At 38.3% G+C, this 60,948-nt stretch overlaps 1 protein-coding gene across 1 annotated transcript; it reads left to right on the forward strand.

Moving 5' to 3' along the window:
• The first annotated feature begins 29,524 nt into the window (after positions 1–29,524).
• LOC128503232 (uncharacterized) lies at positions 29,525–60,337 on the forward strand. The gene is made up of 5 exons (XM_053473274.1): positions 29,525–29,988; positions 48,237–49,905; positions 56,972–57,250; positions 58,018–58,162; positions 60,115–60,337. The coding sequence occupies exons 2-5, from the start codon at positions 48,271–48,273 to the stop codon at positions 60,300–60,302; spliced, it is 2,247 nt and encodes a 748-aa protein (XP_053329249.1). The 5' UTR covers positions 29,525–29,988; positions 48,237–48,270; the 3' UTR covers positions 60,303–60,337.
• Positions 60,338–60,948: the final 611 nt, after the last annotated feature.

Here is a 60,948-nt window from a genome sequence, read left to right on the forward strand (position 1 = left end):
GTTAATGGTTTGTTTTGGGGCTCTCACCACAACTTCTTTGCCTAGTTTGCATGCCTCTCCTTGGGATACAGTCCCTGGTGGTCTATCTGGTTATGTAGCTTGTGGACTATTATGACTTCATTAAAACTGTGGCCAGTACAGCTTTAACATAATTTTATAAAAAAATACCTCGGCTGTTTGTAAGTAAGGGACTATTTTAACTTATGGAAGTTGAAGTCCTGTCACCGGTGTTATCCTCCCAGGGCCAGACTGGGGATGACGAGGCAGACCTTGAACAAAAGGTGTGGCAAGATTACCTTTAGGATGTACATGTGCATCATGCATTTTTCCCAGCAGCAGTGACATCTATTGACAGTCTGGTCTCCCCATTTAGCCGAATTAGTCCTGCGGACTAATTGTGTGTAATGGCGCTAGTGCGGGTACACCGTTATGTAAATAATGCTGAATTGTGTGTTTGGGATTGCTCTTCTGTTAGGTGTCACTGTTGACACCCACTGGAAGGTCACTGGAGGACAAGAGTGACTCACCAGGGTCTGTATAGAACCCACTGGGATCTCCGATTGCTCCCCTGCTGGCTGATCGCACACAATACTATGGAGGAGTCTTGCTTGCTTATCACAGTGTGATTAGTGCAGGGGAGATTGGTGGGAAGAAAGTCCACCAAGCATTTTCGTGGTGTGCCAGATTGCCAGTCTGGGCCTGATCTCACCTAATACCTAAAAAAGGCTGCAAATCAGCTGCCACCAAAAAAGGGCTCAATAATTATCCTGTGGAGGCTGACTGGCCATCAAGCACACAAGGTACCGGTCTTCCACTTACCTTTATTGTTGTTCATGTGACCCATCTAAGGTTTTAGTGTACGGTCATTTGCTGGATAAATGTACATGTCATCTATATTCCACTGGAATTAAATTGCCATGAATTATCTTTCTATTTACTGTGTTCCTGATCCTCTAAAAAGTAAATATTTATATTTGCACGCATATATTGCTGTATAGTAGCATTTCTCACTACAGAATATCCACTTATAATGATTTTTCAGTTGTGCCACTAGGTATTGTCTTCATATTTTTAATTTAGCTTTTAGTACACATGCCTTGTGAATGTTTGTTCATTGCGTGTCTAGTTTTAATCTTAATGCATCCTTTTTAAATTCAAGGTTGTCTACTTCCACCTGCCATGGCTGGGTTAATATGTGTGGAGAATAATCTACATGCTAAAAGGGTCCAACTAAAGTTCTTAATATTTAAAGTTATATATAAATTAAATTAAATATGAACCAAAAAGACACCAGATATTTTTTCCACTCAAACCTGAAAAAATAATTAGAATATGCAAGATGAGATTTTAATTATCCACTTGACTGAATGCACCATGTGCCTGGTGTCTGCCATCTTTGTAGCGTGATTGTTTAAATGGTTAGCACTGTGTGCTTGGCTACGAATCTAGGTCAGCGCTGACTATACACAGTAGGCTCAGCTGCCATGTGTATGGGGCTGATTTAATTACAAGCTGAGTGAAATAGATGACTAATTTAATGCCAAAATGAGGCATGCAAACCATGATTAAGCCTCGAACGGGACAGTCCAGATGCACTATGCAAACCTTTCAGTGCTCAGAGATCCTGGCTTAAGACAAATACCTTGTCATACACTGCAGACTCCTTTGGGTCTTAAAAATGTTTTAAGTATATTCTTTTACCAATACCGAGCCAATAGTTTACACAGTGCGTTAAAGTATACCTAAACTCTGGTATGTAAAAATAAATTCCCTCTCAAAAATCTAGCATAAAGACTTGATTCACCTCCCGGGAAAGAGAACCTCTCAGGACCTATATACGTATGCAGGAATGGTGTGCCTACACTCAGTACCCTGTTCACCTTCTGTTTATTAAAATATGTCCTTATTGTGTATAAATCTACGATTGTATAGCACTGCAAAATATTTGTATAAATAAAATGGATAATAATGGAAAGGTCCATGGAACGTAAGGCATGCCCCTCAACTGTCCCGATTTGGGCAGGACTGTCCCGATTTTGGGTCTCTGTCCTGCTGTCCCTCCTATCCCTACCTTTGTCCCGCTTTGCAGGGGCAGAGGTAGGGTGAGACGAGAGCCTTCTCACCTCAGGGGGGGGGGATTTTTGGGGGCAGCCGCCCGATCAGCAGCTGCAGCCTGCAGGACTAGTTGGGCGATCACGATCTCCTTCTAGTCGGCTCAACATTAGGGAGCACAAGGTCTGTCACTTACTGCTCCCTCATCACTACACACCGGCAAATAATGCTGAGCACATCCCTGCGCTCTGCGGCAATAGCCTGCGCGTAGTGATGAGCGACCAGTAAAGTGAGGTCTGAAGTGGCAGGCCTCACGCTCCCATCACAGGATGGAGGATGAAGAATGAAGGAAGAAGGATGGTGGTAAGAGATGGGAAGAAAGGGGTGTAATGGCAGTGTATATGAATGTGTGTGTTTGTGAGCAGGAGTGTATGTGTATATGTGTGTTTATGCGTAGGTGTATGTAAAGGCAGTGTGTAAAAAAAATCTCTGCTGTTGTTGACTACTCTTCCAATGATACTCAGTCAGCATTATGGTGGACACCTGGCTGGCTGAGAATCAGAGGAATTCTAGTTCACAGCTAGCATCTGCAGCTTTATTGCTGACTGCACTAACCATGATGCTCAGCCAGCATCATGGAAGGGAAGCAGTATGTCTGGCTGAGCCTCATGTGAACTGTAGTTAACAGCAGATGATATGACAGGTGTTATTTGTGAATTTAAACTTCCACGATGCCTAGTCATGTGGACACTTGGCTGGCTGAGCATCATGGGAATTGTAATTCACAGCTAATATATCAGACAGCTTCATGGAAGTAATATGTCTGGCTGAGCCTTATGGGAATTCAATGTGTTCTTTATTGTTAATATGCATGACTGTACCGACAAAATGTAGCGTGTTTTAAGTAGTGATGCAAGCGCAGCATTATAAAGTGCAATTGTATTGATGAGTTCCGCAAAAGTGTCCCCTCTTTCAAAATTTGAAATGTTGGGATGTATGCTTAAGGGGAAGTGGAAACAATAAACTTTTAATAATAACAATAAAGTGCTGTATACAGTAATGTAGTCCATAACAAAAGGAAAGCTTAAAGCTTGTTTGATTTCATTCTGTTTCATAAATGTCCATTATATACAGATATTGTATGCAGTCCAGATACATTTTTCGGGGACTTTCCTTCCTCAAACAATCAAAAGTCAGTGATGCTGGGTGCAGTATTTCTTCATCGCCCTCTGTCCTGTGAAATAGCATCCTTGCTGACTCTTGTAAGAACTTCACAAGTTGAACTCCAGTAAAACTTGGATCCTAACAAGTGTTGTTGCTAAGTCTAGGACAATTACCTCCAGTCACATTCTAACATCAGATGCATTTTAAAAAACATAACAGTAATAACAATAACAACCATAATAGCTTCTTTCACCACCTGAAAACTGTAGCCAGAGCTTTTCCAGTTTGAACACCAGGAGGCAGTAGCGCCTTATGCTGTCCACAATGAAATCTGTGTTGATGTAGGGAATGGGATAGTTCATTATTTAGACATGATATGAAACTCATCTATTACATCATGTAGCATAACACTGAGGTAAAAATAACAAGCAATATTATCCTTAAACTGATTACGTATTAATAGAGTGATCCTTGTCCTAATCCTATTTCAACATTTATTTAGCACCTTCACCTTGTTAAAAGTTTGATTTACTTTTCTCAGGTTAGGTTATTTCATAAAACCCATTCTTATGTTATTTACAAATGTTTTTGGTTAGTAAAAAGCCAATTATTTGGGGGGAGGGTTAACCAGTTAAAATCCCGAGCAGCTGATGGTGGCAAAGAGATTTAGATGCTCAAAATGTTTTTTCCCCCTCAACTTTTATATTCTTTAAGGAGAACCAGACCGCAGCATTTCTGCCTGAAGTAAAGCATGTTGCAGCATCCTTTTTTTTTTGTAGATTGTAAGGACATAAGAGCAGGGTTTTCTCTTTTCCTTCTGTACCAATACATCTTAGCAAGTGCTAATGTTATTGTCCTTTTTTATATGTTAATGATACATTTAATTCCCCCAATTGTAAAAGCACCATGGAGACTGCTGTTGCTTTATAAATTAAATGTAATGTAATTCAAGTTAAAACCAGTCTTTTCATGTACATCAAACACAGTATTGGTTTAGGTTAAGTAAAGAAATACAGATTATTCTACATTATGCAAGTTAGGCCTAAAATGGGAGAACTGGAGAATGTTTTTTATAAACTTAGAAATCCCATTATGTTTGTGGTTATCTGATTCAGGGGTAAAAATTACACAAGCTTTAAAGTTTTTCCTTATGCTATTTACTGAAGCCTTAACATTAACGACTTAAAAACAAATTTATTTATTACCGTAAATTGTGTTGTTGGCATACATATATAGGCGTGTAAGTAGCTTGTGTCAAAGTGGGCATGTGTGGATTTGCTAGCTTTGGATTTGCCTGTGTCATCTATCTTCTACATCTGACAACGCATCAGAGGAAAGATTTGTTTTTGTTTGTGTGTGACGTTTAACATTCACATTAAAAAGTGCCCCCTACTATAAATTCTTTAAACAGAGCCGGTCCAACTTGGACCAGCTCACTTGCAGAAATGAATACAATGGGGTCACATAAGGCAGCATAATGAACTCTCGCAAAGCAAGCAAGCAGCCATAAAGAAAGGCTCCGGCACATATGAGACGTGATAGTGTCGGGTGTGATAGAATGAGGTGTCATAGAGTATGTTTTAGTGTAAATGTTGTGTGTCTTCACTTGGCCACAAGGTGGCAGCCCTCCCCTGATGGAGTACCATCTTCTATTCTAACAAATCCACACTAGGCCCAAATTTTAATGGTTTAATAGGTAGATGCATATCACTGGTCAGGTGGTAAATAGCAACTGCCTGTCAGCAATGTAATATGATGGTCAACCTTAAAGTGGATGCGTCACTTTTGCCAAGTTCTACACTTTAAACTTCTACACACTATATCCCCTTAAAGACAATTGCCAGTTCTGGCACCTCATGCACTAACATCCAGTTAGTGACAATTGATTGATGTGCCAGGAACGTCATGGCTTTAAATGCTGTTGCTCTAACGCTTCGATGTCAAGGCATTCAGCAACACCGAGATCGGCATTAGGGGCCATGTCTGGCCCCTCCCCGGTTAGTCAAGGTCCACCATACACATGCCTGTTTTAAAAGACTTCAATGGTGTCGCTGAAATGTCTCCATCACAAGGCATTCAGCGACACCGAACTCCCACCCCAGGACGCGCCGTCTCAGGAGGGTCTCTCTCCAGACCCTCCTGAGAATCTGGCTCCACTTGCAGGTTGAATACAGATACTGCATTCAACCATGCAAGTCAATGGAGCCCAGATTTCTAATCACTATGTGATTAGTAAAATAAATGAAAAAGAAAAAATATTTTAAAATAGTTAATAAAAAATTTAAGAAGTGGTAACATGTAAAAGTAATTTTCCACTGATGTCACCATCAGAGGAACCTTCCAGTTCACAAAAAATGTAAAAAAAAAATAAAAAAAAGCCCCCAAAAAATAAATAGATATATATTTATAAAAAATATATATTTTTATGAGCAAGTCCTAAAATTAGCGCTTTGTCTTAAAACAATCTCTTGCATGGAAAGAGCTAAAATACTGGCTACTGTCTACTTTAAAAAATGTATGATTTGATGGGGTAAATTGAATTGGCTGGGTTCAACAATGTTCCAACTAACACCGGGGAAGGATGACCATATGCCTAATTTGGAAAATGCACACGTTCCAAATGTGGTCCTCAAACAACCCGACAACCCCATGCAAGGGTGGTATCTATGTACTCGGAAGATGTTGCTGAACACATATTGAGGTGTTGTGTGACAGTAACATACACCTAAAGTACAATGTGTGTGGGAAAAATACATACAAAAAATACTACTGCTAACTTTGGCAAAGGCTGGTGGTAGAATAAGTGCATGGAAAGAGTTAAAATACCAGCATTTGAGATACCCTGGGGTGTCTAGTTTTCAAAAATATATGGTTTTATTGGGCACACTGAATTGGCAGTGCTCAAAGATGTACTAAATAGGGCATGGGCACAGGATCACCTAATGTCAAATGCACATGCCCCAAATGTGGCCCTTTACTCAGGACAAAGAGTAGAATCTATTTAGCAGGTTCTTTCATTAGCTTTTATAGATGAGTAAAAGATTTTTCAGGTAAAAGTCAGAAAACTTCATTTTTTCTCAATATTTCACCATATTTTGTACTTTTTTAATGGTAAATGATATGATACAATCAAAACAGTGACATCTAAAGAAAGCCCTTCTTGTCCTGAAAAGGGACAGTGGGTTCAGTAAACGAGAAAGAAGAAAATTACAGCTAAACATGAGCACCGCAGAAATGTTAAAACAGCCTTTGTCACGAAGGGTACAAAAAATCAACTCAGCCTTTGTCACGAAGGGGATATTACCCAATGGAACAGTTTTTCACCTTTGAATACCATGGGAGGAACTATATAACATTATTTTTTTATAATCTGCATGATTATCCATCCCTATGATATTGTCTATGTTATATTGAATAGTGAATAGAGAAAACCTTAGGATTGAAAAGATAATGCCAATGCTAAGACACATATTTCAGCTTTAATTAGGTTAACACGTAAACTAAATATCGCCAAAGCATACATATATTTAAGAATAACTACTCAAGTGTAATGTAGTAGTATTTTATGGAAAAAATGGTGGCTGAATTAGTCCAAATGTTAAGTGTAAGGTGTCAATGATTCATGAGTATTCAATCATTGGAACTCTGCTGATATACAGTATACTTTGTAGGTAAAGATAAAACAAAGTAGCAGGCTTTAAAAGATTGATCATTGTTTTTAACCATCTTAATTAAATGTTAAGTTTTGTTATACCCAGACCCTACTTTGTTTCATACTTAAGTGAAAACATGTCTGCAATATCTGTCTTTTGGTCTGACAACTGGATTCGTTTGTTCCATGTAACAACAGAACAATTTGATGGGGTTAAGATGAACTACAGCATTTTTTAAAACCTTATTTATGTTTAGTTATTTATTAAGGACTAGCTCCTAGGTCAGGCCTATGGTAGTGCCTAGCCAAGATCCCTCTCTGCTGACTCTACCTTTTCTTTTAGTCTAATACAATGTATACATTTCAGCACCAACAGGTTTACATAAACAAAACCACAAATAATAAGTAAAATACTCCTTCTTTGAGAATCTACTCTGCATGCAGCACAGTTAGGTGCTTTGTTTTAACAGATCTAATTCCAGCTCATTGTCAAAACAAGTCCCTCAACAGCCATAGTAACAAAACTATGTATATGCCTTCAAAGTAAATGAAAAAAAAGGAAATGCTTTGCATTTTATTCAACTCTAAGCTCAACTGAAAATAGCAGCTACTTGTGCAAAGTAATGGGAACTTAAAAGATGTCTTGTAGTTAATTCTGGGAATATTTATGGGTAAACACAAAAGTGTAGACTTTTATGGGCTTTAAGGTGCATTTCTTACCATAGTAACTTAAAAATATCTACATCTTGGATATTTTTTTAGTGCCAGAGGGAAAGGCGATAGAATAACCTGTTTACCAGTGTGATGCTGTAAAACATGTCAATCATATTTGAATGTATTTCTAAAATGAAGAATTGAGTAAATGTGGTCAAAACATAGTTTTAAATGTATTAATAACAGATGTTTTTTTGTATTGTAAAGCACTTGTAAGATGTGTGGTTATATGTATCAATTACTAAATATTAGGGGTTGTAACACTGCAATTTGCAGGCACAATTTCAGCTTTTCCCCTCAAGTTACTGAACTGAAGCCACAGTTTATGTATCACACTACCAAGCTTTTAACTTATGATTCCCCCATTGCTGTATTGGACCTCAGTAAGCAGACTGATGAGTTGCTTGTGGTTAGGTCTGTTCTGGAAGCTGCACAGACCTACAGCTCTAGACCCGGACAGTTGTTGTGAGCACCCAAAGTAAGCCTGGGCCCAGGAATGCTACCCCTTTTCCACTCATCAAAGACAGCCCTGAACAAGTTGATGATTAAATTCCTGTAATTGGGTCTATCATGTTGCATTCCACAGACTTCTGTTCTCCTGTTGCTGGTGACCTTGTATAACATAGCTGGAAATCACCACTTTACTTCAATATTACATGTCCTATCAGATTCAACCATCCACATGATCAGAAGTAAATATGCATGGTTTGATAAAAAAAAGCATGAAATGAAAAGGTGTAATAAAATATGCCTTGCCTCTAAAGTGCCCTGGGAGAAACCAACAGAAAACAAGATAGATTGATACAAATTCAGAACATCTGGAATGGCCTCATTATACATGCATAGCCTACACTAACTTTTAATATTTTGACATGTCTATAAGGTCATTGAGGTGATAAGTATACTATAACTCCACAGTTTCTGAACTACAAAGCCCATGACATTCAGCCAACATTTGTATTTCAACAACAGCTAGGACATAACAGGTCTCCCTGATTGGCCCTGGTGTTTAAAATCATAAATTGCACTGCATTCAATGCAGTCATGTGAGCCATAATCCATAGAATGCAATATCTAGACTGAAAAGAGTTAACCTATCACTCTATAATACAAATAATTCTAGACCAAAATATGTAAATATATCATTACAGAGTACCGTATATGTATGTCATTGAAATGATGCGACCAAAAATCTTTCCCTTTTACCCCTTTTCTCTCTCCCTAGATGTCTGTCTTCTATCACTTCTGTACTTTCCTTCTCTCCCTTTCCCATCTTTTTCCTGTTTGCTCTCTCCTCCTTCTCTCTCCCTCACCTCTTTCTTTCTCCCCCCTTTCCTTCTCTCTTTCCCTCCTTTTTTCTCCCTCCCTTATCTCTCTTTTTCTTTCTTCATCTTCTTTCTTCTTCCCTGTTTCTCTTCTCATTCCCTCTTTATTTCCTATTTCCTCTTTTCCTCCCTTTCCTTTTTTTCTTCTTTGTTCTCCCCTGTTTCCGTTCTCGTTCCCTCTCTCTTTGCTTTATTTCCTCTTTCTATCTACCACTCTCACCATCTTTTTTCTGTAATTTCCTCTTTTTCTTCCTTTTTTTCTTCTTCTTTCTTCTATTTTGTTGACCCTTCATACCACTCCCTGCACACATTGTCCACACGGAGCGATTGCCTTAGGACCCCAATGTTCTGAGGGGCATTATGACTGGTCCAGGAAAAAGGTACTCTTCTATCCCACGAAGCGGCAATCCCATCGTGTCCAAAAACAGGCAGGATGAGGGAGGATGATTGCTACACAGTGTGGGACCCATTTGGATCTCCAGGCCACATGGATCATACAGGAGGAAAGTGAAGGATACCATAAGTAGGATGAAAAAATAAAAGGCAGAGAAGCGGGATAAAAGAAGATACAAAAGGTGAAAAATGTCAGCAAGTGAGTTACAAAAAAGAGACAGGGCAAAAGAAATTGTCAAAGATGGAGGAATGGAGGAAAGAATAGAAGAAGAGGAAAAATTACTGCACAAGGCAGAAAGCAGAGTGGCCTTTCTAAAAGCAGGAAATTACGATAAGGGGCCCTTCCTGTGTAATTGGTCCAGGGCCTTAATCTCCTCCTTAATCCGACTTTGCAGGATGATGTCATATCCCAGTGCTTGACAACATCAGGTGATAAAAAAACACAATTTAGGAATCAATAGTGACGAGGTCTGTGCCAGCAGCTGCACCATCCTTTATCATGCCTTGCAGACCTCCAAGGATATAATTGAACGTATTCAGATGTATCCAGTTAACACATAATCAATTAACATTATGCATCGGTCAGCAGCATTATAGTGTATTTGTATCCTTTCCTTATACCTCTGTACATGAGCTAGTGAATTTTTGACCATTGAAGACAAATATTTAAATGTACAGGTGAATGAAGCCCCACTATCAACTGTTGTGCTGTCAATGACTGGAGCTGGACCTAGTCTAGTTTTTGGAAGAATCTCTAAGGGTGGATTATCTTTTTCAACAGATTTTTTGTATGGGTTAATTGCTTTTGATTGCAAAGTGCTAAACTGATTTCACTCTGGGTTCCTATTACACATAACCGACCTGAACGCCTTAACATTCATAGAACTCGATCCAAAAACCATCATCACTGAAGCATTGATGGTTGTTTCTAACTAACTGGTTGAACCGTACCATTTTTTTTTACTCAAGGAAAATGCCCTGCAGGTCCCAAACAACCTCCACATGTTTTGTCTTGAACGAGCGTTTGCTGAGCACTTGATGTCATTTTGTATTCACTTTTACTGCATTTTAAATTGTGTATGCGATTACCTGTAGGCGTTATACAAATTAACATCCCGTGCCTCTATCAGAAATGTGTGCACGTACTAGTTTTGGTCCCGGAAGCACTGTGCATAGTATCAATATATGTGTAACAATCTTAACTGGTGATAACATGCAAAAAAGCTTTCTTCGATGAAAAGATGGATGACTGTCATATGTCAGCCACACTGCCCCTAAGACAGTGATGTATATATGGGGGTCACTAAACCCACCCCAGCTGTCCACCAGACCCACCACATCAAGTGGATCTTTCTCTTCTACCGTGTGTCTTCTTTATGCAGAGCACCAGGATGTAACACCTTAGGTTTTGTATTAACCAAGATACATACTCAAAGGCTATGCATTTATATCACAAGGCATACTAAAGAGTTGAGTAGAAAGGAGTAGCTTCATATATCTCTGAAATACCAGAAGCTCCTCTTTTGCCATCAATGATCAACTGTAATGTCAAGTAGGGTGGACTATAGAACTAATGTAATATTTTCAGGTGCATTTAATGGATAGTTATAAGAAGCACCTTGATGTAAACAGTGCATACAATAACAGGAGCTCCAACATGATGGCTAGTACAAGAAACCGGGTTACAGTGTCATCAATGTGCATATTACATATTTACGTTATTTCACAGCCCAGTTTATGAGTAACCAACAGTGAATGCTTAAAACACATTTGTCACTCCGGCTGTACATGTACATGTACATGTAGTATGTCTATTTTAGCCCATTGTCTAACTATTCAGGTTCCAGAATAGCAGGATTTCATAAAAAAATCAGGACCATTCCACTATGTCTGGGTCTTTTGGGATGTATAACAATCAGGAAATGTAGTAAAAGGTGGTCTTCCTGTCATCTATTCCAATTTCCCAAAGACATGTGTCCCGTGTATTTCTTTTGTTGGTACGGTGTTTTTCACAGTATGAGTTTCACACTGCATGCTGAGGGACAGTGCTGCTGATATGTATTCTTCTATTTAAGGCCCCCTCGAAATTTGTCGCAAGATGGACTGTGGACAATGCAAACCAGCTGTACCAGGAGGAATAACTCACCTGAATGAAAGTCAATAGATGTTTCAGTGTATAATGCCTGTCCTTTGGTATTTAAATAATTCAAAAGGGATACAAAATGTAATTTTTTGTTCATCTGCAAACAAGTAGGAATATGATGGCTATTGTTTATTAGATAATGGGGGAGTGAGAAAGGGAACAGCTCACATGCTAGGCAGAGAGGCAACACATGTATTTTCTCCTTGTAGATCAGTTTTGTCTCGTAGCTGTGGTTTTCTAAAACCCCGGTAATTACTCTGTTGTTTCCATCGTTAAGTTTATTACATTTTATTGTCTGCTCCATTCATGTATTACCGTATTTGCTCGATTATAAGACGACCCCCCCCCAAATTTGAATATTAATTTAGGAAAAAAGAAAAAGGATGTCAATTCTTATGTTTAATTTATATAGCGCCAACAATGTATGCAGCCATTCTTATAGCACATACATCCAAATGGTATAATTAAACTAAAGTTGACAGACTAAGACAAACTGATACATTAGGTAAAGAGGGCCCTGCGCTTGCAAGCTTACACACAATTGGTATGCTGTGAAATCCCACACAAGCACAAGCATGTTTAGTTCTAGGAAGCACAAATATAGTAGGTTTTCAGCCTGACAGGCAATCACGGTATTCACAAAACTCACAGCATTGAAAGACCACAGCTAGACATATAGCGCACACACAGACATCATTTGAGGCCAATGCCGTAGAGGGTGCTTATTCGGAGTGAAGAATGCCTAGTACAAAGAGACTACCCAATTACTTAAACTTCTTTATTATTTTCACAGGACTGCATGGAGACATTTAAGAGCATAAGGGGCATTTTAAAGGATGCCCCATACGTAATGAATGCATATAGATATACTTTGTAAGTAATTTCATATGAATTCATTTGATCTAAAAAAATAATACTTACTTACTCTAGGGAGAAGCTGCAGTTCCCTACCCTCTCTTCATGGTCTGAATTTCCATGACATCAAACCAGCCAATCAATGTCAGGAAATCACTCCCACTGAAATCAATGGAAGCTCTTTCCACGCATGCCAACAGGGGTCTTGTTAGGCCTCCCCTGCAACATTAACCAAGCCAGCACTGGAGCTGACTGACTTTACAGAAGATTTGTTCTTACCAAACACATCTCCTGCATGGCAAGTAGCTGGTGATGTGGAAAGGTGGAAATGCAGAGGACACCATGAACATTTTGAGGGACCTCTCAACTATCATATGCATTAAAATAAGCTGAGGTGGCACTTCCTAACTTCCTTTTCAACTACGACCAGACAAGGAGAATATTTTGAAATTTTTCTGCTAACAGCGGAAATTGGGAGACACTAAGCCAATGGTGTCCAATGCAACTGGTTTGAAGCTCTTGGTTAATATGATGGATGTACCTGTCTGACATGCTAACTTGGCTATCAGCTGGCAGTGGTTAATTATTCAATTTCTTGGTGAAGAATAAGGCTTAATATCCTATTTAGTCACAGCGGTGGTTTGTGGACACCTTACCACCGCCTAAGAGGACTATATGCTATCATCAACTACGGAAATTGGGAGAAACCAAGCCAGTAGGGGCTTGTGGCACACAAGTTTGGAGCTCTTGGTGTATTTGTGAGGGGTAACTGCCAGGTGTGCTTAATCAGCCGTCAGCTGGCAGATGGTTAATGTCCTTAAGTTAGCCTGGCAGTGGATAGGTGTTTAATAGCTAAGTCTTATTGGGGAAGAGTAAAGGTGGTTTACTGATATCGGTATAGATGTTATAGGCTTAAGCAGTCATGTTATAAAAAGTTAGATAAATAATATTAGGGCTAGTGTTTTGCAGCACAATTATAACATATTTATTGTGCATCAAATATTTAATAGTAATTTATAACCCTCAAATATTATCATTATGTTTATGCCACATGAAATAAAACCAATATGTTGTGCTGTCTTATTTAACCCCTTAAGGACAATGGGCGGTCCCTAAACCCAGGGGCGGGCTGGGCCGGGGGGCAGGGGGGCAATTGCCCCCCAGGCCGCCCTAAATCCGGGCCAGTGGGCCGGACGGACGACCGGCAGACAGGCATTCAATGCGGCTGCGGCCGCAAAGTTAAAAACTAAGCGGCCGCGAGCAGGATTGAATGCGGCCGTCACGCGTACCTGGCGGGGGAGGGAGGGGGGCGGTCCGCCCCAGCTGCCGCTCATCTGAGGGCTGCCACCATGCCCGCACGCCTCCAGAAACGGTGCGCGCGGCAACTGTGGCTGTGCGCCGGGACTTGATCCCGGCGCACAACACTGAAACCACGCCCACCGTCTTCCGCGCTCAGTGCACAGGACAGGAAGAAGAAGAAGTAGAAGAAGAAGAGGAGGAAGAGGAAAAGTGAGAGTGAAAGAAGAAAAGGTAGGAGAGAGTGGATTAGTAAGTGTGTGAGAGTGATGGGTGTTATGCTGAATGTAAGTGTGTGAGAGTGATGGGTGTTATGCTGAATGTAAGTGTGTGAGAGTGATGGGTGTTATGCTAAATGTAAGTGTGTGAGAGTGATGGGTGTTATGCTAAATGTAAGTGTGTGAGAGTGATGGGTGTTATGCTAAATGTAAGTGTGTGAGAGTGATGGGTGTTATGCTAAATGTAAGTGTGTGAGAGTGATGGGTGTTATGCTAAATGTAAGTGTGTGAGAGTGATGGGTGTTATGCTGAATGTAAGTGTGTGAGAGTGATGGGTGTTATGCTAAATGTACGTGTGTGAGAGTGATGGGTGTTACGCTGAATGTAAGTGTGTGAGAGTGATGGGTGTTATGCTGAATGTAAGTGTGTGAGAGTGATGGGTGTTATGCTGAATGTAAGTGTGTGAGAGTAATGGGTGTTATGCTGAATGTAAGTGTATGAGAGTGATGTGTGTTATGCTGAATGTAAGTGTGTGAGAGTGATGGGTGTTATGCTGAATGTAAGTGTGTGAGAGTGATGGGTGTTATGCTGAATGTTTGTGAATGAGGGTTTCAGATAGCATGGATGTGTAAGTGTTGGGGGATAGCTTGGCATAGGGAGTCCGTAATCACATTCCTTTCATGCCCAGATTCCAGCATGCAGTGGCTGCCTAGGCATGATAGGAGTGTGATTGCTGTTATAAATTATTTTTTGGTCCAACTTCGGTGTGTTAACACTTTTATTGGACAGAATAATTCAATGACAGTATTAATATATATATATATATATATTTATATATATAATTGCAAACAGCAATCACACTCCTATCATGCTAAGTCAGCCAGCACATGCTAGAACCTGGACATGATAGGATTGTGATTGTTGTTATATATATATATAAGGTTTTTTTTTCAATTTTGGCCAAGTGAATGCTGAATTTTTAGTTTCAGTCCAGAATTTTCATTTCGGTGCATCCCTACTATATACTATGCCAGTCACTAAAGTGGTAGGCCTACACCACATCAATGTTTGGCTTAGTATATAGTGATAGGGGTTGTCAGTGTCTGGCTCAATGTATAGGCACACATTGACGGTGGTGCTGCGTAATCCCTAAGTATATAATGATAACAATTATGCTGTACCCCTGTCAATGTTTGCCTAACCATAGAAACTATGCAGTTTTAAAGTGTGTGTGTGTGGGGGGGGTGCCACATACAGGATCTGCCACAGGTGCCAAATACTCTAGGTACGCCCCTGCATCATGCGGCTGTCAGACCCAACGGCCATGCCTCAGCTCCTCTTCCCTCGTCTTAAAAGGGGTGTGATGAAGAGCTGAGGCATGCGGTGCCTGCACGCCGGCCACTTTAATTTCATTAGGCGCTGGTGGAGTGACAGCTTTCAATGTCGCTCGCAGCCGCTTTGATGGTGCAATGGGCCAGTTGACTAGACTTGCCCCCCAGGCCTTAGGCTGCCAGCCCTCCCCTGCCTAAACCCATTGAAAACAATGCATTTTGAGCCTGTACATGTACATGCTTTGTCATTAAGGGGTTAAGTCTAAAGTCGTGAGAGCTGCGGAGATTTTACCAGCAGTTTGAAGGCATTGTAATTGTTACTTATGTTTGCTATGTTTCGTTCCAGTACTAGCAGTTCTTACTCTTACATAAAATGCAAAACATTTAATATAAAACTATGCTTATATTACATAAAACCTCAATAAAATTATCTTTTCCCACAAAAGATCTATTAAACAAGAATTTGTTAATCAGATTAAAGTGGATTTGTCAATATTCCTAAATCCTACACATCACCGTTCTATACACTAATTATGCCCATGCAATTTTGCTTACAAATTAATAACCAAAGCATGTTTTTAAAAATGCAACATATATGTATATATATATATATATATATATATATAACATGCAAGTAATCTTTTCATCTCACAATTGTCATTTCTTCCTTATTGTTAAATTACTGATTGTTGTTAATTGGTTTAGGCAGCCTTTGTATGGGTGGATGAGGACAACTATGAGAACTTTAGGACAGAAAATGTATTATTTAATGTTGGCCCTGTCATAGACTTCTTGCAATCTCGGTGTCCACTGACTGTAGGTAGTTCTAATGAATTAATTATATAATAATACTAAAACGCACAGTGTACTTGTACATGCTTCCATCATGTGCAGGAAGCATACTTAAGTATGCTTCGAGTAGCTTCAGCTATTTTTTCTAACTCCAATAACTACATTCAATAAAATGCGTGCATGATGAACTCCAATAGGTATTTTAGAAGACAATAGTGCTAGTATTTCTTTAAAATAAGTTCAAAATAAGACAACATGAAATGCATTTAGTGTGTGTGTATATTTGTCTTTAGCAGTGCTAACCCCCCACCCCCCCAAATTCCCTAGAACATTTATGACCCTCTGGAGGGACACTTTTAAACATCTCACCCTCCTTTATCAGATCTGGGCAGTAAGTGCCCCCGCCCCCCCCCCGCCACACAACATTGTATTCTATGTGTCCTTTTTTGATATATATATATAAATATATATATATATATATATATATATATATATATATATATACACACTGAATATGTTCTCTGAACCTTTATTCTATCACATTATATTTTTTATGTTACATGATATGTTCTCAAAAATGTTATTCTTTCATATGATTTTTTCTTTTACTTGCATGTTTTCAACCAGTTGTATTATGTATATAAAGTTTTATTTTTAGCAGATTTGAATGTCTTTTGATGCTTTGTATATAACTGATTTGTGTCTCTTAAAGCTCACATCAGATATTGTGTATCATTTTTTATACAATGTGTATTATAAAGAACTGCTTTGTTATCTGAGTTTATTTTGCTCACTTCATCAATGATAGTTTTGAGTATTAATTTAAGTCACATGATCTGTATGTGTATGTGTAAGTAAGCTGCCAAGATAAACTCCCAGAGTGTAGCTGCACATTGACATGAGAGAAACTCGAAAACATAACCAATGATCCATTAATCAAACTGGGTGGTGGGATGCCCTCTTGTATGGAAAGTCTAATCTAAACTGACACATCCACTGTCTGAAAAATTACCCCAAAAGTTGTTCTGCTATATCCTGCGGTATCTGCAGTGTCCTCAGGCCAGCCTATGGCCCATTAGTGATACACCCTACTAGGGCATTCCAATCAAGCCCAATATATATTCATGTTACTAACAGTTACACATTAACACTGTTCTGTGTATGATCTATTATAATGTTATAACAGCTTTCCTTTTTATCAGCATCATTTTATTATGGCATGGGTAGTTTAGAGAGTAATCTTTTTTTCTAGTATCATCTCTTAAGTAGCACGAATAGCAATGAACAGCTGTTCTGCAGCATTGTCTACCATTGTAAAGCCACGTATGACGGAGGTGCTGGGCATAGTGTTTTCATTGCTTGTGATAAAACAGAATCAGTTGAAATTTCTAGAGAAGTTTGTTTCCACCTGGGCAAGCATGTTCTACTGGATGTCCAGCATGCAAAATGATGAATAGTTCTACCTAAAGAAGACAGTAGTAAATTAAAACAGTTATTCCCTATTTGTTCTGAAAATGAAGATTTGTTGGATGTGTTTAATGTTAGGAATCAATTTAACTGCCTTCCTTTGTTGTATAAATGAAAGTGGCAGAGCTTTCCCTGTGTAAAGCTGAATACGTGTAAGCAGCAGGGAGGGGCAGACATTGTGAAAAACATGAAACAGCACCACGCACTAGGGTGAATAAAACAGTTCTTCCATGTTATATAAGAAAAACACTGGACTCTGCCCTGCCCCAGGCAGCGTGTCTCTTCTTCCCCTCACACCTTTCAAGAGACAAATGCGCATATTTAAAACAAGAGACAAACTAACCTCACCTGAGGCAGATCCAAGCTCAGAACAGCCTAAGCATCAGCTTGAAATTCTCTGATACATTTGGGGGCTGTAAAATGATTGAAAAGAACAGTAAAACTTAGATAAATAGCGATGCACATGAAAATCACCTTCTAGTACTTCCCTCCTGACCCCATCTGATATCTCAGATGCATTGGAAGAGCCTTACAATGTCAAGGAATGGGTTTATGTGCGCGATGACAGCTTGCAGCTGTGAGACGTTATTATTTAAATGTATTTGCATAAGGTAAACATAACAGTGATAACAGTAAATAAGCATATAAAAACACCTTTTTGACACACTGAAAAATCCCTGACTCTGGAAGGACTCATTTTAACATAGGTTCAAGCTGAGTGTGGTAGGAACGCACCTGCAGAATAAAGAGATAATCCTTGGAATCCAGGAGCTTTATTTTTAGAACAAATGATTGTCCAATGAGACTGGACAGGTAATGATGCAATCTAATATGACCTGTCCTAAAAGACATCTGGTCCTTCCATCCACTAGGACTTTGATTCCCAACCTTTTTTGGCACTAGGGACCAGTTTAGTGGAAGACAATTTTCCCATGGACTGGGAAAATTTTTGGGTTTGAGTCAAGTGCATTACATTTATTGTGCATTTTACTTCTATTATTATTAAAATAGAATTAAATAATTATAGAACTCTCCATAATGCAGAATCAGTGGGAGCCCTGAGCTTGTCTTCCTGTAACTAGACAGTTGAGATTTCTACTTTACTAGGCTAGGAAGATCCTAAAAGGCCTAAAAGGCCAACTAGCAGGCACTCGAGTACAATACCTTACTGGCAGGGATACATACTGAGGGGAGAAAAATATGTGTAAGTTAGACTCCATCATCCTTCAACAGCATGAAAATTCTAATTGGCTTTATAATAGAGCACTCCATACCTGGCTGTGTGTAAATATAAAACTTGTAAAGTAAAGTAAAGCTGCTCCTTCTCTGGCTGCCTGTCCTCCTTCCTTGCGGTTGCCACCAAACAGAAAAAAACCACAGTGTGGAAAACTTTATTGAAGACACAGCCTTCCCATGCAGCACCGCGGTCCGTCCGCTGCACGATGCGATGAGCGCGTAACTTTTACAGTAGTCGGGCAGCCACGACAAGTCCCGAGTAATTGATTGTATAGCAGCTAGCGGCCGGTGGCGATTTTTCGTTGTGCCGCTGTCGGCCCGGGCGGAAAAAAATTAGCCCTCCGTCGCCGCAATGTAGGCCGTTCGGTAGGGTGACCGCATTTTATTTATGCCAATCAGGGACACCTTTGCCTCTAAATCCACTTTATACAAGGATCCCTTGAAAGTAATTGCCCGCTGTACAAGACAGCCTTTAGACAAAACTCGGGAAGAGGTGCAATAGCCAGATCACCGTATATATATATATAGATATATATATGTATATATATATATATCTATATATATATATATACACATTTTTAACTACATAATATTCATTCTTTAATATTAGCTCCTGCTGCCGATATATATTGATATTAGACCCTGTTGCCAATATATTTTATATTGAAAAAATTGGACCCCAGGAAAGCATTTCCGCTCCACGCTCCCTAGCAAGCAATAACTCCCTCTGCTACCGCACCAAAAACAATATTTCCATACTGACTGCAGATTAGGGAAAGACTGTGAGAGTCAGTGCAGTCTTCCCTCCTTCTGACCCTACCGTGAGAGAAGATCAACTGAAAGACATACAAACCCTATATTTGCAGGTACACATAAATAATGTATGTAAACATATATGTAAACTCAGTACTGAAGGTATAGATCAAATAAACAACACATGGGAACAGAATAACACACAAACCCAGCTTTGCAGGTATAGATCAATTGGAATTTACATACAAACTCAGCATTAAAGGTAGTTGGGGACCCCTGCACTAGGAGTTGTAGCAATTTCAGCACCCGTACCTGCAGTTGCAGCTGCCCTCCTCCTCTGTAGTCAGACAATTCTTGCCACTTATTGGCTGCTTGAAGCAGCCAACCAGTGGCAGAAATGTATTCCCATTGAAATCTGCCCCATGGAGTTTGTCAAGCCAGTGATGGAGCTGAACATATCTCCTGCAGGACATACGGATTGGGTGGGAAAAGGGGAAAATCTCCCTTATGCGTCTGTAAAAGAACACCATGACATTTTAAAGGGGCCATGCAGCTAGCAAATGCATTAAGGTGCATTAATATTCTCTTAATTCCAGCAAGTCAATACCTGTACTAAAACAAGTTATACGTTTTGCCTAAGGGAAAATTTGGAGGATCTCACATGAACACTGTGATACAGCTTCTTTATGCGGTTTAAAACATCTAGGATTCTTTTATGCACATATGTACCACTTCAGGAGTATTAGTGCATACATAAGACACATAAGACAGGCATATTATTAACTATTTAAATGTCCATTAACTCTACAAGGTACTTATTGTTTTTTGGCGATCTCTTGAATAAACCCTAACTAACCGAGGGAGAATATACAGTCATAAGAGACTTCCTCACTCACACAAACAGAGGGAGTATCTGAAGAGCAGGAAAAGGGGTTACTAGCTGGAGTATGGAAGGAGGAGGTAGGACAATGATCATCCAAAAATAGAATTGTAGACACCTTTTATCCTGTACATGAACAAAGGCAGTTTGGAGATACAAGGGCATTTAACTTTTACACTATATAAATGTATATCTCATCTGACATTGTCCTCTGCATCCAATATAAGCACATTCTAGATTTTCTATTGATTTACTTTTGGGGGTCTTGGTTTCAGTTACAGGCACAAAATGTTACAGAAAAGATCATCTTTAATTTGCTTTTATATTTGTAAGTCTGTTAGACTAACAGGACTATTTGAACCTTCACAGTTTACCATTCAATAAAAGTGAGGTACAATACATGCAATACCTTCACAGACCTAATGATGGGGCTGCAGTAGGTATGTGTGCGTTAGGATCTGAGATTTCTGCCCTGTAGATCTTACAGTCTTTTTTTCCTTATTCATACCCTATCACAAAACTCTCAGCTTGTGAAAGCATAACAGGGACGCTTGCTGTAAGGATTTTGATTAAAAGTGTTGCTGGGGGCCAGGCTTTATCAGACTGTTTATGACCTTTCAGTAACTGTTTAAGTATTTAAGTACTAAAAATAACTTTGTTTTACAAACACATTTTTATATTATTATTATTATTTTTATTATTATTCTTCTGCAGGGCTGTGTAACGGATAAACAGCAGACTATTGCATCAAAAAACTATTTGGACTAAATAAAAGTTAAGAGCCCTGTTCAAAACAGCTCACAATATTGGCGGAATTGTGTGTGGGGGTATTACACATTTTTGTGATTTTTGAGTCTTCATTCGAAGGTGATTACTTTTTTTATTTGGCCAGTAAGACAAAAAATGTAGAATCATATACGCTTTCAGGGTCCCAGTGATCCCTTCTTTAGATCAGGTTTATACTTTGAAACCCACCAGACACACTGAGATTCTGACATAAGAGGAAAACAGAGGAATAAATGGAAGGACTAACCCTCTTAGAGATTGTTATTTAGTAATAGTATGTATTCACTTATATAGTGCCATCATATTCCGCAATGCTGTACAATGGGCAAGTAAGCATCACATGACATTTTATACAAAAGTTTAGAACAGCCTTGCTAAAATGAGTTTACAATCTAGAATGTTATTTCACCTCTGTGCTAGATTGCATGGATACAAACATACGACTATCCCGGGTAATTTGCATTTCTGGAACTGTGTTAAGTGACAAGCACAGCTTACCTCTTGCTCTTTGCTGGGCAGAACAGGAAGCTGTCGTATTGTTTCTGAAAGAATGAACAACCCCAGACCAGGGCAGAGAACACAGCCTGTTTGGTTTATAGAATTCCTGTAATTCCATCATCTTTCCTCTCTCTGGGAATTGTGCTTCTTTTATGTCTTTGTCTTGTTGTGTTTCTCTTTTTTTCTATCTCACATAAAGACAAAGAGGGAAATAATGGGCAATGTAAGCAAATATCTACGCAAAAAAAAAAATAACTAAAACCTTCTCTGATGTGGGATGGTTAAAAATGTGCAGATGGACTTTTTCTCTTTTTGCTTAACTTCCGATTTTAAATGCAGTGGTAGGAATTGCACTGCTGAATTTCCAAACCCCTCCTTAGGGTTTTTTTTTTTTTACCAGGGACACTTAATTGCCACATGACACAAGAGCAGACATTGATAGGTTGTTGCCATAGTAATTAAAAAAGCTTCTTACAATTTCTGTGTTGTTTCATGTGATTAAAACCTCAGAGGAACAATAGCATGACACAATTGATTAACATAAGTTAATTAATAAGGTCATTTTGTTAATTTAATTAATTTTCTTACTTTTATGTTGTCATTTTATAATAGTATATATTTTTGGCCAGTAAACTCCTTTATGCCACTCTGCCCCATGATTTGCCTTTTAACCCCCTATATACCACTCTGCCTCCAGAAATGCCTTATACCCCTATATGCCACTCCTTTGTCCAGATGTATCCTCCAGTCTACTTTTCCATCTGTAACACCATATCTATCCTGTGTGCTTTTTTGTCCTACCTCCAGGTTTTACTTTGTTGACTACCTTATCTGTAAATTGCTTATTGCCCTTGTTGACTTATTAACTTGTTCATGTTCATTGTTAGTCTTCCTTCTTTCTCTGTCCTGCTTGTTATCCTTGTCCTCACTCCTTTGAATCTGGCTCATTGTCCCTGTTCTCCTTCTGCTCATTGTCATTTGTTATTTATCCTTGTAATCTCTTAATACCATCAAATTCACTGTATAGTATTTTATCTATTCTTCATATTCTTTAAAGTGGAACTGACAAAATGTTTTATTACTAGTATAAGATTAGAAGATTTTGTTTTCAACCTCTTCTTTTTAGAACATTCCTAGTGTTTGCATAATATAATGTTTTTTAAGGAACTACATTTTAGCCATTTGTATGTGTAGCAGCTCTCATATCTTATTTTAATCTACCAGACAAACACTATGACTCCTTAGCATATTGCCTGTGGTAAACAATACAATGGCTCATTTTTAATCACCCAGCTGGACATTCTGGCTAATGAAAGTCTATATATACATTTATATAGTATATCATACTTCATAGCAATGCCATAAAGTATCAGTTCAGTGTGGTAATTGTGCAGAGAAAGTCACCCAAAATATCACATGGCTGACAACAATGGCAGCCTCCAGATAAAATATGTTTATTGGAGCAAAAGGAGATAAAACAAACATTTTGTAAATGCTAATCTAAATTACTGTAAACACCACTGTATTTTATGCTCAAATTCCACGAGACTTTCACTGCTATGTACACTGTTAAAACTGCATTTTGTTGCCATTCATCCACATGCTGTTTTTCTTCCATTATATTTCTTGTTATCCTGCTTATTGCTGCTGTCATTTGTCTTTTCAATCCTACTCGCAGTCCACATCCTTATTACCTTTCTCCACACTACTATTTGTCCTACTTTCCTTGTATTTTTTTTTAGATCAGACTGTCATTTCTTTTTCTCGTTCACGCATCTCTGGTCGTTGTCTTTGTTTTTCTCTGTTATGTTTTCTTTCCACCCTACCACTCCTTATTCCATTTTTTCGCTTGAATATCTGGAATGTGCCTTCTTTCCTCTGCCTCACATTCTGCGTAGCTATCCTCTCCTTTACTTTCCCCTCTTTCTTTTGCTCATTTTATCATATAAAACACCTATAAAATATAGATTTATTTAAATCCAAGAATCACTGGTAGTCCCAAGCACACTCAATGTGTTTTGTTGCTGGAGTCTGACACATTTGTAAGGCGATCCTCCCAAGGAAAATATTATATCCCATCAATGAAATACAGTGACATTGGATTTTTAGAGAGGGTGTTTTATAGGTCTTTTTATATTCAGGTAACTATATGTGTTCGGACATTTTTTTTTGTATTTTAAGGCATTTTTAATTTATGTGATGCTTTTTCTCTCTTTTTATTTCATGACCAGGAACAAGGATCCTGTAGTATTTTTATGGGGTCTCTATTATTTGATTTGTTTTTTTTATAACTTTTAATAATTTTCAACTGCAACTACTTGTGTTGGGGCTGGTTTGTCATCCAATAAATATACACCATGTTGCATTATTTCCTTCACATGGTGTTCTGTGCCCACTATGAAAATTGTATTAAGTGTAGTAAATAAATAGTATGCTGTTTTCAGCAAAAACATTACTCGATGTGTTTTTTTTTACATAATTAGATTATTTCAAACACCATGTAAGACAAAATTATACTACTGAAATTGTAAAACCTCCTTTTAGTGACCTTCCAAGTAAGTACAAAAAGGGTTGAGCCTAATAAAAAGTAGATAGGACATTGTGGGAGTGGGTAGGGCTGCCATTAAGGCCTCTTCATTTGTGTCAAAACAAACAGTAATCCTAAACAATAATGCTCTCCAGGCACTTGTCTCTATTACAGAAAAATCAACCTTGCACAATTCCACACCAGCAGTACGCACTTGAACATGATAAATTACATTAAATCAGGCTTTCAGTATGTCATGCTTTGTAAAGAGGTGAGCTATAGTGGTGGCTTAAGTTCAATGCTGTGAGTTAGATAATATCCGGCCCAGTTGGGCCATATGGCACACTGGGCAGATCTAATCCTAGAGTGTGCAGTCGCTTGCTGGATACGTGCGTGAGTATAAACATGTAACGTGCAAGCATTGTCATCCAGCCGGCAGCCACATGTGCATCATTTGGAACTGATTGGCCATTCAAATTTGGCCCTTGAAATATGTATGCAGTTATACACAAGGTATTACTGTCCTTTAAAATATAAACATGATTGTGAAAGTCTTTATTATAGATATAAATTGAACTGAATCATTGTTTTGCCCAATTATTACTTGTACTTTTTTATTGTGAAATTGTCGCATAAACGACTCATATAATTGTTATGGTAGAGAAGAAGCTCATGGATCTAATTCCCATAAGCATAAATCTACATGTTGGTACAGCAGACAGGAGAGGACACTTTTTGTTGACGTTTTACAAGCTTGGCCTATTTTGCTGTAACACCTTTCTGTGGAGTCAGGGTGAGGTAAACGCAGCAGTTATTGCAAATTCCGTGCCCCACAGCCTGAGGTGTTGTTCTGAAAAGCTGCCTTTTAATATGAACACCAGATATTAAAACGTGACACGCCCCAGCCTTGCTTATAACCCGGTTTACATTTTGTCCTGTCACACACCTGTGTAATCTGTGTGCTGAGTAATGGGTTTTGGAAGAAATGGCGGAATAGGCTAATAGATTTTCTGGATGAGTTGAATAAGATTTTAGAAGGATCCAAAATAAGACATGATGTTGATATGATGTGATACATTACATGATCACATCATATCAACATCATATACTGTATCACATCATATCAACATCATGATCTGATACATTACATGATCACAAGTAGCAGAGTTGGCTTGTTACTATGACCCATTTCATATCTATGTCATTAACACAGAATAGATGAGGTTTCTTACTCTCGTCCCCTTGAGGTCCCCCTCTCTCTCTATAAGGATGGAGAAGCATGGCTGAGGAGCAGAACCATGACTAGCCACATGGGACCAGTGCTACCTTTCAACAAGGGGCAGGTATAGATAGAATCGGTGCTGGAAGTTAGTGGTTGCCAAGAAACCAGATGTTGCCCTGTCAACCTAGCAACCAGCTCTGGAACACAAAGCCTTTGGGCCAAACCAAATAGATTGTAAGCTTACAGGAACAGGGTACTCTTTTCCTTATGTACCAATATATCTGTACTAATATATTATTGTCAAATTTAAATTCTCTGTTGATCTTAGCTGTGCTACTGAAACTGCTGGCACCATACAAATAAATGTAATGTTCTCCTATGAAAATCATCCAGACATGTAACATTAAAGTTGTAAAGGCTCTTAATCTTTCCTGACCAAACACACACTGAGGTGGATCGAAATGAGCTTGAAATCTTATGTTTTGTTACTCTATATGCAATAGAATTGTGGAGGCTAAACAATTGCACACACATTGAGGTATAGGATATGCACAATTCATTGCATTTGGGGCTTTTAACAGCTGTGTGCATTTTGTAGGTGTTATCTTCCAAGGCATGGCGTAAACATCACGTGGCCATATGCAGTTGGAAATAAGTGTTAGTATTGGGGTTAGGTTTAGGCATTATACTGATTAATGAAGAGTAAATGTATATTCTTACATCTATCAGCAATTGTTTATTATAGTTTAAGGTATGTTGCAGATTTGAGCCACCCTACTATTTCAATCTTCCACTGACACACCTAGATGTAGAGCAATTACACTAGGGATCATTTTAGTTTTGTAACTATACAGACACACACACGGGACCAAGCATGTGTGCTAGAAGATGCAGTGGGATAATTATTACATTTGAGTCATGTTGAATATTGTGGTTTTTTTCTGTCATACGTCATAATTTGTTTGTGTGGGTCATTAAATTATGTTTGGATAATTACTCCACTTGTGATGACAATTCACATAAATTCACAAGGAATACCATTTTGTATTTGCTTAACGGGTTTCTTTGTTCTTGACGGTGTTTCTTACTCAAAAAAATGTGATCCACAGCTATGGAGTTAATTAACAGTAATATGGAGTTGTCACCCTACTGTGACTATAACAGGCTCCACTCTCCTGGGAAGGCTTTCCACTAGAAGGCCACGATCGGCTTTCCAAATCAGCCCAAAGGTGTTCAGCAGGGTTAAGGTTAAGGATCTGTGCAGGACACTCGAGTTTCTCTACATCAAACTCGTAAAACCATGAATTCACGGACCTTGCTTTGTGTACAGGGGCACAGTCATACTGGAGTAGGAAAGGGCCTTCCTCAATCTGGTGCCACACAGTTGGAAGCATGCAATTGTCTGCTGTAGCATTAACATTACCGTTCACTGGAACTGAGGGGCTTAGCCCAAACCCTGAAAACAAGCCCCAGAGCATTATCCCTTCTCCATCAAACTTTATATAATGGACTGGGGCCGATCTAGCAGAGCAAAAACCGCACAAACCACTTGAAGCAAATGTGACATCCTAAGTGACCCAAGTCTCTGAGCTCTTCTGGATGCCCCATTGTATTGCCTATGTTTTTTTGTGTGCTTGATTTTACATACCAGTAAGCAACGGGTGTGGCTGAAACACCTAAATCCAATAATTAGGAGGGGTGTCCTCATACTTAACCGAGATTTGCATGTATATTGGTTTACTCTTGGGATGCCCTGTTCACACTGGTACTGATGGGAAGAAGAATCATGGATGCCTGTAATGGCCTGATATAACACGAGGGAACTGTAGAGTGCACTCCAGGAAAAGAATATGCTAAATCTGATTCTTACAAGATATACTCATTGACCCTCTGACTCTCGGTGTTTGCCAGTGCTATCGTAGTATTTCGATACTAATGTATGGATGTGAAAAAAGGCCCTACTCTGCAGATCTAGTGAAAGAGAAGCCATAACTCATGTTCATGAGACCCTTTAAAATATTAACCTTTTAACATCCAATTGCAAATTTGCTATGTAGCAACTAGAGTGTTAAAGTAACAAAATGATTTTAGTATCAGTCTATACAAGAATGTAACTATGATCTACGGGTATGAAAAGGACCAATTACTAAGCTTAATTCTCAGATAACACATTTATGATTGGGCTCATTCTAGTAGTTTTGCTAAAGATACTGCACGTCAATAAATCAATTACTAATCTTATTAGGCATTACTGCGGTTTTATGAACTTAAATGGCCTGTATGTCACCTTCAAAGTGTGATACATTTAAAATGTCTAAGTATAAAAAAAACCATAGCCTGCCACCTAATGGGACAGTAATCAATCCAAACACACATCATAGATCTTAAGCATCAAGGTTTATAGGACAAAGCATTAATTCAGGAGATTGATTGGATAGTGATAAATGTTTATATATAGTTAAAGTTTAGCACATATTGTATTCAAATTATAACTACACTTGGCTGCATTTAATTATACTTGAAAAATACCTTTGCATGGTGGGTGCTTGTATGTAGAAGTTTTTTTTTATTATTCTTTTGGAATTTGTTTAGAGTTAGGGAGATAAGGAGTTTTTTATAGGGAGGGGTCTGTAAACCACCTCTATGGGAGTTAGCATTGTTGACTATGTTTAAACTTTGCTTGGGTCTGAAATAACTGGCAGTAAGTGACAATTTATTCTGGATTATATTTCCGAATTTGCAGTAGAATAATAACAGACGCACTGGCTATTATGATGCTTTCTGTGGATGTACTGTTCCTCTACAGTAGAAGCACATTGGCATACCTTCCTACATTTCAAATGGCCAAAGCGGGCACTTCTGGCTTGGGAGGTGTGATTAGAGGTGTGGCAAGGGGCTCTGGATTAGCTTTTTGTATGCTTAATGGCCTACTGATATCTAACTATGAAACTTCATAAACATTTAAAATAAATAAATGCATTTTATTTACACAATTTAATTTATAAATATATTTTTGCAGACTCTGAAGTATATACACATAATTGTGAACTTTCTGGCTTTAGAACACTGATACATAGGGCTGGCAATCACAAGGCAGCCCTGGCACTTTAAGGACAACAGCCGCGTGATGGCCTAAGTGCTTCTGACAGCTAGAAATTTGTTTTTATCCTCAAATAGCAAGTGGCCAGCAGCTGGATATGTTGGAGCAGCAGATTGGGTGAGCGTGTGGTACTGTCACCAATGGCCAACCGGGCATTTGCCTGGTGTACCACATGGCCAGTCCGAGCCTAGTAATACACAAACATACCCACTAAACATTCTGAGCTCCTAGAAAAGATGGGCATCAAGAAGGAATGAGGGAGCAGAGCATTTGAGACCCCAATTCTATGCCCAATTCTATGGTTCTTCTAAAGTAGAACACCTTTACTGTTACCGCTAGCTTTCATTTGTTACAGAACAGCAAACTAAGGCTGGTTTTGGGCAGGGACAAGCAGGGTTCTGTTCCTGGTTTGCGTTTATTTATTGCTCTCCTTCAAGCTTCTGGTCTTTCCAGATCTAAATGAAACAGAGAGCTATGATGCCATATCCCAAATCTCCACTTTTCCGAGACCTGCAAAGATAACCAGTGGGAGAGTGGAGTCCTTCCTAAGGGCAAAGGGGCTCTAGTAAATTCTTTCAAGACCCTGTAAATCCTTAGGTCAGCCCTCCGGCAAACAGATTGTGAAGACATTACAGACTTCTTTTTTTTTTAAATCAAGCAGCTCAAAACATTTCTCTAATTTTTAAAACTGGCATGCATATTCGTTCTTTATATTTTAACAAATATAGTTTATTGTGTAACTATAGATGGTGCATACACATTAACATTCATTTGGTATAGTTGTCAATTATTCCTGTACAATTGTTCTAATTGTATACAAATTAATGTCCAAAAGGAAAGGTAAATTTAAAAAAAAAAAAAGCCATCTTGCAGAAAACAATGACCGACAGAAGAAGTGGTGTCACCAGCCAGAATTCTAAAAACAAAGGCCACTGACTTATTCTTCAGGCAGGAAGTTTTGACTGTGCAGTTGGAGATTCCTGATTAGGAGCTGGTGACATACTCTGTGCTGAGTGCAGGGTGAGATCAGCAGAGCCTGTTCATAGCTGCTATTGGATTGAGGTGAGAGCAGGCTAAACACAGATCCCAGTGCAGCCCTGCCCTGCACTTGGGAAGAAGAGACAGATTTTATGTCAGACAGCCCTCAGCTCCACACCCCTGCATTCAACTCCCACAGACAGCTTCTGATTCCCCAGCCAACACCAGCAAGCAAACACGTGGATGATAGTCTCAGACTTTCAGGATTACTTTTCTCTGGATATGCACCTCTTGTTCCATTTTTTTAAAAAACATTTTACAGCATAATTGTTAAAATATCTCTAAACGTTTATTTAATTAGTTTTCTATAAAATCTTGCTTTTCAAAAACCTCATGACCACTTTTTCATGGAATGGACAGAGGCACACTCAATGGAGAGATTTAATGTTTGACTAAACAGTTGGGACTGGGATGAAGTTCAGCTGATCCTCTCTTTATTGAAGACAGATCAATGTGGTGAGCTCTCTTGCACTTGGATCCTCAGCAAGGATGAAGGGCTCTCCTCAATGAATATTATATTAACTGCCACAGCCTGACAGTAACAAGGTAATGTCTATATGAGATGCTTTCTGCTATCGTGTTGCATTTGTTTGACAAATTCTTGTGTGCTTTTTACACATGTGTGCAAGCAGGACTGCAAAGTTTCACTTTGCTGAGTGGAAGGGCAAGTCTGTAAATCCTGAAGAGCTGTGCAGTTTTGCTAATGTTTACATTATTGTTTCTATATTTTATATACAGCCTAACACATTGTACAAATGTAGATAGGCTGACAGCAGACATTGGCAGGTTATGAAATATAAAGTATCTGAATACTATTTAGGATTAACCTAGAATTAGATATATTTTAGTTGTTTTGCTATTCTTGATGAGTTATGGCAGTAGAAGTAAGAATGTGTTTTTAGAAGGAGAGAATGGAAATTTGGATACTACTGTCTGTTTAATATATGTAGACATGTACCTCTTTTACTTAAAAGACTCACAGTCTACATAAAGTCAGGCCCAACAGAGGGTCCTGTCAAATCATGTTAATCTCACATTATTCTAAGTTTCAGCATGTAACTTTCAGCACCAGAATGTCAAGTACTTTTCTAAAGTAGGACCCATGGTTAAAATGAAGGAAAAATGGTTCATTTGCTTTGTTAATGTTCTAGTTAATTATTTATGTCGTTACAATGAAGCATGTCCCCCACAGAACTGTTTTCCATTAATTAAAATTATATCTATTTTGTCTCTATAAAAAGAGACTTGTCTTGTAAGCATTGGTAATTCAGAGGTATCTTCTCCTAAGGTCCTGAAAGCATGTGTCTCAACATGTTTATCCACCTTGGCCTAAGGTATAGGTTTTGACTAAAGACTCTATCTTATCTTGGACCAATAATGGGTATATCAATTTTCTTTATTGTAATCAGTTTATTAAAAACACAGGCACAGATTAAGAAAAGGCCATTATAGTCATTTATTTTGTTCTTTTTGGTACAATGTTGAATTAGCAAATGATTGTTATTCCCTTTGCTTTGCAACTCAACATTGCTCCCAAGGTACCCGAGATGCTGTTTTGTCTTTTAGGGAATGAAAGTTAATTTCATGTTTGAGTTAATTGATTTTGGAGAACACTGATCTATAAACTGAGACTCAACAATGTAGAAAGTGAACCATAAACTCAAATTTTCTGGAAAAACTAAACAAAGAGCACCGGAAATGGCAAAATGAGTGGGGATATTGGTTTATGATTTATTGGTCTGATAACTTGTTTTTACTAAGGATGGTCCCCTTGACTTCTTGGTCTATGCAGATCCTTACCTCCAACATCCAGTGTGGTTTCAATGTTTTTTTGAACCCTTGTGATGAATCGTTGGTGTTTAACACTGTTCAGCAACACCTAAAGGTGCTTTCTGTAACATTTTGTAACAGCCACATACATTTAGTATGGAATAAATACACCTTGTGGTGAGAGTGGAAAATGCAGCACATTTTGTAAGTCGGAGTCTTAAACTCTACTTCGAATGGATTTAAAATGTGTTATTAAAACTCTTAAAAGCTGCCGAAACATGTTTTACATTTTAAATTTAATAATTTTAATCATTTTAATAATAGCAAAACTAAACTTTTCCATTATTACTAATGATTATATTTCTAAACATAATGAGAGAGACGTTGCAAAGGTGTTAGCTTGTGTGTATATAAAAATGTTAAATTATAGAGGTTGCCCAGAATTTCGAGCCTTAAATTAGAGTACATGTGTTAGCATTTCTACTAGCAGAATGTATACATACTTTTTTTTATGTGACCTGAAATATATTTGTGTTTTCATTACAGAATTACATTTTAGGAGGCCCGCTCAAATATCTAAAATTCTAACATTCAGAGGTTTTAATTTGTTCCTGTGAGAGATTTATATGTTTTGCAAAGACAGGCAGCCCTGCTGAAAAGTTGGTACTTTTATGTACTATTATAGTCTTCTACCAGATTCATTTCAGAAATTAATGAAAATTGCTAAGAAAAAAATGTTGTTCTAGCGGAACATGTAGTGTATAAGGTTAATTAGTCTTAACTGGCCTAAAATAGAGATCTGATTAATAGTGGGATCTGCTTAAAGGTTTTATAAATGTGCTACTTTATTTTGTTAAATGATATAGGAAAGTCTGAACTTGATGGACGCATGTCTTTTTTCAGCCTATGTAACTATGTAACTATGAGGTTACCATTCTGCACAGACTATATACACTCCATTTTTAGAGATATTGTTTTTTTCTTCGAAAATTAATAAGGCAAGCTGTTTCCTTCACTGTCCTGTTCAGAAATACAAGCAGTATTTACCGATGGTGCGTGCACTCTGCTGGCCAAGCAGGCCTTATCGGCAATGCAACATCAAGTGACCTCAGTTCCTCCTCACAATGGGTGACATCAGAACTGTGACTTGGGGCAGACACATTGTAATCTAAAGCCACCATGTAGTTTAAAAAGTACAGCCTACTAAAAAAGAACATGTAAAAAAAATGTCTGCATCGGGAATTCAGTGTACAAAATATTTAGGGGCCCACAAATCAAAATCCTTCCAAAATATGATAATTTGATTAAAGCCTTGATTTTTTTTCGGACCTTAAATTGGCTCTGTGTCCCAAACTATTTCATATAACGCAAGTAGCCACTACAATACTTGATAATAATATTCCAGTTTCTTCTCTTATAATATATCCTACCATGTAACTGACAGCCATTTTTTTGATTGGCTACACAACTGTATCTTAAATGTTAGTTGTTACCCTGTTTTTCTTAATCAGCCATTGGTCTTGTCTTCAGAATAGCCATTTGTCTTAATGTTTAAATTCCATTACTGTATTAGTCTCTACCACTTCTGCTGGAAGACTGTTCCACTTAACTACCATGCTTTCAGTAAGGAATTTAATAACATAGTTTTATAACTAAGTGACGCAGTTTGAAATCTGCTATTCCAAAAACCAAATGATATGTTAACATACCACAAAGGTGTTTTTAATACTCTGTTGTTTAATATAAAGCATTATGAAGGTGATAAAGCCATTTTAAGAGAATATTGGTGAATATTCTTTCCCCCAATTTTTATTGACCATTTCCGTTATGCTGGCATATTTAACCTTGAGTGAAAATGAAACTGGGTAATTGGTTGGCTTCTCTTTGAATCCATATCTAATGATAATAGCTATACACTTAAAGGCGCTGTTCCACTTAGGAAGAAAAACGTTAATAAACTATCCATCACATCAAGCTAATAATCCTTAGCAGAACTGGCATTTTATCCCTTTCACCGAAAGTTTAAAAAATGAAAACATGTTTCCTTGGCAACTACTTATCAGTGCCTGATGTTTTGGTCACATGAGAAATTTTACATAATTATAGGATTGTTTCCGGGAACAGTTTGGGCATTGGACAGTACTAGGAACAACTAATCTAACACTGTATCTAACAATTTATCTAACACTGTAGTTAAATTCAGCAGATTAGTTGGAACAGCACAGATTGCACAAATGTATTGGTTTGTCTTAGTCCGTCAATTCTCGTCATACCCCTTGAATTTATGTATTGTATTAGGCGCTGCGTAAATTGTTGGCGCTATGTAAATAAAACACAATAATAATAATAATTTTAAACACTCACGATAGAGAAGTTGAGAATTGTTCAGCTTCTAAATTTGCGCTATTTCTTATTATTCCCAATTGCTCTTGTCCGTACCCTCTCTGTGGTTATCTGCTCCCTTTTGTGTCCTCTCACGCTACAGCTCTCAGTCCGCATTGTTGGCCTGTTTTGGCCATATGCCTGAAAAGTCTGACCTTGGCGGCTGGTCATACCGAGGATCTGATCTGCTGCAGGTGATGACAGTGTTGTGCTGGGGCCAGATTCTGTCTGTCTGGGATTACCTGGGACTGACCCAACTAACAGAATGCTCAAGTAAAAAGTTATCATAAGAGGTAGGGTCCCTCAAAAAGCAATAAACACATATTCATTCAGAAACTAGTTACAGGGTGTGTGTGGTGTAGTAGAAGCATTTACATGTGCATGAATGAAAGCCATGCTCTGTGTGCATGTGACTAATTAGTAAACACCGCAGAGACATAACCCAAAGAACATTCAGTGTAATTAGGGGGGGTCACAGATAATGAGACTTAACCAAGAATAGCGTGAGCGGTTTATTCAGATGGGAGACATGGAGAAATTTAAGACAAAAAAGGGCAAACAGGATGGTGGGCATGGAGAAATTTAGTCAGTTTTATATTCCTCCATGCCTGCTATCTCCTTTTCCCGTTATGTATTCTCCTCCTCATCAATCTCTGTTATATCATATACAACTGGTTGGCTTGTATACTTATGTGCAGAACTGAAAAATCTGTGACTCTTTGTACAGGGTTGTCAGGACCTCACAGATCTCTTGATATACGGTACTCCGGGGGTAGAAGAAGTGACTTATAAGGTCTGGAAATTTGTCTGCAAACTGAGCTCTTACTAAGAACAACTTAGTGAACTCTACAGTAATACAGTCAAACAGCCTTATAAAAATTACACCTTTCTGGTCTGTAAATGAGAATTAAAATGATTACTCAAGAATTCTTAAACGGCCGTTTCTCTCTAAAAAAAAAAAAAAAGAAATAGAAAAAAAAACATATTTATGAAATAGGGTTTAAAAACAAAAGGGTAATAATGCGTGCTACCATTCAAAAATGTGGGGTCACTCTGTACTAGCATAATTGTAAAAGGTTTTTCAGACAATCAATTAGCTTTTTAAACTTAAACTTGGATTAGCGAACACAATGTGCCCCTGGAACACAGGAGTGATGGGTGCTGATAAAGGGCCTCTGTACCCCTATGAAGATATTCCATTTAAAATCAATAATTTACAACATTAAAGATAATTTTGAATGGTAGTGTGTATACAATTAGCTACAAATACATTTATATGGATCAAAGCGTTCGTATGCATGCAAATAATTATAAAGGGCTTTGGATGATAATCCTTTTCATCTTCCTCTTTCCCCCCACATATTGTGACCCCATCATAAAGTGCTGCAGCGGCACATTGAAGTCAATGGGAAATTAACTTGTGGCTCTCAAGTTACATGGCAGCAACTCTTAAGGTTGGAAGTGGAGCTCCCATTGAGTAAGAGACGGGCTGTTGAAATATTTAATCTCACTTCAACTCATCTGCTAATTGCCACTTTAATAAATGATCCCATTAAGCTTATGTAAAACTCAAAATGTATATATATTTAATGTATGGTGGTGCAATCATCAAAGCAACTAATGGGATGCTGCTGATTATTCGACATTAGCGAGTTTGTACCAGAATTTTCTCATGGTTATTGGAGATTTGGAATGTGGGTACTTTTTTTATCACCACTGAATCCCCCATCTTGTTACACATGGGATAGGGACTGTCAGTACTCTTTGATTATCTCTAGACTTTCCTTAAAGGTGGAGTTCTTCCTAGAGGTCTGGTTATTGTCAGGGTTAGAATGCATGTCAGTGTTCCTGATTATGTGCCACCTGCAGTTTCGGATTAGAATGTTTTCTATAAAACTTCTAAAGACTCTCCAGCAATAATGATCATATGACAGCAGCAGGGTACATCATCTCCTTTAAATCTAGGATTTCAGTATTTGTAAAACAACTTTACAGTTTCAACGTTATGGGTGATATTAAGATATATCTGAAAACATTACTTGGTTTATCTTGAAGACCTTAGAGGACTTCATTGTTTACTTCCAGTTTTAAGTATGTTACAAATGGTTGGAATTGCTTTAATATTATGGATATGTTTTAAAATATTACACAATTTAAGGGCATTAAATGTTTTATCTGTAGGCATTCCGCTAATTGTGTTACCCATATTCAGATAACAATGGAATATTGAGGTTGATGCTTGGTGAATTATGTAATAATAGTTATTGTGGTTCTCAAAGGAAGTGATATTTTGAATATTACTGCCCGGTGAGGCAATCTATGTTTTATGAAATTTGGGGAAAACAGCTTTCGAGCTTTCATAGTACTGGCAGAGGCATTTATAAATGTCTCTGTTATAATAAAATGTCTCTTTTAAAGGTGGAGGAGGGGAAGGAAATGGCATCTCTGCTGCCCTGTAACAATACCCTTGTGGACACAGGAATTCCAGGGTCACAAGGGGAAACGTTATCAGATGTGCATGAAGGATCTTCCTTCTTATCTCCTAACAGCACAAGTTTAAAACCTAGCTTGACAGTGGCATATACAAAAGGCTCCATACCCAGTCACGGGGAATGATACATTGCAGCTGGATTTTGATAAAGAATTGAAAACAGAGTTTGGTGATGCTTGATTTTTATATATTTTTTCCAAGAAAAAAATGTTTGTTTATTAAATGTGGTTGCCTTCTTCCACCGATACACAGGTTAATACTTAATTATTAATAATACTCAGATATTAACATGCATTCTGTATGCATATGTAAAAAAATAGATGTATCCAGGAAAAAAAATGGCCGCTATGGCAACCCTTCATCAGTATCATCTCACAGATTAATTTTGTATGATGCGGGATCATCTCAGATTATTTTCTTTTAGGAAAATGGCTGAGTGGGCCCTTCATAATGCTAGGGATGAGATGAGCTTTTACATGGAACTGCAACTCTCCTACACCTCCCATGTATAAACCTCAAAGTTTGTATGCTTCCTGTTTGCCGTAAAGTTTTATATTTTTTCCCAATACGTCAGCATTAAAGCCCCACAAACAAATAATGCATATTGAAGTACTTTAATATGCATTCTTTAAAATGTAAAAAAGGTACTTGCTGCAGGGAGAAGCTGCAGCTACAGCCTTGATCCCATTGAAGTCAATAGGAGACCTTCCCACGCATGTGCCGGGGTCTGAATAGAGGATGTATCACGTGCATGGAGATGCAGTCGAACACATCTCCTGCATATAAAGTGCATATAATGGCTGGAGTATACCCTTAAACAACTTATCAGTACTGTTAATACAACGGATATTTTTTTTAAACAATGTTAATTATTTTCTAGTTATGTAATGCGAATTTTGAAGCATTCCTTTCTGTAAGTGCATCAGACATCAGACGACCTTGTGAGCTGCAGAAAACATTCCAAGACTTTCACAGAATCATTTTGCTGAAGTCTGGGAGGAATGTTGGTATACAGATGCAGGCCCACTTAACTTGGAAAGCGTGCCTTGATTTCTATCTTGATCATGTGTAGTCTTGTAGAGCCGAAAGGGTGAGTGACAGTTTAAAGGTTGATTTAAGTGCTTATTAGGTTAACATATGTCTACAGAGAGGGCTGTGCATCGTTGTCACTGATACTGTGCTGAGCTAGGAGGCTGTCACTGTGCAACGTCAAAGAGCTCATCAGGTGCTTTTCTTTCATGAAGAACATTTTTATAAACACGATATAACTCAATAAGCTTGATTACTTTTATTTTGCCTGGTTACATTTCAAAAAACGTTACAAGAAAATAATGCACTGCAACATGCCTGGAGTTCGTATACTATATAGTCAAGATCATTATAAATCCTATACTGAATATAGTCTAGAGGAATTGAAGGCCATACTACCAAGAACTTGTGATCTGGTGGACTGATTTGTAAATAGACAAGAAAGTGAATTAGTGTACCATGCAGCCCAACAACAGAACTGGTAGAAAATAAATAAATGAACAGGACTTGCTCATAAATACTAAAGTAATCTAGCTGCTTGGGTGCTGATGTGCACGGTGGGGTAGTATGTCCTAGGGCTTTATTAGCTTCCATTACTCTCTATGATGTGTGACCAGCATATTAGTTCTTTGGCATTTGCCACCAGGTTATCCATTAATCACAACAGGTCTATAGGCGTATCGGGGCAAATCCTGCTAAATTTGAAAGGGAATAGTTGGGATCAAAGCAGAACCTGGCTAGGCAGTGGGAGAGGCCGAATACCACATGTATGGCCATGGCCCTGTTGGAGGTGTAGCCATGAGCATGTAGGAAAGGCCTCAAGCCTGATCTACCAATAGGCGATAGTTACCTAGGTCTGCAGTACTTGAATGGGAGACATCAGACATTAGGTGCATCTCAAGCTTCAGATTAGTAACATGTTTGACAAAAATAATGTTAGTAATGACATATTTAAAATAATAAACTACCATGTAGGCTATGACATTGAATAGGTAATATTACACAATTCAAGAAAAATAACAAAAAGTATTTTTCCAGAGTGCTTTCTTTAAATGAATTTCTGCATCTGTCTGCGGTATGTCTGGGTGATTACATTGAGCAGCCCCTAGCTCATCTCTCACGCAGGAAGAACAAAGAGCTACATCATTCATCCGCCTGACCTGATGTCGCATGTCACATGTCCAACAAACTGGAATTAACCTAGCCAATTATCTGAACAGACTGCTCACTGCTCGGCCACTTCATAAGTTAATATTTCATGTATTTCTGTAATTTCATTGACCCTTTTACAACACTATTATTTTGGTTGGCTATGTAATATTGTTTTATTACATCGTCTTAGTATTTCACCACTTTAAAATGTTATTTTAAATTTTGGCTTAATTCCACAAAAAGGGATTCCATTGATTCCACTCCATCCTGGGGCTTAGATGTAGTCGTATCTTACCTCGAAATTTCGTCACTTTCTTCTTGCAAATTAACAACCACCATGGAACCCTGTTTATAAGCACAATGGGTTTAACCGCTAAATAATTGTAGAGGAATTTAGATGCTATGAAAAACATTATCTTCCGATATAAAGGAAGCCATCCACTGCCCCATACAGCCTCACCAACAATAAATGCATATTAAATCCACAGTTTACTGTTCCTGATATACCTACTGAAGAATAATGCATATTTAATGTTCATTCCTCAAAATTAAGAATGTCTTACCTGAGGTAGAAGCTGCAGCCCTACAGCTGCCCTCCTCCTCCATGGTCTGATGTTTTTTAACCACTGATTGGCTGCTTAAAGCTGGTAGCAATCAGTCAACAGGAGTGCAAATATACATGCACATTGAGGGTCCTGTTAGATCCTCTAAACATTTCTTATACGCAAGTACCATTGCTGCCTGGCATTCAAAAATTTGCCCACATTGTAGTACTGTGTGGTAGCTGGAATCAAGTATGAGATGCTTACTGTGGATTGTTGGCTTTGATGAGTTAACGGTTAATGTTCGGCACCCGGCCCTAGATTGAAAACAAAGGAAATCTCATGAGTATTCTTTTAACCTAGGAAAAAACAATAGCTTGAAAAAATATCTATTTATAGCGGGTTGTACATTTAGGAGTCTTTGTGTGTTCTGACCATTCTTCCAGATGTTAAGATGACGACAGTACACTGTATATACATCCAGGACATGATTCCTCACCAAGATGTTGTTTAACGTGCCATAACAAAGCACAGACGATTTAGGGGTACCAGTAAACATTTTAATGTTTAAACCTTGGATTTAGATTTGGGAAGGGGATTTCTCAAAGATGTACAATGTTAAGTGTGATATGTTTTCTTGGTAAAGGTAATAAAATCATTGAGCTCATGTGCCACTGTCACCAGATCTTGTCCTTAAGTATGGGATGTTTAAAAAAAAAAAAAAAAATCCAGTAATGAGTCACACTTTTAATCCATCAATGTAGTAAATATTTTCCATAGATTCCCCATCTGATCTGAATGATCTGGTTATTCTGCCATTTGTATTTTACATTGTAAGTATCCGCAAGCAGCATCCCCATGTGCCAGTTTTTTATCCGAACATGGAATTTTTTTTATAGTTAATTGCAGTAGTTTCCTCTTGGTGGAAACATTTTTAGGATATTCCTCCTTAACTACATTTTGATTATTTTATATTGTTTTATTGTTTATTTCACAATGCCGTATTTTTTTCCTTCTGATAAAATAATCGATTATTAAACTTTATTATTACATAGGCATGTCTGAAGCAGGTTAGCAACTGGGACCTAACAGATAATTCAACACACAATATCTTCCAACACTTTCACCATAGCCATGTCACTGTATAAATGTGAATTATTTTGTCATTCAATGTATGTATCTCCCAAGTGTCCCATTTTAGGCGTGACAGTTATTCTTTGGAACCCATATTTTTAGGAGCTCAATATGTTTATGCATCCATCACGGTGTAAAACAGACCTCATAGTAAGTGGCATATTTTTTGGGCCTAAGCTGCTTTATGAGTGGCTGATCTCCATATTGTGCTAGGTTTAACCCTGTTGAGTAGCTCAAAATGGGTCACTTGTAAAAGATCGAATCATCTAATTTACTATAAAATATGGTGAAAAATTTAAAAACTTCTTTTGACTGTTATTTTAAAAATCTTTTTATTGTCTAAAAAAGCTAATGAAAAAAACTATTAGAAAAAAACAAATTATAGGCCAAAAAGTACAAGTATCATATTGCTATTTCAAAATAGATTTTTTTAGCTGATATCTGTTATGAATCCCCCCCATACAGCCATTTAACCACAATTTTTTGCCAAATTTTGCAAAGTTAGTTCATGCAGATTACAATTCAGGTATAACTTTGCAAAGAATTATATGGTTACTATTAAACAACACCCAATATGTGTTCAGCAACATCTCCTGAGTACAGCTATAACACATAGGCTCTTTGGAGGCTAAAAGGCCACATTTGAGACATGCACATTTCAGGTTTTCAACCTGAATTTTGATATCTGGTCATGGTGGTGTCCATATCCTATTTGGGACATGTTTGAAGCTGGCCAATCAAACCATTAAACCATATATTTTTAACACTTTTCAAGCACTAATTGCTAATAATCACAAGAATGTGTATGTAAATAGCAGAAAATATGTTTACAAATTAAATTATGAAAAAATATACTTTTTTGGTAAAAAAAAAAACCCCAGTAGTAGAAAAAGCCTTGGTAAAACCCTTGGCAATTTCGAATGTTGTGAGGTATGAGGATGAGAGAGTATACTAGAAAAGCATTTTCACATGAGCACAGACAAAATATTTTCATTTAATTTAATACAAAAATGTCCATATGCGGTGCTAACATTTTTAAAATTCCATACATCAGTTTTAAAGATATTTTAAATAAAAGATTTGCACTTATATTTCCTGTTTGTTCAGTTGAGAAAATAATGTATTGCAGTGTACAACAGACTACTGACTAGTTGTTTATTTTAGAATAGGAAATATAGGAAATAGGAGGTGGTGTAGATGAGTGCCCATTGTGTCCTAAAGAAATTGATTTTCATAAAAGACAGAGTAAATTATTTTATTGCAAATACATTAAACCTGCCACATTACCGGTATTAGAAACACAATATACACTAAAGGCATTTTACATTCTTTTAAATTATACCAAGTTTATTGCTGGTGACCGAGCATTACATAAGTATAGGTGTTCAATACATGCCTATTGCTACAAAATGTTTATACTTGTTTTGTCTTTTTAGTTTTAGCTTGATTATGGTTCAGCCTATTACTCAAGCACTGGGAGTAATGCCAGTTCCATTGCTTTGTTATTTACTATAACTCTTATAAAGTTTACACCCATTTCTATGTCATAGCTCAGTGTTTTTAGCCATGTTAAATGCACTGTTTAAAGATCGATTATGTCGCAAGATAGGTTTTGATGTTTTTGAGTCATTTAAATGTTTACATGGGTACTTTGATGGCCAACTGGCCAGTTAATATTTAGTTGTTGAGCTGTCATCTAATGAGCTTTATAATTGTTACTTTGCCTTTTGCTTAATGATATGCTAACATAATATGTGTTAAGCTTTGATCGAGAGTTTAATAATAAGATATACAACATTATTGATACCATTATATTCATTATCTTCCATTATCTTTTTGCCAGGAAAAATTACCTTCTGTACAAAAGAGCAAAACACATTATTAACATACCAAAGGGCAATTTTCAATTTGTTTGTAACAATGTTATACAGGCTTCAAAAGCACTTAAATGAACAGCTCAATAAAAAGGTAGAAGTTGCATGTCTTCTGGGAAACACATTTTGTGATGGTGACTTTAAATTTTTCAAAACAGAAAAAAAAAATTTTGTTTTATCCTGGGGAAATATAGATATTTTTTTGACCAAAAAGTTAAAGGAAGAGTCATGTTAAAAATGGTGTCTGCAAATATTGGTAAGAATGTCACTGTAGCCTCTTTCGTGTGTAAAAACCTTTTATTAGCCTTTTTATTGTTTATTATAAAACATGTGGTGAGGTTCAAGCATTTCTTAGGTACCTACATTTAAAAAGTCATAGGCCAATCCAGCTTTATTTTGCACCTCAATGTCTATGTGTAACAAGATTTTTTTTCTTCCCTTATGCATCCGTCCGATTCCACCACTCAGTATTCTGACATCCAAGAACACCAAAAACTTTAATACTCCACTTCCTTAAAATAAATATAAAACTGGGCCTCACTTTATGAGCTGGGGAGCTGGACCATTAGTCTTGGTTTCCTGCCTGCCATGGGAAACAACTCATTTGTGCACAGAAGAAAGGAAGTTTCATGTTTTTCCGCTTTTTATTATTTTTTTTTACATTGGAACATGTAGTGACTAGATGACATCATCCCTGTGTGACCTAAATTATGTGCAGCTAGAAGTGCATAGGGTACATGTGTCTTAAGATTGTCCAATAATGAAGGAGTTAATAAGCTTTCTTAGTCTCTAGTGGATTTTCTTTCTTTTTTTTCTCCCTTCCTGCCATCCCTTCCCGTCTTGGAGGAAAAACGGATATGCTAAAGCCCCACCAGGACATCCTTAGCTCGCAAGCAATTAGGCAGACTGAAAAAAGTCTTCTTCTCAAAACCCAATGTTTAATCCATTCATTCGCTCATGCTTTTAAACCATGTCAAGATGTGCATCAAGATGTGATATTGTCATTGCATTAATCAAAAAAGTATTGAACGGTGACATATATCATGTTACTTAACATTCCTTCCATAGTAAGTCTTCTGAAATCTCATTAAAGATACATTGAATGCATATGTATATAATAACTGTATTATATCTTCTATTTAATTCATCTTTTAATGTTTTTATCTTTTGTGCACATTTTTGATGGTGGAAAAACATTCTGTAATCCATAGGCAGGGCTATCATAGAATATGTTTTCATTTGCATAGTATATTATATTGAAGCATTTTTGTCCAGTGCGCCCCTTATCTATGGTTTGTGATTTAGTGAATATTTTAGGGGCCATAGGAAATAAACCCAGACCTGAGTTTAGATCATCAGCCGGGATCTGTTATTTTAACTATTCAGATGCAAAAGTCAGATCCTGTTAGATAAACGTGTCATTAAATAAAGCAAACACATAGTTATGAAAAGGTTGCTGTGCGAACGCTGAGTGCTGTCAGCCATCATTATGTTTTTCACATGAGCGAGTGACTGCAGCAAAATCCTGTTAAATTCCACAACTAATTAACCTCTTCAGGCCCAGGGGGTTTATGTGGCAAATACCTGCTGCTTAGCTTCAGTTATTTTGTTGAATATCCATTTAATTGAAGACCACTTAATATGAATTTCATCTGTCCTATTTGTTCTTGAAATAGGCTGGAGAGATAAACACTGTTGAGTAAAATGACCAGATTTTTAAAAAGAAGGGAATACTTTGTTAAATAGTAACTATTTTCTAGGCTCAAACAACTAACATGAAAAGGAACTTCTGTATTTGACATAATGAAAACATATATGAAAAAGGTTCATATGAACATAATCAATAAAACATTCTTTTTTGAGATATATACAAAAATAAGTATGTCTTCTCCCTTTTGATACCATTGTATTATTCAGTAGTTTTATTGGTAGCCAAGAAAATTAATAGTCAATGGCAAAAAATCTTGACAAACTATCTTTCATTGTGTTTGACAACATAGATCAAAGTTTAACCGTTTTAACATATTGATTCAGTTTCCACGCCACTTTTCTAATGCTGGAAGCAGCTAATTGGTGGTAGGATAGTGCTGTTATTAAAGCCAATGAGAACAATTTCTGTGCATGCTTGAAGGGTCTCACATTAGACCCCCTGGAAGCCTCACATGAGCCGGTGTTAGAGCTAGCAGGCTAAAGGTGAACATAGTAAGCATGCTCCTTGGCAAGGTGGAATTATGTTCAGGATATTTAATCCCTTCATACATTTGCTAAATGGAGAAAATTATCATTTAAAGGGGACACTCAACTGTTGTATGTATTTAAATATGTTTGGTGGCTGAAAGGTCCCTTTAAAATCGTGTTTTAGACCCCCACCCCCAGAACTCTTGCTGAGCCAGTTTTGGAGCTGAATGGTGGTGAGCATACATATCTCCTGCAAACCAAAAACTTAGGAGGTAGACAAGTAAGGGAAATGCATATGGGGTATTCATGCTTTTGCAAGAGAGCCCACATGGAAACGTAAAGGAGATCCATATAACATATGCATTAATGTGCCCATGATGGCTGGCATGTCCCCTGTTACACAGGGTGTTTGATTTCAGGGACTTTTGCCAGCAAATGCCATTTAAAATTGCCACTTTTATTACACAGCATGCAACATTGTAACAGAGATGAAAGAAGAAGGTTATTATGAAAATGATTCACTCTTTTACACACAAAATTATTTCAATGTATTGCTTATTTCAACTGACATGTGTTACATATGCTGTAACAAACGATCTAGTGATAGAGTCTGCACCTGTTATGATATCATCAATATTTCTTAGCTCAGTTGTAGCCGAGTTGGTTTGGGTATCCGGATGGTAAAATATGTGATATTTTTTACATATGCGTACTGTAGGTTTATTAACAAATAGGCTATCCTATGGAGCATAGTCATCATGTTTGGGTAAATTGGCCGCGATTTTCCTCTTAATTATTGTAGCTTTTTGTAGCATTGTGACTTGCCGCATATACCCTTTAAATGACCTGTTTCTGAGAACAATGTTGGGTGGTGACATTACTAACGTGCCTCTATATGAGTCACCCAGACAGTTGTAGAGAATGTTTAGAAAATGTTTTAGTTCATTTTAAAAAACATAACTTGGTGAAACCAAAGAGCTAGATTTTATTATCTCTTTTGATGTCAGGGTGTTCTGTTATGGTCTATAAGAATATTTCAAGACAAAATAGCATCCCAAATATATCTAATTTCCCGTAAGCAGTAACATGTCATCAGTATTGGTACACAAATGTTGGAAAATATCCTTTTAGTACATTTACACCGAGCTAATGTATTTACAGATGCGTAACCTGTATTTCTGTGATATATTCTCATTTTCTTGTCTTATGTACAAAGATTTCACCAATCCCCAATAACATTTTGTGACCTTGTCACCAAAAATTAATGTCACATTAATCAACATAGCTTAAAATGAAGGCTTCTGTATGGATGTTTCTAGCTTACTAGTTCCGAAACACTTTAACCTGTTATGAAACTGCTGGGCATTTTTTAGTTATTTATCTAATAATAATAATAAACCTCCACCTATTTCCTATTCTGCAAGAGTAAAAATGCTGTTTAAGATGTTGTCCCACCCAGCAGCATATTTACCTTGGGCATTACCATAGGCTTGACCCAGGGCATAGCTTCTCACTCATTGCCATACTTGCTGCTTAGCTCCAGGATATGTCCTTCAATGGATGTGAACCCCTTTAGGTGTGTGGTGCCAGGTACTGCACATTATGGAGGCTGTGCTGGATAGACTTCTAAAGTCAAATGATGCATAAGGACAATATTTCCATGTACACTACCCACACCAATCCCGTAAATAGTTCTTTACACATGTATAAATGTTTCTTTTATTCTTAATTGCTGTGTGACACAAAAGATGGCACTGATAGGTTGTTGCCATAGACATTGAAAAATGTTTGTTTTTATATGGGATCATCAAATATATATTTCCCCACATAAATTCATATAATTGTGCCACACAACTGTTTGCAGTTGTTTAATATCCATGAGAGTAGAGTACGTTTGTGTATTTTTTAAAGAAAAGTTCAAAGGGTTAAAGACAATTTTTCACAGCATTCTGTGCTCAAATTAGTAGCCAGTCAGGAAGGGGAGATCAGATGCATGCTATAATATATTATGTTCATGGAAGAAGAGACAGGAAATAGTGGAAAGCTTTCTTTGCAGACATGGCCTAGTTCAAGTGTTTTTATTGAGTGCATTAAATATTATGGTAATATGGGGGAATAAGTGAGGGCTCACTTTACCTTTATTTTACTACTGAATGAACCATAGGTCCAGGCTTCGTATCACACTGATATTACATGTGTTATAAAAGGCTCTGTATCACACCGATATTATGTGTTATAAAAGGCTCTGTATCACACCGATATTACATGTGTTATACAAGGCTCTGTATCGCACTGATATTACATGTGTTATACAAGGCTCTTCATCACACCGATCTTACGTGTTATAAAAGGCTCTGTATCACACCGATATTACATGTGTTATATAAGGCTCTGTATCACACTGATATTACATGTGTTATACAAGGCTCTTCATCACACCGATATTATGTGTTATAAAAGGCTCTGTATCACACCGATATTACATGTGTTATATAAGGCTCTATATCACACTGATATTACATGTGTTATACAAGGCTCTGTATCACACTGATATTACATGTATTATACAAGGCTCTTTATCACACCGATATTACGCGTTATAAAAGGCTCTGTATCACACCGCTATTACATGTGTTATACAAGGCTCTGTATCACACCGATATTACATGTGTTATACAAGGCTCAGTATCACACCGATATTACATGTGTTATACAAGGCTCTTTATCATGTCAATATTACATGTGTTATACAAGGCTCAGTATCACACCGATATTACATGTGTTATACAAGGCTCTTTATCATGCCAATATTACATGTGTTATACAAGGCTCTGTATCACACCAATATTACATGTGTTATACAAGGCTCATTATCACATCGATATTACATGTGTTATACAAGGATCTGCAAATACCATACTTGGGAGTTCCAGCTACTTGGAGCACCCTCCTTATGGGATGCGGGCAGGAAGTGGGCGGTTCAGCCGATGTCAGTGGGTGGTCCCACTGCAGTCTGTGGGGAGTCTCTCTGCCAGTAGGTGTTCGGGAAAGGCCGCTGTTAAAGCGGGAAATTGGTGGGGAGTGGGGTGTGTCTGAAAGCCACTCCCATGACAGAGATACCTGCCTTATGGAATTCTCAGAATCACATTCATATTACCTGCATTATACAAGGTTTGGTGTCACACTGATATTACAGGTATAATGCAAGGCTTGGTATCACACTGATAGCATATATCTGAGCCTTATATGGGTTCAGCGTGGTATGCTGTTAGTACGTTTTTATTTCTAAATCAGACCACAACTGTAGGTCTAAAGTGTCTGTGTATTCTTGCTTGCCTTGTTTTCCATTCTTTTGCAAGTCTGGAACTGCACTTTTAGGAATTCCTTCTAATACTTTGCTGGATACCTTCCCCTGTCCCAAGACTTGTTACACGGACTAACAAAGAACCCTGTTATCCGAAGAAGTCTCCTTGAAAATTCTGATTTGTTTTGGTATTATTATATGGATTTAGTGATGTATCATATAATACAATTTTCATGTTGATTTGTTTCTTGTTGCCATTAAACCATAGCTTATATGGGATTTCTGAGCCCTTCTGGTAGATCATATTATTGTGCTTTGTCGTTGCAAAGACTTGTCTTAACATTTGCATTATGTAGCCCTGTTAAGTTTTGTTCTTAAAATGAATATGTTGTAAACTCGTTTGAACAGGGCCCTCCTCACCTGTTGTTTCTGTAAGTCAAATTGTTCTGTTATAAACTACTTGTTATGTCCTGTCTACGCATTGTACAGTGCTATGAAAAATGATGGTGCTATATCAAACAATAAATAATAATAATAATAATAATAAATAAATTGGAACATGACCAATTTAAATGGTTTATAATATTTAGATATGAGATTGTAGTGTATTATACTTTATATATTATACTTTATTTCGTTGTAACAATTCACACCAATATAAGTATATCAAGGCCAAAAAATGATAATATACAAAATCTGTGCGTTAACAGACAATAGCTAACACACAGGGAAGTTTCAGGAATGCAAGATTTCAGTTCTTGAAGCATATCATATTTTTGAGTTGCTCAATATCTAAATGATTCCATGTTGATATCAGTGATGCTGTTGAAGAAACTGTAGACTCCTGTTCCTTAACCACTTACATAAAATGTACATTCCCACATTTGTATTGTGCTTGTATATCAAAACTTATAATGTTTTTCTTTTTCTTTCCCCAGCTATTATTTTAGGTATTTTCTTCCTGATGGAGAAATGATATGTCGAGAGGAAGGTGCAAAAGAAATGGAAGTAATTAATGGTGGCCTAAATAGCCACTCTGATGTCATCCTCAATGGATATATGAACAAAAGCTTCCAAGCTTGTCCAGAGGAGAGGGGTACAGAGACCATGGCAATTTGTGAGTTTGAGCACTGTGACACTGGTGGAATTTGCAGCCAGCTCCAGATGGATGATACCGCCGTTCGTTATGAAAAAAAAGGTAAAGGATCCCGAATATGGAGCCTTGTCAGCAGGAGAAGAGCAAATTCAGCCCGTACCAGAAGACCACAGTCTATGATCCTTACTAGTGAAATCAGCGATCCTAAACCTAAGTTGTCTTTTATGGACAAAGTGAGATCATTCAAAAGATTAAGATCTTCGACCTTCTCCAAAGGCTCTGTACTTCGGAATTCTAAAGCTAAAGTACAAGACCTTCCCACAGAGGACAGCAATGTTAAAATATCTAGTGCCTTATTCAGAACAAGAAAATTTGCTGATGGACAAAGGCCATATAGACATTCCTATGCAGGATACATTGATGACTTAGACACATCTTTTGAAGACGTGGAGTTAAATATTAGTATCGCTGAATGTGACTCCACTCCTGAGAACAGATGGTTGAGAGATATTGGTGTTGGATTAAATGGGGGCTCAGACTTCCTGGACAGTCAGAGCATGAGCAGCCATCGTAGATATGCTCTTAGCACAAAAAGTTCAACTATTGCTGAAGGGGAAATCCAGAGGAAAGGACTTAAAATCCCACCAGAACATCGCAGAGGAAAGAGCTCATATATGTGGAGCTATCTAAAGGGGATTTCATTAGCCAACAAAGAGAACCCAAAGGGACTTAATAGACTTCAGGGAATTACTGTTGAAAATGTAGAATGCAAAACTGACAATTATTCAAATGCGTCAGGCAAATCAGAGGACAATGTTGAGTTAGAACAATTACCTGACGGTGGCAGTACTTCCAAATCAAAAAACTTTGGTGGTGTCCTCAAGTTTTTCAGCAATGTGGCTGAAGCTGCTAGGAAGTGGCGAGGTTCCTCAAGGTCTTCTACGTCTGAGGACCAGATTTCTCAGTCTACGCCTCAAACTCCCAGACTACAGATTTCATCTGTCAAAGAACCATTAGTCATAGAAAATGAAAATGCCCTAATTTTCCCCTCAGAACACCTCCAGTCTACAGATTCAGGTATATGGGAAAACCATGCCCGTGAAAAGCCTTCGTTCCAGGACATTTCGCCTGAGCCATCAGGCAGGGATCCTTGTGATTCAGAGTGTAAGGTCACACAAACCACAGCTGACACATCATCTGAGGACAATGCCTGTTGCTTGGAAGAAATACCTAAAGAATCTTTCCAGACAGTTCCTGCTTTGCCAGAATTTGAACAACGCATTTCAGAGACAGAGAGTCCTAGTCTGTGCTTAGAATCATGCTATGATACTTTGATAACAAACACTGAGAGTGAACCCAAACAGGACAGTCTTTTTAAAACCAAGTCTGAAAACACTTTGATTACTGAACCAAATCTCTTGGCTGGACAGGATGAGGATGTATTTGAATACAGCGATTCTGCAGCTGAATCTCATTTCAGCCTGTCCTCCACAGCTTCATCATATGAGGAGGTAAACATACAAATAGCCTAAAGTAAGATTTGGAAACCAGGTAATAAAATTATGTATGTTACCTGTTTGGAGCTATCATCCCTGCTTTCTCTCACTCAGAATTGCTAATCACAAGAAGGCTGTGGATGTGACTTCAGATTACTTGCCTAATATCTGTATTAATTAGCGCAATCATTTTTTGTCACGTCAGCGTCATCTTTTTTTTTTTTTTTACTATAAAACGACTTATAAGACTATAATTTTTGTGTAAATTTTAAATAAATAATATGTATTCATTTAGATGTTAAACCTTCTAAATATAGCAATACTTGTTAACACAGTTTTTATTGTCTTTTGGCGCCATCTACTGTTTTCTAGGGGTCATAAGCCATTTAAAAGAAAGATCTTGGGTGGTGCCACCTAGAGACGTCTTAGTAAAAGTAGACATATATTTGACTGGGTGCCTGACATACATGCTCAGACAAGGAGCTTTTGAATTAAAGGGGGGCTTTAACTTGCATTACTATTTAATTGCAGTGATGGGCCTCTTGCGCTTGGATTGTTTTTATCATTGTCTGACGGTATGAAAAGCACATGTATGGAGCACACTGCCTTACCTAAAAAAGCAAGTCCAGGTCCGGTACACAATTACTGGAAATGCGTACCCAAACTATTGTTATGAGCTACACAGTATTCTTATATTGAGTCTTCCCCTCATTGGCTGCATGCCCACACATTCTATACCCTTCCACATTACAAGTAACAGAGTTTATGACAGATACTTTCACAACAATGGTAGATTCCCCATGAGAGTTACAATATTAGTCTTTGTGTATAAGGAGTTATTTTTGATCCAACAGCATTTACATTTTTTGATTTGATATACCGTATTGGCTCGGATATAGGTCGCCCCCGTATATAGGCCGCACCCTAAAAGTTTGGTGCTTTTTTAAAGAAAAAGTTTTTTTCTTTAAAAAAGCACCAAAAAAAACATGCTGCCACTCTGTCCCCCCCCCCCCGAGATATGCTGCCACTGTCCTCCCTCCCCGCGATACGCTGCCGCTGTCCTCCCTCCCCGCGATACGCTGCCGCTGTCCTCCCTTCCCGCGATACGCTGCCGCTGTCCTCCCTCCCCGCGATACGCTGCCGCTGTCCTCCCTCCCCGCGATACGCTGCCGCTGTCCTCCTCTGCCCCCCCCTCCTCGACTTACCGGAGCAGACTCCCGGTGTCTTGCGGGGCCGGCGAGGGACATCTACGCAATACGCGTATGCAACTTCCGGTACCGGTACCGGAAGTTGCATGCGCGTATTGCGTAAATGTCTCCCGCCGGCCCCGCAAGACACCCGGGAGTCTGCTCCGGTAAGTCGGGGGTGGGCAGAGGTAAAGCGCTTAGATAACCTCCCGTGCCGGCACCCCCCCCCCGTGGGAAGTGCTGGCAGGGGAGGCTGTCTGAGCGTATCGGGGAGAAGGATGCAGGTCCCCTGCACCGCTGCGGGGGACCTGTATCTTAACCCCGCTGCCTGCCCGGCGCCCGGGACTGCATGTCCCGGGCGTCGGGCGCTAGAGCCCGAATATAGGCCGCACCCCCACTTTAAAAACTTAAAGTGGGGGAAAAAAGTGCGGCCTATATTCGAGCCAATACGGTATTACACACCGTGTACAGTGGATATAAAAAGTTTACACACCCCTGTTAAAATGCCAGGTTCTTGTGATGTTAAAGAAAAAGACAAAGTTAAATCATGTCAGATGTTCTCCACCTTTAATGTGACCTATAACGTGAACTTTTACGTATAACGTAAAAGTGTGCACACCCTTAAACTAATAATCTGTTTAAGCACCTTTTGATTTCATTACAGCAATCAGTCTTTTTTGGGTAGGAGTCTATTAGCATGGTACATCTTGACGTGGCAATATTTGCCCACTCATCTTTGCAAAATCGCTCCAAATCTGTCAGATTGCGGGGACATCTCCTGTGCACAGCCCTCTTCAGATCACCCCACAGATGTTCAATTGGATTCAGGTCTGGGCTCTGGCTGGGCCATTCCAAAACCTTAATCTTCTTCTGGTGAAGCCATGCTTTTGTGGATTTGGATGTGTGCTTTGGGTCATTGTCGTGGTGAAAGGAGACGCCTGAAGGTTCATAATTCCCTCCTCCCTGATTAAGGCCCCGGTTCCAGCTGAAGAAAAACTGCCCCAAATCATGATGCTGCCGCCACCATGCTTCACTGTGGGTATGGTGTTCTTTGATGTGCAGTGTTGTTTTTGCGCCAAACATACCTTTTGGAATTATGGCCAAAAAGTTCAGCCTTGGTTTCATCAGACCATAACACATTCCCATGTGCTTTTGGGGGACTTGATGTTTGTTTTAGCAAACTTTAGCCGGGCTTGGATGTTTTTATTTGTAAGAAAAGGCTTCCGTCTTGCCACCCTACTCCATAGCCCATTCATATGAAGAATACGGGAGATTGTTGTCACACAGCCAGTACTTGCCAGAAATTCTCTGTTGTGCCATATTGTCTCCACCTGATGATGACTGTCTTCACGGTGTTCCATGGTATATCTAATGCTTTGGGAATTATTTTGTACCCTTCTCCTGACTGATATCTTTCAACAATGAGATCCCTCTGATGCTTTGGAAGCTCTTTGCAGACCATGGCTTTTGCTCTGAGATGCAACAAAGCAAATGTCAGGTAAAACCTACTAGAACAGCTGAACTGTATCTGTGATTAATCAGAGTCACTTTAAATAATGGCAGGTGTGTAATGACTTCTATTTAACATGAGTTTGAATGTGATTGTTTAATTCTGAACACAGCCCCAGTTATAAGAGGGTGTGCACACTTATGCAACCAGGTTATTGTGAGTTATTTTTGTATTTTCCCCCTCAAAGATTTCAGCTTGTTTAACAATTGAATTGTTCATGTTATAGGTCACATTACTGGTGGAAAAAGTTCTGACATGATTTATCTTTGTCTCATTCTTTAACATCACAAGAACCTGACATTTTAACAGGGGTGTGCAGACTTTTTATATCCACAGCAGCTTTAGCTTAGCATAGTCAGGGCCGGCCCTATAATGGGGCAGACTGGGGCAATTGCCCCAGGCGGCACTTTAGAAGGGGCGGCACTTTGCCGCCCCAAGCGCTTTTTTTGTTTTTTTTTTTGAAGCGGAGGAGAGAGAGAGAGAGGGGCGCCGAGTGGTTTTCGCTTACCCGCTCGGCGCCCCTCTCTCTCTCTCCTCTGCGGCGAGTCTCCCTGTTCGGTCCCGGTGCCGGCTTGTAATGCAGAGCGCCGGAAGTGACGTTAATTTCCGGCGCTCAGCATTACAAGCCGGCACCGTGACAGAGCAGGGAGACTCGCCGCAGGACTGTTTAAAGGCGTCGGCGGGGGGGGGGGGCGGCGTTTTAAACTTCGCCCCAGGCGGCGTTAAGTCTTCGGCCGGCCCTGAGCATAGTTCATACATTTTTTTCTACCATATTTAAAATCCTCTCAAAAAACGGCATGTTTAGGTCTCCACAGATTAGGGTAATAATAGATTGTTTTTACAAATGAAAACTGTTTACTACAGGAGCAGCGTAAAATCTTTGCCACCTTGCATGATGCGTCTTCTACATATGTTTGTGTTAAAAGGGATCACTCTTAAATTGGGTTACCCTTTTTTATTGCCTTGCTTGTATCATTGAAACCAAATCTCGCACCAGGAAAATGGAGCTAGAATGAGTGAGGTATCAATTTCCTTGCTATTAAATCGTCCTCCAGTGTCCCAGGCAGTATTTTAAACAGAGAATCCTATTAAATGCTTTGTAAGAACTTCAATGTGCATTTAATAAACATGAAAGAAAAATATAAAAATAATTACATACCAGAGCTGCAGCAATCCCCTGCCCATGGTCAGGGGTTTCATGCCACTGATTGGATGTTTGATTGCCTGCCGGCAGGAAATTGCTCCTATTGAAATCAGCTGAGTTATTTTTGTGTATGCGCACAACCTCAACCCCTATTTTCACTAGAGGTGATCGGTAGTAATTATACCATGTATCACAAGAACGTAAAGGGACCACTCAGCTACCATAGGCATATTCAAGTGCATGTGATTGCTGTAGTGTCTCTTTAATCTTAGCTTAGCGAGGTCACGTTACACATATGAAAAAATCTGAGAAGTTCTAATGTAGTGGACAACTAATGGTGACTACCAACTGGTTGTAATAAACACCATTTCTCAATGTCCATTACAGTATAGCATGTTTTGTATACATTGTGTTCATGAAATTTAAGCCACAGTATGGTAAAACAACATACCGTATATTCCGGCGTATAAGACGACTGGGCGTATAAGACGACCCCCAACTTTTACAGTCCAAATATAGAGTTTGGACTATACTCGCCGTATAAGACTACCCCTCTACCCAGCGTACAACAACCAGCCAATCACGGCAAGCGATGTACCTTACCGGTGATTTGCTGGTTGATTTGCTGACATATACATACATGCACTGCCCTTACACACACACACACACACATATATAATATATATATCTATATATATATCTACACATATGCCTGTCCATACATACACATTTATACACTGCCCTCACCACACACCCCTGCCTTTACACACACATGTATATGTATATATATATATATATACACACACACACACACACGTATGTATATATATATATATATATATATATATATACACACACCAGTATATATATATATATATATATATATATATATACACACACCAGTATATATATATATATATATATATATACACACCAGTGTGTGTGTGTGTGTGTGTGTGTGTATATATATATATATATATATATATATATATATATATTTCTACCCCCTTTGTCCCTTTCTCCCCATCTCTTACCTTATCTTCTGTCTTCTTTCTTCCATCCAGTTGTGGGAGCCCGATGTCTGGCACTTCAGACCTCGGCTTCCCTGCTCTCTAATCACTACGCGCCGGCTATTGATGCCGGGCGCCGGGACATGACGTCATCCCTGCGCTCGGCATCAATAGCCGGCGCCTAGTGATTAGAGAGCAGGGAAGCCGAGGTCTCAAGTGCCAGACCTCGGGCTTCCCTGCTCCCTCATCACTACGCGCCGGCAATTGATGCCGGGCGCCGGGACATGACGGCATCCCTGCGCTCGGCCTCAATAGCCGGCGCGTAGTGATTAGAGAGATTGGTGGCTTCGTGGGAACCTCCGGCTTGGTAAGTACCCGGCGTATAAGACGACCCCCCACTTTTAAGAAGATTTTTTGGGGTTAAAAAGTCGTCTTATACGCCGGAATATACGGTAACTTATTTGCAACCAGGTACACAATATAGTAATCCAACTATATTCAACATTACTTAACTGCAATTTACCTATCCTCCCTTGTTATGTTTAAATTAGGATAAATCACTGGGCAAGTATTAAGTGTTAATTAAAACGATAAGATTCTTGATTATATTGTACACTTCTTTTTTATATTTCCTCTCTATTTCCAGTTTATTCATTGTAAGAGGGTATCACATAACTGGCAAACATATAAATATCCATTTAGCATATCTACCATGATTTTCCTAATTTCCTGACAATAGTGAGTTAATATAATAATATACAGAATATTTGAAACATACATTCTCAAATATGCGGGACCAAATGCCAAAATGCAAAAAGTTCAGTTTTAAACACAACTTTTTCCCTGGCATCAAAGCAGACAAAACCAACTATTTCTGCTGCTCACTTAGGCGCAAGTATTTTTTTTTCTGAAAACTGGTTCTCAGATAAACAGAAAGTGCTATTGTAACTCAGGTGAAAAACATGAATTGGAGTGTCAGTTGGAAAAGATGTTGAGAGGTACCAAGCGCACCATTTAGCCTGGGGGAGAATTGCGTTGTAGCTATATATATCCTAAAAGGATATCCCAGAACACCACAGCACTCACATCTTTCCACTGCTGGTTTGTGGGATGTGGATGGAGGTGCTGATCTTCAGATGGATTATATTCTTTAACGAATATATATATATATATATATATATATATATATATATATATATATATATATTTTTTTTATATTATTATTTTTCACATAATGGTCCCCTTCGAGACCCAAATCCCCAAGGGAAAAATAATGTCCTCCCCTAATGTTCCTGTATTCTTGGAGAATGGTGGGTCAAAGGGTTCACATGTTCTACAGCCCTAAAAGTAAACCAAATGTTCAAATTAAATTGTGTAAGTAAAATACATTCTTCACACATATGTCATCATCTAAAATACTTACTGATGCCCTACTATTATGCTCCTCTTACCATATTCCCTAAAATAGGTAGTTCATGTTTTGCCATTTGAAATGTTGGGTTGTATGCATTATCATCAACCTTAGTAGTCTTAAGTTATTTTTTTGGGGTGTAATAAACAATGAGGCAGATGACGTTTCCACAAAAGTGCCTATTTTTATTTGCATTTTCAGCAAATTTACTAAGCAATCGTTTGGGACATTTCTAACTTAAAGGTGAACTTAATCAGCAGAGTGCATCTGTTTTTGGTAATTGAGTCTATTTATGAAAAAAGGCAGGCAGTTAACCTAGTTAAATGTAAACTCATACTACATGCCATATTCATTAACATATGAAATGTTTGCAAGTCAATGTGAGTGCCTGTGATTTTGTGCAAGTTGGAGTCAAGTTGACTTATAACTCACATGCAATCTACTGCAACTCACAAATTAAATATTTTAAATAAATTTAATAGAGTCCATAAGGGAGGGATTATGTAAGTAAGCAACAAAGAGCAAAATATGATGCTAAAATTGTGTTCACTTTTCAATACATCCTTCCCACTTATATGTGTTCATATTACCAAAATATCCCCCAAAATAGTAAAAAAAAGACCTTCGGTGACTAGATTTACTATGCAAATGAAATGTATGGATATTTTAAGTAGTTTGCACACAAGGTTCTGATTCTCCCACCCTTAGATATAGATAGCTGCTCTTTTAGGACCAAACTGGTTGTTTAATAGTTATTTATAAATATAGTTTATGCCCCTAAATAACAGTGGCTTTCAACTTTATGTATGTTGCCTTTAGGTGCAGTGGGAAGATGGACTACTTGATATTAGTAGAGAAGATGAAGGAACAACATGCTATGGGAGCCAAGGTGGTGAACTCAACCAAGGAAAAGTTCCTGATCATCTGGAATCGGCTCCTGAAGATGAAGTTCAAACACATGCAAAGGAGGAGGAAGATGACAATGAGGACAATGATAGCAGCCTATCAAGTGACTCAGAGTCTGACCAGAAAAGCAATGGAGTAGATGAAATGCCTACGTCTTCTGCTCTGTTATCCGAGAGTCAGAACATCCTTCCAGTAAGTTGTTTTTTTGCATCTTTTTATATGCTCACTGTCATTATTATAAAGTATCGTGTGAAAGTGGTCTGCATCTTCATAAAAAAGTTACTTGGGCTAAAAAAATCTATAAACCCCTAATAACGTGTAATAATAAGTGCAATATGAAAGTAAGCAAACAACAATCTCAAAAAAATATGACTCAAATGAAAGTCAATTCACAGGCTCAACCCGCATTGACATACACAATGGGGTCCAGAGGATGTACGTAAAACGAAAATGTACTTAAAGTGAATCACTACTTTTAAACGCTTATCAAAGCACATACTGCACTGCATTCGTGAGGTCATTTCCACCACAAAACATGAAACGCACAAAAGACGCTTGAAAGACGAACTGACGCACTGGCGTCATGCTGCTATGTGTCTGTTCTCGTGAAGCCAGCATACGTAAACGGGAATGGTTGAGCTGTTACTACGTTCTTACTCGCGAGTGTCCTTTAAGTGTGGTATGCTTGTAATAAATAATGAATTATAATATTAGCTGGAATATACATGATCATATAACTTAAAAATCCAACAAGATTTCATTATTTGTGTTGTTGTAGCTGTCTAGATACATTTGTGTAAGATATTTACCTGCCACAGTTTGAATACAATATAATGTATTAACTTTATACCCTTGCGTAACGCTACTTCATGAGACCTGGAGCTGGACCTCATGGATGTACGTAATTAAGCTGATTTTATATTTTTTTCTGTTCCTTCTTCTTTCCTCCTGTACTTTAGCCTCTCCGTCTGCCACCAACTCCACTCACGGTTCCTCCTTCCTTAAAATTTCCTCTGGACAGATGCATGTCACTTCCTCTGTCCCAGAGCACCCCGTCTGGGCTGGACCAAGTAGGTTGGATGAAGAGAAAGCTCCAAAGTACAGGTAAAAACATAAAGAAGACATGTCTTGGTCAATACAACCAAGGACATCAACATTAGAGTGAATGCACCTTGTATGAATGAGCTTACAAAAATGAAGCCAACAATCTACATTTTTCCATAAATATAATAAATAAATAATTTGTTCATCCTAATCAAGATCTTCTGCATACGCTTAGTGGAAGAATTAACGAATGCCTTTAGAGTCAAGTGCTTGTGTATTGTAGGTGGAACAAGAAACACGACTTATGAACATTCTGCTTTGTGATGGGTTCTGCTCATATACTAACTAGAGTGGTTTAAAGGGAGGTTACATAACTCAAATAAATTGAGCTTGACAAGCTTTATAAAAATATGTGGTATGGCCTGTCATCATTCATTTTAACGTGCACAGTTGCAATCTCTTAAAATAGATTAGCAAAATAAAATAAAACCTGCGGGGTGCACCAGTATTGCTTTTCAAATAGACCTCCTGCACATCATGTATTGTGATAGCATTGCTTGTAAACTGCTTTAAATGCAGTAGAGCAGGTGTCTTCCAAGCATTGTAAGATTAATGATCAGATGTGGATATAAATACAAAGTAACATTATTTACATGTGGCTTGCAGACGAGGAATCGCACATAATCACATTATATCTGCTGGTCGTTTCGATACAGGTGCTTTATGGCTAGTTCTATTTAGCATTTGACAAAAAGGGTTCAGTGCGAAACTGTGCAAATAATTCATTTGGATCAGATTATGACAGTGTTAACCGTATGACAGACTATCCTAAACACGGGCTGCGCAATAAATGGTTACCAAAATGTTCCTTTAATAAAGGATGCTTATTAAGGTGGTAGATGTGCATCTGGGGTAAGGAATTTCCATAGGAATAATGTGTAAAATAATGTGTAAAAGGTGGAAAATGTATTCTGTCCAGAAACAAATTCTAATGTATTCAACAGACAAAATACTGTCCCAATCTGATACCCAAACAAATTCAGTCTAGGATTCATCTGAATTTGTGACTTTTCTAGGACACTGAGGGAAAGCCCAATATAGCCCACTAGCACTTAATGTTCATACATGGGTGTAGGAACCATGTTGGGTGAGAAGGAAAAAATCCCTTCCAGTGCTGGGTAAGTTATTTATGGGCCTTGAGTTGAATGATTTTAAAGAGAAGGTTGGTGGGACTGGGCAGCAGTCAGCCGCACTTGTACGGCATTATAGAGCAGCCACGAAGAAGACTATGAAGTGATGGCCTACCTTTCCTCCGAAAGCACCCAATTACCCCTCCCCTCGCTCTTGCAACAACCTACAACTATAAAAAAATATTTTAAAAAGTTAGTGTAGCAGCAGTTGAGCCTATTAAAGCGATATGGACCTGGAGCTTTAGCTCCTTTAGCCCCAGTTTTAATCTGGTCCTGTTCCACTCCCACATGTCTCCACTACGAAATATGCAGTTACATCGCTGCAGATATCAGGAGCATATTGTACTATGAAATAATAAGACTAGGCAGCCCTAAAACTCTCCTGGCACAACTGTATCTGTTGCAATATGCACACTGGTCATTTTTATAAAAATCCACAGTCCAAATATTTTTTACAATATTTACAGGTTTTCCTGAATTGCATCTGACTAGATAGTACAACAACTAAGATGACAAAGTGCCCCTCCATCTTCTTCTTGTATAAAAAAGCACTCTGCTTATGTTTTTATATTACCTACAAGGGTTAACCATGTCTTATGTGGTCAGACAACTCATCATTAGTGTACAATATAGGCCACAATCCAACTTAATGGGAATCACCAACTGAAGATGGAAAGTTTACTGGAAGGTCCAGTGACAGGAAGTCATAGTGGACTCAACTTGGTTAAGTGCTTTCGCATTGCCTGTATTTTTTAGCGTTTTAGTTTACAAGCCCCTCATGGTGCATGATGAGTCTACCTTTGATCTTCTCTTTTATTTAAGGAGAGGCTGACCTTGGCTCCAAGACATTGGAAGTCCGGAGAGAAAGCAGAAAGGGGAGAAACAGATGGAAAGCCTTAAAACCAGGTTCAGTTCAGCTGCCTGTGCACCAGGTACGTAGCAGCCTGAAAGTGTCATTTCATAAAACCTATACACTTGTAAATTCTCTTCTGTGTGACATGCCCATGTGAACATACATTGTGGATCTGGTATTACAACATATAGAAAACCGCGTCAAAACAAATCACTCTATAACACTACTGTGTTTATTTCCATTTACAAAACAAAAAATGGCAATGTTTTCAGCAACCATTTGTTTGCAGTCACATTTTTGGTACGTATGTAAAGATTTCCTTGTAGCTAATCGGTGGGAACATTAATGGCATCTTTTGTTTCAAAATGAAATATTGGACCGTCGTCAGTTAAATCCAATAAACATTTTACTTCTAACAAGGTAACAGCACAGTAGCAGCTGCTCCCAGAAGTCCTTTTCCCTTGTTCAATCCACATACATCAGACTATCTAAAAGGCATGTGACAGCAACTGCTTCACTTTATGTATACGTTAATTAGCTAGGACAAAGAACCCGCTAATACACAAGAGAGTGACTATGTGGCGAAGAGCTCTATGTTGTAAACATTTAAAGGCCTTGCTGTTCTCCCTCTCTTTACTTCCAAGGTGAGTAACTCAAAGGCCATTATTGCACATCCCAACATTATCCAAGTACACTTTTTGTGCCAGGGGTGTCGTTACAGGTAGGACTTTATCCAGGCTCAGTGATTGTTACCTGTCAATAAGTGTTTGTGTAACTGAGCAAGGCATTTAGAAAATAAATAA

The sequence above is a fragment of the Spea bombifrons genome, chromosome 8 (assembly GCF_027358695.1).
Source record: "Spea bombifrons isolate aSpeBom1 chromosome 8, aSpeBom1.2.pri, whole genome shotgun sequence".
In the NCBI taxonomy this organism is placed as follows: Eukaryota; Metazoa; Chordata; class Amphibia; order Anura; family Pelobatidae; genus Spea; species Spea bombifrons.

Coding starts and splice junctions, on each gene's coding strand:
- LOC128503232 (XM_053473274.1), top strand. CDS start 48,271: ATGATATGTCGAGAGGAAGGTGCAAAAGAAATGGAAGTAATTAATGGT. Junction 49,906..56,971: donor CAGCTTCATCATATGAGGAG/GTAAACATACAA, acceptor TGTTGCCTTTAG/GTGCAGTGGGAAGATGGACT. Junction 58,163..60,114: donor GAGAAAGCTCCAAAGTACAG/GTAAAAACATAA, acceptor CTTTTATTTAAG/GAGAGGCTGACCTTGGCTCC.